Source organism: Macaca nemestrina, chromosome 20 (assembly GCF_043159975.1).
Source record: "Macaca nemestrina isolate mMacNem1 chromosome 20, mMacNem.hap1, whole genome shotgun sequence".
Classification (NCBI taxonomy): domain Eukaryota; kingdom Metazoa; phylum Chordata; class Mammalia; order Primates; family Cercopithecidae; genus Macaca; species Macaca nemestrina.
In genome coordinates this window covers 15165255-15236743 of record NC_092144.1, presented here as the reverse complement: position 1 = coordinate 15236743, position 71489 = coordinate 15165255, and the positions used below count along the sequence as shown (strand labels likewise).

General features: G+C 43.7%; 3 protein-coding genes and 1 pseudogene across 6 annotated transcripts in view; 3 read left to right on the top strand and 1 right to left on the bottom strand.

Moving 5' to 3' along the window:
* Positions 1–3462: 3462 nt before the first annotated feature.
* On the bottom strand, positions 3463–4413 carry LOC105494133 (olfactory receptor family 10 subfamily H member 4). Its single transcript, XM_011762308.2, has one exon. It carries the CDS (start codon positions 4411–4413, stop codon positions 3463–3465), a length of 951 nt encoding a protein of 316 aa, XP_011760610.2.
* Positions 4414–21805: 17392 nt separating this feature from the next.
* Positions 21806–41768, top strand: CYP4F11 (cytochrome P450 family 4 subfamily F member 11). Of its 2 annotated transcripts, none has more exons than XM_011762701.3 (13): positions 21806–21855; positions 22252–22450; positions 25279–25423; positions 27386–27439; positions 27530–27657; positions 29945–30066; positions 30827–31097; positions 32694–32760; positions 32958–33087; positions 40534–40667; positions 40762–40826; positions 41041–41123; positions 41531–41768. In XM_011762701.3, exons 2-13 carry the CDS (start codon positions 22253–22255, stop codon positions 41706–41708), a joined length of 1575 nt encoding a protein of 524 aa, XP_011761003.2. In that variant the 5' UTR covers positions 21806–21855; position 22252; the 3' UTR covers positions 41709–41768. The 2 variants fall into 2 exon arrangements, with proteins under 2 accessions (XP_011761003.2, XP_011760944.2); XM_011762642.3 differs by having other exon boundaries at positions 21841–21900.
* A 103-nt stretch (positions 41769–41871) lies between these two features.
* LOC105494227 (inositol polyphosphate multikinase pseudogene) lies at positions 41872–44722 on the top strand (annotated as a pseudogene).
* Positions 44723–57891: 13169 nt separating this feature from the next.
* CYP4F2 (cytochrome P450 family 4 subfamily F member 2) overlaps positions 57892–71489 on the top strand; it is a 20111-nt gene continuing 6513 nt past the window's right edge. Inside the window, exons 1-9 of one of the 3 annotated variants that reach the window (XM_071087707.1) lie at positions 57892–57983; positions 58873–59071; positions 60709–60853; positions 63786–63839; positions 63931–64058; positions 65932–66053; positions 66679–66949; positions 69374–69440; positions 69642–69771. In XM_071087707.1, coding sequence (XP_070943808.1) covers positions 58874–59071; positions 60709–60853; positions 63786–63839; positions 63931–64058; positions 65932–66053; positions 66679–66949; positions 69374–69440; positions 69642–69771 — 1115 coding nt within the window. In that variant the 5' untranslated portion in view covers positions 57892–57983; position 58873. Of the gene's footprint in view, positions 57984–58370; positions 58458–58555; positions 58574–58872; positions 59072–60708; positions 60854–63785; positions 63840–63930; positions 64059–65931; positions 66054–66678; positions 66950–69373; positions 69441–69641; positions 69772–71489 lie in introns of those variants that run through there. The other 2 variants (XM_071087706.1, XM_071087708.1) reach the window with 2 other exon arrangements.

The following is a 71489-nucleotide window of genomic DNA, read 5'->3' as shown; positions in this document are numbered from 1 at the left end:
TTCACCTGTAAAAACATACATAGTCCAAAAATGATGGGATAGAAAGACACTTCATGTCAATAGAAGTTTAAAAAGCACAGGAGTGGCTGTATTTATATCATACAATATAGATGCCAAGACAAAAAAGAGACAAGAAGGTTATTGTCTTTTGGACCTAACTGATATTTACAGGACATTTCCTCCAATGGCTGCAGAATATACATTCTTTTCCTTAGCACATAGATCATTCTCAAGGAAACACCAGATGCTTGATCACAAAACATGTCTGAAAACATTCAAAAACCTGAAATAAAATCAAGTATCTTCTCCGATCACAGTGGCCTAAGCAATAATAAGAGAAAATTTGGAAACTCTACAAACACATGGGAATTAAACAAAATGCTCCAGAATGACCAGTTGGTCCACAAAGAAACTGAGAAGGAAATTGAAAAATTTTATTAAGCAAATGATAATGGAATCACAATATACCAAAACCTATGGGATACAGTGAGAGCTATAAACATTCCTCTTATTGCTGCTCTCACTGTATCCCGTTGGTTTTGGCAAGCCAGGCACAGAAAGGCAAACATCACATGTTCTCAAATATTTGTGGGATCTAAAAATCAAAATAGTTGAACTTATGAGGTTGCCAGAGGTTGGGAAGGGTAGTGATGGGTGATTGGGGGAAGCAAGAGGGATGGTTAATGAGTACAAAAAGTAGTTAGAATGAATAACATTTGGTGTTTGATAGCACAACAGGGTGACTAGATTCAATAATAATTTAATTGTACATTTTAAAATAACTAAAAGAGTGTAACAGGATTGATTTTAACGCAAAGGATACAAACTTGAGGGGGTGGGTACCCCATTTTGCATGGTATGATTATTATTTATTGCATTCCTGTATCAAATTTCTCAAGTGCCCCATAAATATATACACATACCATACACACACACACACACAAAATACATTTTTTAAAGTGGCGAAAGATACAAACAGTCATTAGTCAGAAGATGACACAGAAAAAGCAAATACACATATTAAAATATCCTGAACATCATTGATTTAGCAGATAAATGAAAATCAAAACTACAATTAGAAATCATCTCACCCCATTAAAAATGGCTTCTATCCAAAAGATAGGAAATAACACATGCTGGTGAGGATGAGGAGAAAAGGAAACCCCGGTACACTGTTGTTGGGGATGTAAGTTAGTACCATCACCATGGAGAACAGTTTGGAGATTCCTCAAAAAACGAAGAATACAGCTACCATACCATCTGGTAATCCCACTGCTAGGTATCTACCCCAAAGAAAAGATATCAGTATATCAAAGAGATACCTGCCATCCTATGTTTATTCCAGGACTATTCACAATAGCCAAGATTTGGAAGCAATCAAAGTGTCCATCAACAGTTGAATGGATAAAGAAGATGTGGTACGTATACATGATGGAGTACTATTCAGTGATAAAAAGAATGAGATTCTGTCATTTGTAACCACATGGATGGAACTTGAGGACAATATATTAAATAAAATAAGCCAGACACAGAAAGACAAACTTTGCATGTTTTCACTTATTTGTGGAAGCTAAGAATTAAAACAATTGAACTCACAAAGATAGAAAGTAGAAGAATCGTTACCAGAGGCTGTTAAGGGTAGTTGGGGCTTCCGGTGGGGAGTGGGAATGGTTAATGGGTACTAAAAAATAGTAGGAATGAATGAATAAGACCTAGTAGTTGCTAGCATAACAGAGTGACTATAGTAAGAAATAGTAAGAAATGATTTAATTAATTATTAATTAAAATACATCAAATAAAATACAGAGATTGTCAGAGTGGGTAAAAAAATAAGACTCAGATATAAGTGTTTTTTTTTTTTTGAACAAGAAAATCACTGTAAATATAAAGGCATATATAAAGTGAAAAGTAAATGGATGGAGAAAGATATACCATAGCAACACTAGTCAAAAGAAAGTAGAAGAAAAAGGTAACAAATTGGTTAACACTCACAACACCTTGGCTCTTGGAAAAAATTTTGATTTATTTGTATAGAAAGTTCTGCTTCTGTAGCAGTTTCATAGGACGCATTTAATGCCATTTCCATCATCAACTCTGTCACTTCATCATCTGTGACCATATTCCCAGAGGGTCTCTCACTGGTTGCCATGGTGCTTCATTGATGATAACCACACATGCAAGTGTTGTCCAGAGTATGCAGGATAAGGCAAAGGGTAGTGTGTTTTTGTTAGGAATTTTATAGCATAAACAGGATAAAAATTCTCCCAACCATGTCACCCTTTGACTTTTTAAGGCCATAATCTCTGCTTTTCTAGAATGAAATCTCTTTCAGTGTTGAAAGAGATTCACATTCCAGCACCAGCAGGAAACACAGGTGAGGACACTATGAGTAGCATTAGAAGAGCAGTCACACTGTAAAAATCATATTCATTCCTCAGCTGGTGGAACCAATGGCCAGAATCAGAAAACCAGAAAACTGATGCATCCACTGGAGGCAAGGGAGTACATATCCTAGAATGACCCATTGAGATTGCGGAGCAACTGTGTCAAAAATGCTTGGAAGATACACGTGGCTATCTTATTAGGATACATTACAGCCCTATTATTTGGACATATTAAAGCCCTATTTCCAACCTCCTTTTTTTCTATTTTGCCCCATATTCTTAGTTATTACATTTTCTGGACAGATAAAAAAATTTAAAGAACTCCCTTTTTACTTGACACCTGCTTTCTCTCTCTCCCTCTCTCTCTCTGTCTTTTGCTCTTTCTTCTGTCTGTGTATCTCTCTTTCTTTCTTCTGTCTCTGTCTCTCTCTGTCTCTCTCTCTCTCTCTCTCTCTCTCTCTCTCTCTCTGTCTCTCTCCTTGCCCTCTCTACACTATTGCATTCTGACATCCTTCACTCAACTCAACATACTAATATCCACACGCAAACTTAGGGTATATCTCTCCCAAAGACAGTGAGGAACTTTAAATAAGAAATCAGTTTATCTGAGGCAAATAGTTTATTTTCCTTTGTACATTTCTTCTAATTAAAAGGATAATATTTATAAAACACTGGACAGAGTGCCAATGCATAGAAAAAGCTCAGTGCTGGCTGGCATTTATGACTATCATGTTATTCTTGCTTTTTCTTACACTAGGGGAAAATAAAATCTTTTTTGCCTGTCCATTCAAGAAGAACTATGTTCACAAGTGCCCAGACACATCCACGTGATGATCCCCACCTGTCCATGGACAGAATATACATTACTAGGCACAGATAATGGGATAAAGATAATCACAGTGGCTCATAAACAAGAGATTATGATCACACAAGCCTACGCAAAAAGGGAAGGGAAAACAATAGCTAGTATGTATCAAACACATATTTTCACATACCTGAACCCTTACAACAGCCCTATGGAAATATACATTATTATCCTCAACCCTTCGGTTATATTTTATCACCACCAAACTGGCGCTCAGGAGCTTAGAGTACAGAATTTTCTGTAAAAGTTTTTATTTATGGCATTCTTCAGCTCCTTGTTCCTTAGGCTAAAAATGATTGGGCTAAGGAAGGGGGTGAAGACAGTATAGGTGGTGGCCATCAAGGCGTCACTGTACATAGAATGGAGGCCCTTGGGCTTGAGGTAGATAAGGGAGGCAAAACTATAGTGCACAACCACCACAGTGAGGTGGGATACACATGTGGAGAAAGTCTTGTGCCGGCCCTCAGCAGAGGGAATCCTTAAGGTGGCAGCCACAATGAAGACATAGGAGAGGATGATGAGGAATAAACAGCCTATCAGGGCTGTGACACACACCAGCATCACACCCATCATGACAGATGATGTCTTGTTCCCACAGGCCAACTTCAAGAGGGAAAGCACATGACAGGCAAAATGGTGGATCACGTTAGACCCACAGAAACTGAGGTGGAAAACTATCATTGTCACCATTATCCCCATGACTGAGCCACCAGCCCAGGTCCAGGCCACAAGACAGGCACAATCACGGGGGCTCATGAGCACGTTGTAATGCAGTGGGTGGCAGATGGCCACGTAGCGATCATAGCCCATGACCATGAGAAGGAAGGAGTGAGTGAAGCCAAACATGAAGGAGAAGAACATCTGACCGGCACAAGACACAAAGGTGATGGAACGATGGGTGGAGAGCAGATCAGCCAGCATGCGAGGGGTGATGGCGACAGTGAACAGAATCTCAGAGATGGAGAGGGCACACAAGAAGAGGTACATGGGTGTGTGGAGTCTGTGTTCAATCCAGATTGTGGCCATGATGAGAAGGTTGCCCAGCAACGTGAACAGGAACATCAGGAGGTACAGCAGGAACAAGACAGGCAGTAGCTGCTGGGGGAAGGCTGGGAAGCCAAAGAGGATAAATTCAGACATGGTGCTGTAGTTCTGACCAGGCATGGATACTGTATCTGGTGAGATCAGAAACAAAATTAAGTGACAGTGGTTAAAACATAGACTCTAGCACAGACCAAATGGCAGCTCAACAGCTCTGTGCTATTCAACAACTGGCAGAATTTTCTGCGTCTCACTTTCCTCATCTGTAAAATGGAATAAATAATAATAGTTCTTAACATTCAGCAATATGACAAAGATCAAATGAGATCAATATATTAGATGATCAAGTCAGATTTTGGATACTAATTGGGTTTCTATTAACACTGACTAACATAAAGAAAAGGTTCAATACTTGGAGCCATTAGAGACACGCATAGATGATCAAGGTCAGATTCTATTGATAATGTGCCAGTTCTAGAAGACATGTATTTTGATCTTGAGGTTTAAATTTTTTTCCCTGGGAATATTTGTCTTTTAATTGTTTATTTAACCTATTTACATTTATTTATTTATTTTATTATTTTTTTTTTTTTTGAGACGGAGTCTCGCTCTGTAGCCCAGGCTGGAGTGCAGTGGCCAGATCTCAGCTCACTGCAAGCTCCGCCTCCCGGGTTCACGCCATTCTCCGGCCTCAGCCTCCCGAGTAGCTGGGACTACAGGCGCCCGCCACCTCGCCCGGCTAGTTTTTTGTATTTCTTAGTAGAGACGGGGTTTCACCGTGTTATCCAGGATGGTCTCGATCTCCTGACCTCGTGATCCACCCGTCTCGGCCTCCCAAAGTGCTGGGATTACAGGCTTGAGCCACCGCGCCCGGCCACATTTATTTTAATACTGTTTTATTGGTACTTGTTTATGCCATCATGTTTCAAATGGTACATTTGCTATTCTAAAAAAATTGAACAGAAAATTTGAAAAGAAAAGGCTGGATACATACATATCAGACAAATATGCACCAAATGAAAGCTCAGGTTGCAATCTTAATAATAATGAAAGGTGGGATTTAAGGAAACAGTGATCATAATGTCTCTAATACCATATGCTACTCCAGGGAGCCAGAGTTCCTTGAGACACGGCAGATCTGTGGTCTGGACATGGAAGAAAGCCTTGGACATCTTGTACCAGTGTGAAATGAAACCTTCACTAAGTAATGGGATAATATTAAAAGCCTGCAGGTACCAGATTGAAAAGATGCCCACTAGTCAAAAAGAATAATCATTGCACAGAAGATGGAGGAATAAGCTAAATGACACTGTGAGGAAGCTTTCAGAAAAATTCGTAAGGTGGATAATTCCATAGAACAATTTGTCTGCCCTCATGGATAAAGCCTCATTCAAAGGAGAGATTCGAGGACATAACAAACTGGATGCAAAGTAGGGGACTAGTTGAATATTGATTTACATAACCAGTTGTAAGTATTTTTAAGGCAATAGAGAACATTTTGATTATAGTATGAATGAATGATTAGGTATGAGTAATATCAAAGCATTATTATTGATCTAATTACTAATTATTTAGAGACAGGTCTTACTCTGTCCGCCAGGTTAGAGTAGGATCATGATTCACTGCATCCTGGAACTCCTGGGCTCAAGCAATCCTCTGCCTCAGCCTCCTAAATAGCTGGGACTACAGGTGTGTGTCACCTCACCTGTCTAATTAAATTTTCTTTTCCCATAGAAACAGGGCCTCACATTCTTGCCCAAACTAGTCTCGAACTCCTGACCTCAAGTGATCTTCTTATCTCATCCTCCCAAAGTGCTGGGATTATAGGCATGAGCCACCATGCCCAACTAATTGTTTTTTAAGAGTGCAATCTGGTTATTTCAGTTATGAAGAAAATTGTTTAGTTTCTTGATGCATGCTAAAATGTTTAAACCACACACACTAAAGGACAGAGAATAATATTTATAGCATTTAAAAGAACATTGTAGGCCAGGCGCGGTGGCTCAAGCCTGTAATCCCAGCACTTTGGGAGGCCGAGATGGGCGGATCACGAGGTCAGGAGATCGAGACCATCCTGGCTAACAGGGTGAAACCCCGTCTTTACTAAAAAATACAAAAAACTAGCCGGGCGAGGTGGCGGGCGCCTGTAGTCCCAGCTACTCGGGAGGCTGAGGCAGGAGAATGGCATGAACCTGGGAGGCGGAGCTTGCAGTGAGCTGAGATCCGGCCACTGCACTCCAGCCTGGGAGACAGAGCGAGACTCTGTCTCAAAAAAAAATAAATAAATAAAAATAAAAAGAACTTTGTAGCCACCAGCATTAATATAATAAGTCTACATTACTATATATCCTGGAATATTAAGTAATAAATAATACAACTTCAGTGAGATAGACATAAATAACTAAATCAATGACCAATAGATAGATATTGTAGTTAGAAAGTTTAACAGAGCTCAGAAATGTAATTTATTAATGATTAATTACAATACAATTAATAATATTCAGACATTAGCTATTATATATTAGACCCTTCACCAAACAGAGAATAAATATTTTTTCAAGCACATACTTTTATAAAAACTGACATTTCATTAACATATAAAAATGTATTTAATTCCAAAGTATAAATGTTATATAGATTATAATGCATTAACATTAAAAATTAATAGAGAAGAATTAGCTTTTCAAATTTCACATGTTTGGAAGCTAACTACATAATTAAATAATCTTTGGGTTCAACAGTAAATTATGAAAATTAAGAAATCTTTAGAATTAAGTAATTATTCAAATATTGAGTGTCAACATTTTAACCTAAAATAGTACTTTGAGGGAAATATACAGCACTAAATAGATTTATCAAGAAAGTTCCTCAAGAAAAGTTCATGCTTAATAAAACCAAAATCAAGCATTAGAAAAGATTGAGAAAATATAGGGAAACAAGGAGAAGGTGCCAATAACAAAACCCAAAATTAAAAATGGTAAATAATTACAGAGACAATGGATATGTTTAAATTAATAAAAAGTTTTAAAAAATAACACATTTGCATTGTAGATGAAATGATCAAATATTAGAAAAATATAAAATTCTAAAACTGGTTCAAGAAAAATGGGGACCTCGTATGCTCAAATAAGCTTTAAAGAAATTGAAATGGTAGTCAAAGATTGTCTCTCTCTAAAATCTTTGCCTCAGTGGGTTTTATTAAAGTGTAGTAATTATTATTAAACTGTTAAGAAATGATTAGTATCTTATACGTGCACTTCAAAAGCAGAAAAGTGTTAAGAAATCTCACCAGCACATCTCATCAGGTTAATGCAATCTTGGCCTAAAATCAGGTAAGAATATTTTCTGAAAAAAGAGACAATTAGCCAGGTGTGGTGGCTCACGCCTGTAATCCCAACACTTTGGAAGGTCAAGGTGGGTGGATCACCTGAGGTCGGGAGTTAGTGACCAGCCTGAACAACATGGAGAAATCCCATCTGTACTAAAAAACACAATTAGCCAGGCGTGGTGGCACATGCCTGTAATCCCAGCTACTCAGCAGGCTGAAGCAGGAGAATCACTTCAACCTGGGAGGCGGAGGTTGTGGTGAGCTGAGATTGTGCCATTGCACTCCAGCCTGGGCAGCAAGAGCGAAACTCCATCTCCAAAAAAAAAAAAAGAATAGAAAAAAAAAAGAAAAAGAGACAATTACAGGTCTGCTTCATCTATCCATGCAGATTTTAAATTCCAGAATAAAACCATAACCTAGTCAAATTTAGTGGTGTATTAAAAATGGTTTACCATAACAAAGTGGTATAAGTTTATTTCATAAATGACAAGGATGGCTAATATCAGAAAACCTATCATATGATTTATCATAGGAATTTATTTAAAAAATAATGATTATTTCAATCAAGATATAAATATATTTTTTTAAACTCGACTCCTATTTATGATTTTTAAAGAACACTTCACAATACAAAATTCAAGGAGACTTTCTTAGCTAGATACACAATATATAGCACAAAATTAGCAAATACTACACTAAATGAAGAAACTTTTTGATGCATTACTTCAGGATCAAGGAAAAGCCAAGGATACTCACTATCTCTGCTGTTCTTTAACATGGAGCTGAAAGTCGTGAGTGATGGTATAAGGCAAGAAAAAGAAACAAGGTATCTAAGGACTGGAAGGGAAGAGACGAGATCATCTACCTAGAAAAGATAAAAGAATGATGACACCATCTATTAGAACAATAACAGAGCCCAGTGATGCAGAAGGCAAGGTCAGTTGGCAAAAATCCTGATGATCCTCCTAGTATCACAACAGTAACAAGCATGCAAGAAACAGAAGTTGAATACAGAGAAAAAGAACATTCCCAATAGCAACACAAACTATTAGGTTGGTGCAAAAGTAATTGCAGTCTTTGCCATTATTTTTACATTTAATAGAATAAAGTGTAGGATAATAACTTCATAATCTAGGCATGAGGAAAGACTTCCTAAGCACAATTTCAAATGCACACAATATAACAACAAATACAAAGAAACATGTCTCAGGATTCCTTTACACCCCAAAACTACTGAGTACTCTAAAGGGCTTTTGTTTATATGGTTTAGAACTATAATTTTTTACCATATTGGAAATGAAAATTGAAAATCATTTAACATATTAGTTATTAGTACACTTAAAAGAGCAATAATGAACCTATTGCATGCTAATATTGACCAAGCAGGAGTATCACTATCTTGGACAAGCCCCTCATTCTAAAATTCACCTCAATCCAAAGAGTGTCACCACCTAAATCCAAAGAGTGTCAGGCTAATGGCTAAGGTCAGCACGGCCATAAACCACAGATATCTCTAGCCAGAAATATTCCAAACTCCTCCCCAACCAAAGACTTGCTAGCCCCGAGATAAGCTTCCTCTGGCTGGGAAGATGCCAGCCTCAAGATAAACCCCACCTGGTCAGAAAGATGTAGCCCCAAGATAATCTCCCCTCCTCCCAGAGACATTCCAACCCCACCATAACACTTCTCCTCCATACAGAAACATTCCAAGCTTGTAATAAGCCCCTCACCCTAAAACCAATACATACTGTTAGTTTGTAAGAGAAAACTCCTGACTGAAATTGGCCAGAAGCCCCTCTCAGGTTTTATCTAAAGTAAACCTGTCTTTAACTGCCAAGCCATGTTTCCTGTTTCTTTCCTCTTTCTTTAACTCTTACAAATATAGTAACATTTTCAGGCAAATAACCACATTAAGAAAAAGCATTTTGTGAGAAGAGTAGCCTTGTTTGACATTTTAGCAAAAACGTTGTATGTCCCGGCTTGGCGGGAAACAGCTTGAGGCTCACATTTGCTTCTTCATTCAGTCTGTGGCAATATGATGTCTTAGTTGAGGCATATGATGAAAAGATATTCTTACATATAATTAGAAAAATAAAGACTTCAGGGACCATCTTGCAGAGGTCCTCATGTCATACTTTGAAAAATTCTACTATGAAATATCTAGGAATTAACCCAAAACATCCCATAACTTCAAAGAGAAAAATGTTAAATCCATACTAATAAACATGTAGAAGATTATCTGAAGATATGGGGAGCAGTTTACAGTCTTGGGTGGGATGGCTTGATGTGCTAATGATGTCAATTCATCCTCAAATTATAACCTCAATACAATCGTGTTTACTGTTCCAGTCAATCAACCATACATTTGATGAAACTATTTGAAAATTCCTTCAGAAAAATAAATGTCAGGCTGGCGTGGAGGCTTATGCCTGTAATCCCAGCACTTTGGGAGGTTGAGGAGGATGGATTGCTTGAGGTCAGGAGTTTGAGACCAGACTGGCCAACATGAGGACAGCCAGTCTCTACCGAAAATACAAAAATTAGCCGGGTGTTGTGTTGGGTGCCTGTAATCGCAGCTACTCGGGAGGCTGAGGCAGGAGAATCGCTTGAACCCAAGAGGTGGAGGTTGCAGTCAGTGGAGATGGCGCCACTGCACTCCAGCCTGGGTGACAGAGTAAGACTCTGTCTCAAATAAATATATACATACATAAATGTTAGCACAAAACCATACTAATATTATAAAAGTGGAATCAAGAGAAGAGCTGTTCCTTCCCACATGCTGAGACACACAATAGAGACATAGTCATTTTTAAAATTATGAAACGTGGAACAGACACAGATCTGAGTAAGTTGACTGGAAATCTCAAAATATTCCTGCATTATTCAAAACCTAATATAGTACAGGATAAATGTACTGTCACAAATCAAGAGGAAAAGGTAGATTGTTCACTCGTTGTAGTGAGAAAACCGCTCTTTTTATGAAGCAAAGTAAATCTGAATTTCTGCCTAACAGCACATACAAAGGAGGAATCCAGTTGGATTCAAAAAATAAATGCCAAATATCAAAGTATAAATTTAATAGAAGAAAGTATAGGAGAATAACTTTGTGATATAGACTTGAAGAAAGACTTCCTAAACAAAATTTCAAAAGCACAAACATTAAGATGATTTTTTAAAACACGAAAAAAATCAACATTGAGGATTTCCATTCAACAAAGGATTTCCAGGATGAAGTTAACAGGCAGATGGGAAATGGGGAAAAGATATTTGCATTGTCTAAAACCAACAGGAGCACATCCATGTAGTGTGGGGAATTTCTTAAAACTGACAAGGGAATAATATCTAGAACAAACAAGAAACTGGTTATATCAAGAAGAAGTAGGCACCTTAATGCAAAAATGAGCAAAAGATGTGAGAAAATGATGCACAGGAGTTACTCAGACAAATGAAAGGAAGCCCACTCCCCCACCCTCCCAAAAAAAGAAAACAAAAAGGAAGAAAAAAAGAAAAGAATGGAGGAAAGGGGACAATGAAAAACAGCAGTGGAATTTCACTGTATGCCCCCGCAGTTCCCAAAATTATAAAATGTCCAGTGTTTGTTGGGCTATGAGGAGAAAGAAATACTTATGCACTATGAGCTGGGCACAGTGACTGACGTCTATAATCCCAGCACTTTGGGAGGTCGAGGCAGGAGGATCACATGAGGCCAGGAGTTTGAGACCAGCCTGGCCAACATAGCAAAATCCCATCTCCACCAAAAATACAAAAACTAGCCGTGGTGGTGCACGTCTGTAATTCCAGCTACTCCAGAGGCTGAGGCAAGAGAATTGCTCGAACCCAGGAGGTGGAGGCTGTAGTGAGTCGAGATCGCGCCACAGCACTCCAGTCCGCTGGTGAGAGAGGGAGACTCTTTATCAAATAATAATAATAATAATAATAATAAAAATACTTTTGCACTATTAGTGGGCATGTAGATTGGTGGAAATTAAAAATTTTAATGGTATTCATGCTCCATATGTCAGCAAACTTGCTACTGTGTATCTATCTTGACTTCTGAAACCTGTTCATATGGGGACATGTAAGAGAATGTTCTCTGCAGCAGTTATCTTAGTGAGAGTGTTGGATAAGCCTACTTGTCCCTAACTGGGGAGAAGGCAGGTAAAAGTATATAGAGGCAAACAACGGATATAGAGACAAAAGGATATAGAGCTTTTGGCAGGAGTTAGATGCACACATAATAATATAAGTGAACCTTTTAAATAGTGTTGAGTGAATTAAACAAAAAATAGGATGAACTCTCTAGGATAATTCCATGTGGTCACATTAAAATATATGTACATGAAACTATTCTGAATGATATGGTAATAATGAATCTATGTCATTTGTCAAAATCTATATACACAATGTGAAGAATCTAACCTTATGTAAACTATGGAATTTAGTTAATAATAATGCATCAATATTGGTTCATCAGTTGGAACACAGGTGCTACCGGAATGCAAGATATGAACAATAGGAAAGACTACTGTAGAACTTGGTTAATAATAGTGTGTCGGCTGGGCGTGGTGGCTCACGCCTGTAATCCCAGCACTTTGGGAGGCCGAGGTGGGCAGATCACGAGGTCAGGAGATCGAGACCATCCTGGCTAACACAGTGAAACCCCATCTCTACTAAAAATACAAAAAATTAGCCGGGCGAGGTGGCGGGCGCCTGTAATCCCAGCTACTCAGGAGGCTGAGGCAGGAGAATGGCATGAACGCAGGAGGCGGAGCTTGCAGTGAGCAGAGATCTTACCACTGCACTCCCGCCTGGGCTACGCAGCAAGACTCCGTCTCAATAATAATAATAATAAGTCAAAATTGGCTCATCAATTGTAACACAGGTGCTACAGGAATGCAGGATGTCAACGGTAGGAGAGACGACCCCACATGCAGGGGTGAGGCCCCACATGCAGGGGTGAGGCATACTTAAGAACTCTCTATACTTTCCGATCAGTATTTCTATAAACTTAAAACTTCTTTAATAAAATTAAGTCCATTAATTTATAATTTTAAAATAGTCACATAAAAATATGTGCAGATAGAAAGCAATGTGTATCTTACAAGAGCATATACAAATCAAAAAGAGTGTGTTAAGTATGTGAAAATGCCTGTCAGAAAAGAATGGAAACAGTGAAAGAAAAGGGATAAACAAATGAAATAAGACAAGGATCGTGGACAAACCAATGTTAATCAAAAGCCACAAACTGGAAATATCACAGACTGAAACCTCTGCACCTGAATTCTACCATAAAATAAAACAGAAATGTTTTTATGAATAATGTGAGCCACATTGCTGCAAGAGTTTCTGAAATCCTTGGTTCTGGATGGGCCCATCCATCATTACACCCCATAGTAGTCTCACTAGGACACTGCCCCCAAGTAGCCCCCCAACCCCCGCCACGCAGTGGGGAGTCATCCCGGCGCTTGGAGAACACAGAATCACCTGGACAGTGAGGAACTTTCCTGGAGTGAGGATGACATATCCCACATGAAAAGACCACCCTATGACATGGAAGGAAAGTCTACTGACCACGCAGCCGCCCTACTCAGAAACCATCCCCCAGCATCAGCCACCTTCCTTCCCCATCCCTCCCATTGTTGGGCATCCTCTCTCCTACTAAGCACTTCTCCATCTGCTCCGCTCCTCTCCATCCCCTCTCCTGGGCCACCGCCCCATCCTCCTCCTCATCTCCTCTCCTCTGCACACACTCCACTCTGGCTTCCAGAGAGAATTTTCTGAAATGTTTATAAGTTGCAGAGACATCAGACCCAGGGTGGAAACCCCAGCTCTCACTGTGTGTCTTTGGAGAAAGGACTTTGCAGCTCTGAGGCTCCTCTCCCCAAGTGAAAAACAGGAGTAACCAGAGAACTGTGAGAGTCCACCTTGTAAGTCATTGTCATTGACTGATGATGATATTGGTCTTCAGAGTTGGTTTGTTTGTATCATTCTGTACCAGATGTCACTCACTGACCCCATTCTAGACTCATGGTCTCCAACCCTAGCAGGGACCTTAGCATTCCTGGCAATGACACAATACAGTGTCTGATCCAACCAAGAGTCTGATCCAACCTTCCCCCTCTGCTGAAGCTCCTGCCTCACCCCTACAGTCCACCATCCTGCCTCCTGCTTGCTGGAGCAGCCACAGTTCTCGAGGCTGGGGTCCCCCGTCTCCTCTGACAGGTGGATGGAATTCTGCCTACTCTGGTATCACTGCGGATGGCTCACACACAGGTGCAGAGCAAACATCTCACAGCACTGGAATGCATCCAGCTCCATCCTGCCTCTTACAACCAGATTAGCAAGGACACAACAGTGGAGACAAAATACACCTAGCACAGGGTTTCTCAATCTCAGCACTCATGACATTTGGGACCGGATCATTCTTTATAGTGGGAGCTGTCCTGTGCATTGTCTGCCATTTAGCGGCGTCCTTTACCTCAATCCCTTAGATGCTAGTAGGAAAATCCCCCCTCCCCACAAGTCCTGACAACCAGAGTATCTCTGGACATGATCAAATGTCTCCTGGGGGCCAGAATCACATTCAGTTGAGGACCGCTGACCTATAAGCTGCAACGGGCACCTGGGTTGGCTGAAGAGCCAAGCGCTCTGCGTGGGAAAAAACCACCCCAGGCAGCCACCTAAGGCTGAGATCTCTCTCTTTTCTCTGTCTCCCCAGTTCTGCACCCCACCTGCAGGCTGGGCAGCTCCATCCACAACTCTCTGACTCTGCCCTTGTACCCATATCCTCTTGGTTCCCCTCCACCTGGAGCTGCCTGCAATCAAGTGGCATAAGGAAAATGCAGAAAAAGCACCCTTTTAAGGTGTTTTCAGGGGGTACCTGCAGGCAAGTGTAGGAGCCAGACCATGCCCTCCTTAAACTGGTGCTGTGAGCTTTATTCCTGCAGTGGCCTTCCCAGCAGGACATTCCCATGGGCCTCCCCAGGAAACCACCTGGGATCTAGAGAGGCCAGGAGTAGCCTCAGGGGGCGTTCAGGGGGGCAGCCTCCACCTCTTCCTCCAGCACACAAGGGCCCGTTGCTACCACTCTGCCCAGGGAGGCTTTAGCTCCTGCAAAGATTGGGAAGGTTCCAGTCTCAAAGGAGATAGGTCTGGAGAGAATTCTGGTTAAAGATGAATCAGGAAGGGACGTACTGAGGCATAGTCGACCTCCCCTCCCGTCGTAACTGGGAACTCAGTTTTTAAGATTTCTCTGGGGTTTCTATGTTCAGGAGGGTGGCTGCTCAGTTGATTGGGAGCCTTAGGATTTTATTTTTATTTCTCCAAATCCAACAGACCCCGTGGTGCTCTGAGAGACTGGAAAATGAAGATGCTGTGTAAGAACTTGCAGGACGCAATAGGGGATTCACAGTGGAAATGTTTCATATGTTAGGGTGAGAGATCACTGTCCCTCACTGAGACAATGTCTTCACTCACTGCTGAGCCCCAAGAAGGACACAATCCAATATGTTCATCCTGGACTAGGTGTGTTCTCTTCATAAAGCCATAAAATTAGGTGTACTATCCAACTTCTCACCAAATACAAGTGGTATATACCAAGCTGAGCTCAAGCGAATCTTTTTTCTTTTTGAGACAGAGTCTCACTCTGTCATCTAGGCTAGAGTGCTGTGGTGTGATCATAGCTCACTGCAGCCTCAACCTCCTGGGCTCAAGTGATCCTCCTGCCTCAGACTCCCGAGTATCTGGGACTACACGCTGGTGCAAGCATGCCCAGCTAATTTATTTTACTTTTTGTAGAATTGGGGTCACACTGTGTTGCCTAGGCTGTCCCCAGACTCCTGGACTCAAGCGATCTTCCTACCTCAGCCTCCCAATGTGCTGGGATTACAGACATGAGCCACTGAGCTCAGCCACTTAAGTCAGTCTTTTTTTTTTTTTCTTTTTTCTCAGATGTAAGTATTGGGTTTATTGATCCAAAAACATCTGAAATTCTCTGTTTTGTAAAAAAAAATAAAAAAATAAAAAAAAAATTAAAGCCTGGCATGGTGGCTCACATCTGTAATCTCAGCACTTCGGGAGGCTTAGGTGGGAGAATTGCTGGAGCCTAGGAGTTCGGGATCAGCCTGGCCAACAAAGTGAGATCCCATCTTAAAAAAAGTCTTAGCTGGGGCACGGTGGCTCATGCCTGTAATCCTAGCATTTTCAGAGGCCAAGGCAGGTGGATCACTTGAGGTCAGGAGTTCGAGACCAGCCTGGCCAACATGGCAAAACCCTGTCTCTACTAAAAATGGAAAAATTAGCTGGGCATGGTGGTGTGGGCTTGTAATCCCAGCAACTCGGGAGGCTGAGACACAAGAATCATTTGAACCTGGGATAGGGAGGTTGCAGTAAGTCAAGATTGCACCACAGCACTCCAGCCTGGGCAACTGAGTGAGACTCTGTCTCAAAAAAAAAAAAAAAAAAATCTTTATTTAGACATAATTCAGAAGCCAAAAATTCATCCATGTAAAGTGTATAATTCAATGCTTTTTTGTATAGTCACAGAATTATGCAACCATCATCACATCATGACAATTCATTTTAGAACATTTTCATTATTTGTAAAATAAATGCCATGCCCATTAACAGTCACTCCCCATTGCCTGCTTCCACCCAGACTTAGACAACCACGGATCTGTTTTCTCTTTCTGTCTTTATGGATTTGGCTGTTCTGAACATTTTATATAAATGGAATCACACACTATGTGGCCTTTTGTGACTGGCTTCTTTCACTCGGCATCATGTTTTCAAATGTTTTCTATGTTACAGCATTAGTGTCTATGTTACAGCATTAGTATCTATGTTGCAGCATTAGTATCTATGTTGCAGCATTAGTATCTATGTTACAGTATTAGTACTGCATTCCTTTTTATAGCCAAACGATATTCCACTGGATAGATACACCATATTTTGTTTATCCGTCCATCCATTGTTAGACATTTGGGTTGCCCCCACTCTTTCGCTATTATGAATAGTTCTGCTATGAACATTGATGTATAATATAAAAGGAAAATAAAATCTCGGGACCCCAATTCACTCTCCCAAAAAGAAAGAATTAAACTGAAAGCTGAGTCATGCGAGAACCTGCCAGAAAGCTTTAGTAGATATTGATAAGCTGATTCTAACATTTATATGAAAATGCAAACGATCTAGAATAGAAAAAGTTAATTATATAAAGGAGAATAAAGTTGGAATACGTACACTGTCTGGCTTCAAGACTTCTGTAAGAGTGAAATCAGCAAGATGGTGGGATAGGAGGTCCCCCTAGTTGGATCCCCCTACAACAACAATAATTTCACAGCCATCCATGGGAAAAAGTGACTTTCGGAGTGTCTTGGGATTCAGGTAGGCATTTGTGAAACCCAAGACCTAGAAGGGTTGCTTTGAGAAGGCAGACAGACCCACAGCCAGGTGGCAGACCTGCTGTTCTGGTCCCAGCTCCCTGTTCCGGTAGAGACCCTATTCCATAAAGGGCTTAGGACCAGAGACAGCAACCACCGAGGGACTCCTTGGCCTCTGAGCCTGCAGGGAGCTGTGGCTCAGTTGCATCCCACACACTCCCAGAGCACAGAGTCCAAGAAGTGGGAGCTTTGTGGGGACCCACAGAGTGGACACCTGGGAGGATTACTGGTTGTACACACAGAGGAAAAAACAAACCCCACAAGTGAAATATATAAACATATAAATAGTTGTATGTACATAAGCATTTATTTATTTTTATTATTTTTTGGATAGAGTTCCACTTCTGTTGCCCAGGCAGGAATGCAATGGTGAGATCTTGTCTCACTGCAAACCCTGCCTCCCAGGTTCAAGGGATACTCCTGCCTCAGCCTCCCAAGTAGCTGGGATTGCAGGTGCCCACCACCACGCCCAGCTAATTTTTGTATTTTTAGTAATTTTTGCATTTTTAGTAGAGACGGGGTTTCACCATGTTGGCCAGGCTGTTCTCGAACTCCTGACCTTAGGTGATCCACCCACCTCAACCTCTCAAAGTGCTGGGATTACAGGCATGAGACACTGTACTTGGCCCATAAACATTTATATTCTAAGCTTAAAAATTATTCATGCTAGAGTTTATTTATACAAATATGACAGATAGAAGTGTATGCACTTATGCAATGTTCACCTCATTTCTGTGAATATCTAACAGACATACCTGCTGTTCTGTACCTCACTCTGTTAGCCTCATATCTTGCCTCCCTTGACGTGTGTGCACATAGAGGAAGATGCATTTTAAATGATCCTCTTTCTCGTTGATTTAGAACTGGTTGAGTTTGAGGCTCATTTCCATAGAGTATCTACCCTCTAATATTCTGTAAAGCAAGCGACCCCAACCCCCGGGCAGCAGACAGGTACTGGTCTGTGGCCTGTTAGGGACTGTACTGCACAGCAGGAGGTGAGCGGTGGGTGAGTGAGTGAAACTTCATCTGTATTTACAGTGGCTCACCATCACTTGCATTACTGCCTGAGCTCCACCTCCTGTCACATCAGTGGCAGCATCAGATTCTCATAGCAGTGCAAACCCTAATGTGAACTGCACGTGCAGGGGATCAAGATTGCATGCACCTTATGAAAATCTAATGCCTGATGATCTGTCACTGTCTCCCGTCACCCCCACATGGGATCATCTAGTTGCAGGAAAACAAGTTCAGGGCTCCCACTGATTCTACATGATGGAGAGTTGTAAAATTACCTCATTATATATTACAATGTAATAATAATAGAAATAAAGTGCACAATAAATGTCATGTGCGTGAATCACCCTGAAACCATCTTTGCCTCTCCTCCCCCTGCTGCAGCCTGTGGAAAAGTTATCTTCCACGAAACTGGTCCCTGGTGCCAAAAAGGTTGGGGACCACTGCTGTAAAGGCATAGGCTGTGTGTGTGTGTGTGTGTGTGTGTGTGTGTGTGTGTGCGCACCCATGCTGAGGTCTCCATGCTGCGGAGCATTCAAGCAGAGACTATCAGGGATGCAGCAGCTGGACTGCGCAGAGCTCACGTGTTCATTGGATGGGACGCTGAACTCCCTGGATGTTCAGTTCCCAGACACAGAACAGCTGATGTCTCCCCTGGAAGAATCCACCTGTGAGTCTGCCTTAACACCTACCAGGTGTTCGAATTCTCTGTTGCTGCTTCACCACAGATAACTCTCCTGGATTCAGGCCAAGGCTCCTGTTTCTGGGAGGTTGCTCCCCTAGCCATAATCTACAGCCAAAGAGAGCAGGTGGTGAGGGCAGGCTAGACCTTTGGGGCCCTTCTCCAATACAGCGCAAGGCCATGTCTCTGCCCGCTGCGGGATCCGGGTCAGACCCCATATCCAGCTTACACAGCACCCACAGCAACAGCAGGAACAGTGAGTTGCACTTGCTGAGCCTTTAGTCTGCCTTGTGCATTTTGCCTGCATTGTCTGTTTTAAGTATTACGACAGCCATGTGAGGCGGGTGCTACTGAAACGCCCATTTACAGATGTGAAGGAGCACAGCCCGGTGGTGGAGGTGGCACAATGTGAGGCTGAGTGGGTGGTCTGGGTGTACAGCCCGGCTCCACCAGCTGTGTGATGGTGGGTGGTCACTTAAATATCTTCCAGGCTTAATGTTTCATTTGTAAAATGAAAAACAAAGTGGCTGATATACTTAAAGGACTTAAAACAGGCTGTGTGAGTTATGTTGGCAAATGGTGGTGGTCACCATTCCGGCTCTAGGCTGCCTGCTCATCCCAGGCACACAGGAGGTCTGCAGTGAGTGGAGCCCCTCTAGCCACTGATGGTGCTTTCTTCTGCATCCCTAGAACCCCGCCTCGTTCATCAAACTCTGGCTTTGCTCCTTGAGTCTAACAGGGATGGAACCGCCAGCAGGTGAGGTCCGTCCTTGCAGAGGGAGTGGGGATTTTGGGGGATGCACCCTACCCCACTGACGCTGTAGGGCCAGCTGCCTGAATCCCCTGGCTGATTGGGCTGGCAGTGGTGGTGGGGTGGAGGAGGTTTGGGGGCTCCCCAGCACCCAGCCAGTGTCAGGAGCACTGTCTTCCTTGCCCTCCTGCTCAGCAGCTCTGCTAGAAGCCCCCTCCTTCAAGCACCCCTTCACCCGAGTCCACCCCGCAGGGCAGTTCTGGACAGGATCCAGGGAGAGCCAGGAGGGGAGCCCTGGGTCTGTGGGTGGAGCATTCTGCGTGTGGGAGGAGGAGCCAGGTGCTGATCCAAGAGCCTCTAGATATTCCCCTCTGGGGCCACTACGTAGCCTGAGATTCCTTCGTTATTAATGTCCCTGTATCACTATGACATTGACCCTAACGAATGGGTGCAGAACAGCATGGCAGAGGAAAAAGGTTTGGGCTTGAGGGTCTCACAAACCTGGCTTCCTGTGATCTCTGTAACTTGGGCTAGAGGCCTGCCCTTTCTGAGACTCAGTTTGCTCTTGTGTTAAATGGACGCATTCCCTTCTCTGGATGCCATCACTCGGGTCTCTCCAACAATCCCAGGGCTCTGGCTCAGAGAACCGAGGGGAGGTTGGTGTGAAGGCGTTGGGCACGGTGATGCAGGTGAGCATCTGACATGAGCAGGTGCACTTGACCTAGAGTAGGTGGAGCGCAGTAGGCATGCTTTACCTAGAGCCCCTGCCACACAGTAGGAGTGCTTTGTGGAGAGTGCCCTGCACACAGTAGGCATTCTTTATGTCAAGAACTTTGCACAGAGTAATTTTACTTTATGTAGAGCACTCGATACACAGAAAGAACACTTTATGTAGAGTATCTGACACACAGTAGGTGTGCTTTATGTAGAGTATCTGGCACACAGTAGGTGTGCTTTATGTAGAGGAGTCAGAGTTTATGAAGTGTACCCAGCACCCAGAGTAGGCACACTGTGTGGAGCAGTTGGCACACAGTAGGTGCACTTTACATAGATCACTAGGCACGTAGTAAACATGCTCTACGTAGAGCATCTGACACACAGTAGGTGTGCTTTATGTAGAGTGGCAGGTGCGGAGTAGGTACACTTTACATAAGTTACTCTGCACAAATTTCATTTTATGTAGAGGACCGAGAACACAGAAGCAAGATTTTCTGTAGAGCACCCAGCACACATTGGGCACACTTTACATACAGCACTTGGCACACAGTACACGACATGTATACAGAGTACCTGGCACAGGGTAGGCGTGCTTTATGTAGAGTCCAGCCCACAGGATATTGCAATATTGCATATTGTCTTTTGCAAAGAGCAGAGACCGACACACAGCAGTTACAGTCACTCCCTGTTTTTCAGGCTCCCTCCTCAGAATCTTTCATCTGTCCCCGTCTAAGGCCCATTTTCCTGTGATCCCTCCTCTGTCCCCCTCTAAGGCCTCATCTGACGTCCCATTTCCCAGATGGGAAGCCTGAGTCCAGGAGGGGCTCACTGCCCACAGTTAGAGCAAGGAGAAGGCAGAATAAGGACTCCACTCAGGGTCTCCTGTCTCTGCCCTCCCTGGCCCCATCCACTCATGGCCCCTCTCAGCCTTACCTCCCATGCCCCATCTCTGTCCTTCTATTCTGAGCCCAGCCTCCAGGTGTTCTCCTCCAGCAGAGCTCTTTATCTCTGGAATCAGACCGGGTAATCCCCAGCACAGTTAGGTAGTTTGTTCCTGCTCCTGTCAGTCATGTCTCGACCCAGGCCCTGGGTTACCTGGAGGCAGGACTTGAACTCCTGCCAGGCTGTGAAGCCAGAGGCCAGGAGCTTCTGTCTCTGAATCTCCTAAGTCTGCACTGAGAAATGGTGCATAGCGAACTCCTAGACCACACGTGAAGAGGAGCTCAGAAAATGATCTGGGACGAGGGTTGGCCTGGCCCTGCTCACCTGCTGCCTGAACTCTCAAGTTCATGCCTTTATCTGCCACACCCTTGCCTTGGAAGGGCAGGGTGGCTGTAAACTTTGGGACTCAGAGTCACCTTTGACTGTTCCTTAAGATCCCCTCCCACTCAAGTATGAGATGTGGAGACCTGAGAATCCAGAGTTCATGCTGTGTCACTGTCAGCTGGATCCTCTGCACCCAGTTGGCCCAACACCAGGTTTTGGTTGGCTGCCCAGGCACGGAAGACACACCCCCCAGGCTGTAGGGATTGGCTCGTCCAGCCCAGCCCAGCCTAACCCAGCCTCCCACAACCTTCCTTAAATTGCAGAGCGAGAGAGGAGGGTGTGTGCGACTAGCTGCTCCTGACAGAAGGTGCCAGGCTGGGGGTGGCCTGGTCCTGGTCTGGGATGGGGAGAGGTACTGCCTAAGGCTGGGGTGGGTCCAGGCTACTGACCCGGGAGACTGGTGATTTCCTGGTAACCAGACCCCTGGCAGCCTCCCAGTGATTCAGGCTGGGCCTTTCGGGATTCTAATCAGCCTCAATCTCTCCCTTTCTGTGTAACTGGAGGTCACTTGGCTGCTGGTTTCCGTTGGGTGTTTCTGGACTTTAGATCTCAGCTTTTGTTTACTCATGTCAGAGCCTTCCCTGATCTGCCTCCAGCACTGCCCTTCCTTGCCCCTTTCCACTGTCCCTGGAGCTTCCTGGGCCCTTCCCTGGGCCCTTCCCTGGGCCTCAGTGTCTCACCCTCCATCCCGTCTGCCCTTCAGGATGCTACAGTTGAGCCTGTCCTGGCTGGGCCTCGGGCCCGTGGCAGCATCTCCGTGGCTGCTCCTGCTGCTGGTTGGGGGCTCCTGGCTCCTGGCCCGTGTCCTGGCCTGGACCTACACCTTCTATGACAACTGCCGCCACCTCCAGTGTTTTCCGCAACCCCCGAAACAGAACTGGTTTTGGGGACACCAGGGCCTGGTGAGTTTGGTAGCAGGACAGGTCTGGGATCTCCTAACGGATGGAGTTCCCAAGGGGCAGGAATGCGGCTCAGGGAGCTGGGTTTTGAGGGTGGCTGGGGTGTGGGAACACAGAGAAGAGAGGGAGGCAGCTAGCTCATTCCTCTCCTCACTCACTCATTCCTCTCCTCACTCGCTCATTCCTCTCCTCACTCGCTCATTCCTGTCCTCACTCGCTCATTCCTGTCCTCACTCGCTCATTCCTCTCCTCACTCGCTCATTCCTCTCCTCACTCGCTCATTCCTCTGCTCACTCACTCATTCCTCTGCTCACTCACTCATTCCTCTCCTCACTCGCTCATTCCTCCTCACTCCTTGCTCATTCCTCTCCTCACTCGCCCATTCCTCTCCTCATTCACTCACTCCTCTCCTCACTCACTCCTGTCCTCACTCACTCCTCTCCTCACTCACTCCTCTGCTCACTCATCATTTCTCTCATCACTCGCTCATTTCTCCTCACTCGCTCATTCCTCCTCACTTGCCCATTCCTGTCCTCACTCGCTCACTCCTCTCCTCACTTATCACCCCTCTCTTCACTCATCACTCCTCTCCTCACTCGCTCACTCCTCTCCTCACTCACTCATTCCTCTCCTCACTTCACTCGCTCACTCCTCTCCTCACTCACTCATTCTTCTCCTCACCCGCTCACTCCTCTCCTCACCCACTCACTCCTCTCCTCACCCGCTCACTCCTCTGCTCACTCATCATTCCTCTCATCACTCGCTCACTCCTCTCCTCACTCGCTCATTCCTCCTCACTCGCCCATTCCTGTCCTCACTCGCCCACTCCTCTCTTCACTCACTCACTCCTCTCCTCACTCACTCATTCCTCTGCTGTGCCATCCCAAGTCTTTTCTCTCCTCACTTTCCTCCCACTCCAGCCTGCTTGGATCTTTTTCCTGCCTGTCTTCCCTGTGTTACTGCACCTCTCAGGGGCTCCTGTGGGCGTGGTATGGGTGCGCAGAGCAAAGACCTCCTGGCATTTGCGCCTTCTGTACTGCTGGACTTGAGGCCTCCTGAGCCCACTGTCCAGGGGCTGCTCCCTGCCTGGCCCATTTGCTTGTGTCTGTCCATCTCTGGGCTGCCGCTTTCCCACAGGAATTAGCTCTGAGCCCCTTTCCCTATGCAGCGGGGCCAGAAGAGAAGTGTGGGCAGTCTCCCGCTGCCTCTTTCCTGGAGATGCCTTCCTCCTATCTTGCTCTTCCTCACTAACATGTCCCAGTCAGCCTTGTTGCCTGCCTGAATAAAAGCTAGTCACTCCCTTCTCTTTTCAGAAGCTGCCCTTGACTCTGCAGACCTTGGCCTCTGACTTAGACCTGCTCTTCCAGTTGGGGGACATGGCCTTTGTCTGCTCACTTGTAAATGGCATGATTGATGGGCGTGTCCACGGGCGCAGTGGAGGGTGCACAGGACGCACTAGCACAGAGCCTGGCCTGCGGGAGGGGCTGATTGTGGACAGTTAGAGGCACTCCTGTGCCCCTGGGGGCTGCTGAGAACGGAAGGTCCCCAGTGTGGAAGCAACAGCAGCCCATGCAGACCAGCTGGGATGTGAGAGGGATAGGGGAACCAGCCACAGGGACACGTCCTGAGGCCACACTGCTGTCTACAAACCTCCTTCCGTGGGGACTTTTCCATGTGGCCGTCCCCAGGTTGAAATCATTTCTAAGATGAGAAAACACATCCTCTTGAGCAGACAGCTTGCCTTCTCCCTCTGCCTTGGTATTTACTCTTGGATCTTTATATTTATTTATTTATTTATTGAGGCAGAGTCTCGCCCTGTTGCCGAGGCTAGAGTGCAGTGGTGCGATCTCAGCTCCCTGCAACCTCAGCTGCCTGCAACCTCCGCCTCCCAGGTTCAAGTGATTCTCCTGCCTCAGCCTCCTGAGTAGCTACGATGACAGGTGCCCACCACCACGGTCTGCTAATTTTTGTATTTTTAGTAGAGACGGGGTTTCACCATGTTGGCCAGGCTAGTCTCAAATTCCTGATCTCAGGTGATCCGTCCACCATGGCCTCCCAAAGGGCTGGGATTACAGGTGTGAGCCACCATGCCCGGCCATTATCTTTGGATCTTGGGGACAGCCCCAAGAGAGAAGGAGCAGGGGTCAGCGGAGATTCTCTGCAGCCGTTCAGAATCCAGACACGCTGCTCAGGACAGAGGCTGCACCACATCTGGAGGCTGCAGGGGGAACTTGCTGTGGCTCCCGGTGGGGAGTTGCATTACTCGGGGTTCTCTTTAGAAACTGAATTGACAGGATATCTTCCCTCTTATATCTTATGCATGTATGAGACAGAGAGAGAGAGTGAGAGAGAGAGAGAGAGAGAGAGAGAGTTTATTATAGGAATTGGAAAATGTGATGATGGAGGCCAAGAAGTCCCATGATATAGCATCTGCAAGCCAGAATCCAGGGACACTGGTGGTGTAAATTCAGTGGGAGTCCCAAAAGACCTGAGAACCTGGAGTTCTCATGTCCAAGGACAGGAGCGGATGGATGAGCCAGCTCCAGAAGAGAGCTCACATCCACCCTTTCCTCTGCCTCTTTGTTCTATCCGCACCATCAAAGGGTTGGATGAAACCCACCCCCTTTGGGGAGGCGGATCATCCTTCCTCAGTTTACCTATTCAAATGCGAATCTCTTCTGGAAATACACTGATGGACACATCCAGAAATAATGTTTTATCAGCATATGTTATCTGGGCATCTCTTGGCTCAGTCACATGGAATTCGTGGTTAATTCAGGACACCTAGAATTAACCGTCACAAGGGCTGATGGCGTCTGCCTTGCTTTCAGGTCACTCCCACGGAAGAGGGCATGAAGAAGGTCACCCAGCTGGTGGCCACCTATCCCCAGGGTTTTAAGTTTTGGATGGGTCCTACCTTTCCCCTCCTCACTTTATGCCACCCTGACACCATCCGGCCTATCACCAGTGCCTCAGGTACCCAAGCAGAGCTTGTGTTGGGGCAGGGGGAGCTGGGAAACATCAAAGGCCTTCTAGCCTCTCCCCTCCTCAAGCTTCTATGTGGCCCCTGCAGGACCCAGCGCCCTCCTCCTGCTTCTCTCTCAGCCATGTTCCTCTTTCCTTCATGTATTCACAAACCCCCATCTCAGCACCTCCTCCCTCCACTGCCATCTGTCTCTGCTTTTGTGTTCTGGGCACCACTGTGGCCCCAAGAAGCCTCAATTTAAGGCCCTATCCTCAAGGAAGCCCCATGCTTGAGGAAATGGATCTGGACAGAGAGATCTCAAACTTCGTGGAGTCAGGAATTGGCAAGAAGGAGATGGGTGTGAAACCAGGAGAATAAGATCTTTCCTGGGGGCAGGTTGGAAGGCTTCCTGGAGGAGGGGTTGCTGGAAAAATGAGTAAAAAGATGTTAAAGCAAGGGGGGGTGATGCAGTGGACATCATTAGTATCCAGGTCCCCCTGCCAGGCCTGGCATCAACCTTGTCTGTCCCTAAGTCTACAGCACTAGGGGGATTTGAGGCTGGTGGAGAATCTGGGCTGCTATTTATGTGATGTTCACCTCTGGTGAGTTTATTCCTTCTACCTAATCCTGTCACTCATCCACCCTATTCATGACTCTCCTGCTCCAGGCCCCAGGAATCCCCAGTAGGAGATCCCATTCCAGTCTGGGGCCCTTTCTTTCCCTCTGCTCATCCTATCCTTGAAGAAGCCAAGCCAAGCAGGGGCAGGGGCAGCATCCCACAGAAACTATGGCTGTAACCTGAAGATGGTGAGTGACTCTGGGCAGGTCCTCAACTCTCTCTGACTGCTGAAGTCTCTTTTAGTTGCGAGTGATGGAAACTCAAGCCCATGTGGTCTAAGCAAATAAAGAGAATCAATGTGCTGTAAGTCCAGGAAGAGTGGTCTTCAGGCATAGTTGGATCCAGGTGTCAATTAATCCACATCACTGGGAATCAGTCTCCTCTCGGTTTTACCATTCTCTGTGTCAGTTTGCCTTTTCATATGGTGTCAACGATGAGTCTCAGAAGCCCAGTTCCAACCAGAAAGCCCACCTTTCTCCCAAGGGTCCCATAGATAGCCTGTGTTTTCTACATTATATTTGATTGTATCTGGTATATGCTTCCACCTGGGATCACACAGAGAAGTCATCATGTGTGGGGCTCAGCTGTGGCTGAGGACATTTGGGGCATGTCAGAGTCTTTTTGGTTCTTGTCTGAGATGTAGTGTGAGGTTGTCTTTTTATCTTGCTTCACATGTCTTGGCCATGTTTGGTGCTTGTCCAAGGTGTAGGACCCAGGGTCTCTTTGAGAACTGTGTGAGGTATTATTTGAGTCTTAGTCGAGTTAGGTCTTAGGGTAGATTTGAATTATGCCTGAAGAATAGGCTTGGTTACACCTGGGCCATGTTTAAGACATTATTGGCATCATATTTAAATGTCATCTGAACCCGTCATTGTAGTACACAGAGGTCATGTTACACCATCTCAGGCTCATGGGAGAGCATGTTGTGTGATTTAGGGTTTGTCACGTGTGTTTTGGCCATGTCAGGAAATGTTAACACATGTCAGGGCAATATCCCAGGTCCCAGATCCATGTCAGAAGATAGCAGAGAGTGCTGGGGACATACAAGGTGTCCTAGATCCCTGTAAAGGCATTCTGTAGAGTGTTGAGCTATGCTCAGGTGTTGCAGAACATGTTGGACCATGTAGGAGATATGTCATTGTGTGCTGGAGCATACTGTTTTATTGCTGTGCTACTGCAGCCTGGTCTGGTCTCTCCTTCCTCCACCATCCTCCCTTCTTCCTCTATCCTTGACCTTTTTCCTGCTATGCTGGGTGGGAAAAGTGAAAAGTGCACACCCCTGACTGGGAGCATTCCTCCATACTCAAAGTCCTTCTCTTACCCCATGGCCCCTGATGGTCCTCAATGATGTCAGCTGCTGTTGCACCCAAGGATATGATTTTCTATGGCTTCCTGAAGCCCTGGCTGGGTGAGTAATTGAGGTGAATGGGGTTGGGGATGTCATTTAGGGATAAGGGAGGGTGCTGCCCTTGACCACTGTTCTTGATTGCCCTGCTAGGGGATGGGCTCCTGCTGAGTGGTGGTGACAAGTGGAGCCGCCACCGTCGCATGCTGACTCCTGCCTTCCATTTCAACATCCTGAAGCCTTATATGAAGATTTTCAACAAGAGTGTGAACATCATGCATGTGAGTCCCTTGAACTATGAGTTCCAGTGGAGCCTCGGGGTGGAAGGACCACAGGCATATCTGGTCTGCAATTTTAGTTGTGCTTTGGGGCCAATGCTCTTCCTCTCTGAGCCTTGGTTTCCCTATCTGTAAAATGGGAATATTAATCTCTACTTAAATGGTGGTAACATGATGTAGTGGATTCATGTCCCCGGCACATAGTAGCTCTCAGAAGGTGTGAGATTCCATGTTTCTCTCACAGAAACCCTTCAAACTCAAGAGAGTAAAGATGAAGATTGCATAGTAGCAATTGCTGAGTACAAACTGCCTCAAAACTCACTGGTTCAGAGCAATAAGGGTTTATGATACCTAACAAATGTGTGAGACAGTTGGCTGTTTCTTCTGCATGTGGGTGGGATCACTCTTGGTACATGTGCAGCCGTGGGTCAGATGAACAGTTTTGCTGATCCTGGCTCAGTTTATTCACATGTTTGTTTGGGGCTTCACCAACTTCAGGTTGATCTAGGATGGCCTCAGCTGTGACACCTGGACTTTTCCCCATGTGTTTCTCTGCCTCCAGTATGCACCCTGCTGTTCACGTGGCATAGACTGGGTTCTGAGAGACTACGAGGAGACTGCAATGTCTCTGGATTTTCTCTCTGCAATGTTTCAAAGTTCAACCAGGCTTAGGTCAGCACAGACTCAAAGTGGCATAAAAGAGGCTCCATTTCTTAATAGAAGTTGCTGGAAAATCATAGTGCAAAGTGTATGAATTCAGGGAGAAGTGAAGAATTGGCAGTTGGGATTTTGCGAAGTGCTTAGGATGGTTTTCTTACTTGCAAGCTGATAAGCTAGCTTTGTTAATACTTCAGTGATTCTGCAAGGAGATACGAGAGTCCTGGGTCAGAGACAAATGACTATTTATTACTCGTGGCATAGCAAGCAGTATGTTCTTGGTTTGCATCATTTCTCCAAACCACCCAAATCCCACGGGGTGCCACAGAGAGGTTTCAATAGTTGCCTGCTCGTGCAGTACATTGCATGGAAGGAAACAAGCACTAGACTTAGGGAATCTGCTTTTTTTTTTTTTTTTTGAGATGGACTCTCTTGCCCAGGCTGGAGTGCAGTGGCGTGATCTCTGCTCACTGCAAACTCTGCCTCCCGGGTTCACACCGTTCTCCTGCCTCAGCCTCCTGAGTAGTTGGAACTCCAGGCACCTGCCACCATGTCCAGCTAATTTTTTGTGTTTTTAGTACAGATGGGGTTTCACCATGTTAGTCAGGATGGTCTCGATCTCCTGACCTCGTGATCCGCCTGGCTCAGCCTCCTAAAGTGCTGGAATTTCAGGCGTGAACCACCGTGCCTGGCCGGGAATCTGCTTTTTTAGCAAGCAGAAGCAAGCCTGATATTGGTCCAGGGGCAGTCATTGCCTTATCTCTCAATGTTGTTCCCTGCAAACACAAGCCTGAGAAATGGCCCAAGCAAGAACAACACGGTATGTGTGTATATATATATATATATACATATATATATACATGTGCAGAATGTGCAGGTTTGTTACATAGGTATATATGTGCCATAGGTATACATGCACCCACCAAACCGTAATCCAGGTTTTAAGCCCCACATGCACTAGGTATTTGTCTTTATGCTCTCCCTCCCTTTGTCCCCAACCCCCTGATAGGCCCCAGTGTGTAATATTCCCCTACCACAACAGGGATATTTTTGAAATGAATTTATAGCAATGGAGATGAGTAAAACCAACATTTACCGAGCACTCACCATATCTTAGAAACAGTACCATTTGCCAACTCCATGATATATATTTTGTAATCTAATTTTAATAACCCTGTGAGGTTTTGGTTGGTTTTGCCCTATTTCGGACTATGAAACTGAGGTCCAGAGAGATTAGGGAGCTTGCCAAAGTTCAACCAGATAGTAAGTGAGCTAGGAGTGCTGAGGTAGTGATTCTATCCTGGTTTATCTGGCCCCAAAGCATGTTGTCCTAACTGTTACCGAAGATTTGATAGATGGGACCTACAGGAGTGCAGGAGGTTGACCAAGAGCACACAGACCATAGGAGGCTGAGCTGGGACTTGAACCCAGGTCTCTCGACTTCCAGCCATGAGTCTTTATCTCCTAGTAGTAATAGTTTCTGGTCCTGTCCAAGGCTGGTCCTTCCTAGGGATGGGTGCCTGGGGCAGAGGACCAGGAGGATAATTGAGGGGGGTCCATCTTGGTGTTTGGGTCTGGGAAGGTGCTCACAGGAGGCAGTTCCCAGCTTCAACTCTGTTTTTTCTCTGGCTAGGACAAGTGGCAGCGCCTGGCCTCAGAGGGCAGCGCCAGACTGGACATGTTTGAGCACCTCAGCCTTATGACCTTGGACAGTGTGCAGAAATGCGTCTTCAACTTTGAAAGCAATTGTCAGGAGTGAGTCCTTTCCTATGGCCTGAGAACTTGGGCCACGAACTCAAGGGAGTAGGTTGGAAAAGGATGACTGACTGGGGTAACCAGAAGTGTCTTTCTGAAGGCACTTTCTGTGTGTCATAGCTGGGCTTTGAAGGATGGGGAAGGGAAGAGAGAAAGTACGGTCCTTTCAAGTAGGTAGAAATATTTGAGTATAGGCAAGAAGACTAGGATGAGGCAAGCGTGTGCAGCAGACAGTAGAGATCAGGTTGTGGAAGTAGATAGGGGCTAGATACCAGGACACTGAAAATCAGGAAAAATGGCATGAACTTTATCAGGTGGTTCCCAGGAATCTTTTCAAGGGGGTTGGACCGATGACAGGTGCAGTCACAGATGAGCTTTGTGGAGGTCTGCCTGTCATGTAGACACTACACAGAGCTGACATTGGATGCAAGTCGGTGATGGTGGGGGCTGGGCCAGAAAGAGCTGGAAGACAGTGAGGTCTTTTGAGTTTTGTGAACAGTTTTTGGAAGGGAAAGAGTCTAGGCTGGATACTGGGTGGCAGAGACAGGAGAGAAGCATGGTGTCCAAGCTATGCTCTGGGTACCTAGGTGCATGGAGGCAGCTCTCAGAGATAGGATGCCTGGAGAGAAGGGAGTTTGGGGAGTCAAGTCTCCTGGCTATTTCCGGATACTCAATTTCCTGATGGGCAGTAACTTCTAGCTGCTGGTGAGAGGTGCTCCTGGGACTTTGCATATGTTAAGTTGTTACCTCCCTCATGCAGGAAGCCCAGTGAATATATTGCCGCCATCTTGGAGCTCAGTGCACTTATAGAAAAAAGAAACCAGCATGTTCTCGTGTACCCAGACTTCCTGTATCATCTCACTCCTGATGGGCAGCGCTTCCGCAGGGCCTGCCGCCTGGTGCACGACTTCACAGATGCCGTCATCCAGGAGCGGCGCCGAACCCTCCGCACTCAGGGTATTGATGATTTCCTCAAGAACAAGGCAAAGTCCAAGACTTTGGACTTCATTGATGTGCTTCTGCTGAGCAAGGTGGGCTTCTCTGGGATGTGAATTCAAGTCACAGAGTGGAGATTTATGCCAATGTCAAATGAAAGAACTTGGACTTGATCCAGAGGGCAGTGGGAGCCATGGAACATGCTTGAAAAGAACAGGTCAGAGATAGGTTTGAGAGATGACTCTGTGGAATTCAGCTGGCAGGGGACCGCTAAGTTTGAAATAGTGAGGAGCCTGAGATTTTACTTACATGTTAGTAAGTCAGTCTGACACATTTTAATGCATATCTATATGTCTATGTCTATATCTATGATGACAGATGCACCAAACCCCTGGATCACAGCAGCCTGTTTTAATCATTCGCAGCAATAGCAGCCACCAGAGTAGGATTGTAGAGCTGACCCTCCATTCCCATATTCCTCCTAGGGTAGCACAATGTTTTTACCTGTAAATACACCAGAATGCACTGCAGAGAGGGGGCCCCACATTATACATTATACATCTTGGAACTTATATAGGATAGCTAGCACATCTGCCCCTTCTTCCTTCCAGGGTGAGTGTGAGAATGGCAGAGAGAGAGAGAGAGAGAGAGAGAGAGAGAGAGAGAGAGAGGAAGAGAAGAGAAGAGAAGAGAAGAGAAGAGAAGAGAAGAGAAGAGAAGAGAAGAGAAGAGAAGAGAAGAGAAGAGTGTTTCTTTTGTTCTGGAATAAAACTACTACTTTCCAGGGAGATTGCCATCCCTGTAGGTTTATAGGTTTATAACCCAGATGACTTCTGGAAAGATAGGAAGGATTCTCTGAGTTTATCACTCTAGAATGTGAGCAAATATCTATACAGCAATACTTAATTCCTTCCTTCCTTCCTTCCTTCCTTTCTTTCTTTCTTTCTTTCTTTCTTTCTTTCTTTCTTTCTTTCTTTCTTTCTTTCTTTCTTTCTTTCTTTTTTCTTTCTTTCTTTTTTCCTTTCTTTCCTGTCTTTCTTCCTTTCTTCCTTTCTTTCTTTTTTTGAGATGGCGTTTTGCTGTTGTTGCCCAGGCTGGAGTGCAATGGTGCGATCTCTGCTCACTGCAACCTCTGCCTCCTGGGTTCAAGCGATTCTCCTGCCTCAGCCTCCCAAGTAGCAGGGATTACAGGCATGCACCACCACGCCAAGCTTTTTTTTTTTTTTTTATGGTAGAGACAGGGTTTCTCCATGTTGGTCAGGCTGATCGCGAACTCCCGATCTCAGGTGATCCACCTACCTTGGCCTTCCAAAGTGTTGGGATTACAGGTGTGAGCCACTGCATCTGGACAATACTTAATTTCTAACCTCCAAGCCAAATTGCCATTGAAATATGCTCTAACCCAGGTTGCCAGTAATACTTTACTCCAAAAGTCCTCATTATTCAGAGACAAGATAATATTCATAGGTCATTGACTCTTCCCAGCAGGGCCAAATAGGAGGCAAAGAAGGCAGCGGGAAAGCCCGTGGTTGGTGGGCTCTGATGGTGGTTACCAAGAGACATCTAGGAGTGCACGATGGGCTTGGTTTTCTGGAAGGAGGATGGATCTTCAGAAATTGTTTTAGGTTTGACTCAAGAGCCCCCAGAGCTGGTGTGATTTGGGCAGGGGTATTGTCTTGCCTTCTTTCCAGGATGAAGACGGGAAGGAGTTGTCTGATGAGGACATAAGAGCAGAAGCTGACACCTTCATGTTTGGGGGTGAGGGTCTCAGTGTGGGACTACAGTGGGGACAGGGGCCTCTCCATCCCAGGGACATGGTGGGTGGACCCTGGATCACTCCATTCTGCCCATCCTCCCGCTCCCTACGTTCTCCCGAGAGCCTCAGTGTATGGGTGCTGTCCACCCTCTGGTGCTGAAGCAGCCCAGAAATCCCGTTTTGCTTGGCTGCCCCTCAGGCCATGACACCACAGCCAGTGGTCTCTCCTGGGTCCTATACCACCTCGCACAGCACCCAGAATACCAGGAACGCTGCCGGCAAGAAGCGCGAGAGCTTCTGAAGGACTGTGAGCCTGTTGAGATTGAATGGTGAGTGCAGGTGCTGGCCTATTCTTGATCTTTTCTCATTGGTTCTGCTCCTCAGGTGGGTGGGGAGAGGGAGTTGCTTTCTGTCACTTCTTCCATTATCTCTTAGTGGGAATCGGCGCAAATCTCAGAGGCAGGGCTTAATACCCAGCCAGGCCAGCAGGGGATGGTTTGCAGGCTTTTGGGACCCGGGCTGCTGGGAGAATTGGTGACAGTACGTAAAGGCAGATGATGCCACTTAGCATGTATTCAACAAATGAATTTCTCCGCCACCTCCTCTTTTCACTGAATTATCATATTTTTTCAAATATCTTCACTTTCTGAATGTTTGCTCTTCCGTACCCTATTTCAATCCTGTTGTGCCGTCCAAGGATTTCTAAGGGAGACCTGAGGGTAGAAGTCATTCATTCCTGTCCAGAACACCTGCATCGTTCATGTATCCAGTCTTCATTCAGCAAACGCTCCCACACTGCATTCCCATTCCCAGTTTTGTTTCTAGCACCTTTCAGTACTCTGGAGACCTTGAAAGGATCCAACCCTGTGATCTGTTTTCCCAGTGCTCCCAGCCTGGTCGGGGAACAGCCCCAGGACAGGAAACTCCCAGCACAGATGGGCAGGGATGAGGTTGAGAGCAAGAGAAGCATGACTGGCGGTACAGAAAGCGTCTCAACCAGGCACAGTGGCTGAACCTGTAATCCCAGCCACTCAGGAGGCTGAGGTGGGAGGATCACTTGAGGTCAGTACTTCAAGATGAGCCTGGACCATATAGCGAGAATCTTTCTCTAAAAAATATGAAGACATGAAAATAAAAGTGAGGTGTCTTGGTTGAGACCCTTAATAATGATCAGTTGATATTTGGATGCAGCAGTGCCCTAGGTCAAGAAGGCAGCCTGGGCCAAGGTCGAGGGAGGAGAGAGGGAGGGAGGCAGTAGTGCCCTAGGTCAAGAAGAGAGCCTGGGCCACTGTCGAGGGAAGAGAGAGGGAGGGAAGGAGAGCAGGAGAGAGAGAAAAAGAGAAAGAGAGAGAGAGAGAGACCAAGAGAAAGAGGGAGAGAAGGGAAAGAAGAGAAAGAAAAGAGGGAAAAAGAGAAGTGGCTTGTGTGCAGGGGGAGGGAGAAGGTCATAAAGAGAGAATGGAGACAGAAGGAAAGTGAGAGAGAAAGAGAGGGAAGACAGAAAGAAACAGAGAGATAGATAGAGAGGGAGAAACTGAGTCATGATGAGATGATGAACCTGGAGATGGGAGCAGAGCCTGGGTGTGGAATACATGTGAAAAATGTGAAGAACTTCAATTTTAACTCAAGGTCCATGGGAAGGGACAGGTAGTAGAACAATCTTTTTAGGGCTAGTGTAGAGGGCATACTGGAGAGGACCAGTTGTAGAATGAAGTCCCAGGGAGGACATTCTGAGGTCTGAACCAGGCCAGGAGCTGGGGATGGAGAGGAGACATTGAACTGGACAGGCCGTTTGAAGGGAGCGTCCTCACCTCCAAGCCTTTACTCAGCACAGCTGTCCTGTGAGGTGGAGAAACATTTTTATGCTTTTAAAACCAAGATTTCAAGCAAAATTACACATTGTTAAAAAAAAAGTGTCCAAAAATTTTGATGAAAAATGAACTACCTTCTTAAGCCTACCCTGGCAGTTTCCATCATCAATGGTTTTCTCTGTGTCCTTCTAGAAAATGGCTATTCTGATGCCCACTGTATATGAACACACATTCTCTTTTTCTATATGTGTAGGAGTACATAAAATAGACACAGGTCTGCACACTATGTATCTTTAAGATCTTCTGTTTTTCTCAAAATATGAGTTTTGGAAAATGAGTTTGTTTTTCAATTTGTCTTTATTTTTAATTGACAAATTTTGATTATATATATTTATGGGGCACACTGTGATGTTATGATGTACACAGTGCAGAATGATTAAATCAACTTAATGGTCATATCCATTACCTCATATACTTATTATTTTAGCAGAGAGAACATTAGAAATTTTCTCTTTTGGCCATTTTGAAAAACATATTGTATTATTATTAACTGTAGTCACCATGCATATAATAGATCTGAAAACTTATTCGTCCTGTCTAATGGAAACTTGTACCCTTTGACCAACATCTTTCTGTTCTTTCTTCCTCTCTCCTCTGGCAACCACCATTTTCTTCTCTGTTTATATGATTTCTATGTTACCTATTTTAGCTCTCACAGATAATTGAGATCATTTGCTATTTGTCTTCTTGTGCCTGGCTTATTTCACTTAGCATAATGTCCTCCAGAATCATCCATGTTGTCACCAACGAAAGGATTCTTTTCTTTTTAAAGGCTGAATACCATTCTACTTTGCATTTATACATGGAAAATGAGCGTTGACTTACAAAAACAATGATGAGAACAGATTCTTCTTAGACTCAATGAGACATTACAGATAAGACAGGGTTTATCCTTGACGTTCATGCCACCCCACCTAATATCCTTCCTTTCCCTAAAGGGGTCTCTTGAGACATCAATTTGTCATCTAACTGTCTGCTTTATCTATCTATCTATCTATCTATCTATCTATCTATCTATCTATCTATCTATCTATCTATCTATACATCTGTCTATATGTTCATCCATCCATCCATCCATCCATCCATTTATCCTATCTATTCATCCTTCCTGTCTATCTATCCATCCATCCATTGATCTATCTCTATCATGTATTTCCATATATATGTTATGTATTTTATTGATATAAATAGGAGTCAATTAAATATATACATATTGATATATTTTAATATATATTAAATTTATTAATATATTTATTTAATTTAATAATTAGGAGTCAATAAAATGTATATATTTCCATATACATAGAAATATATATTTCCATATATATACACTATGTATTTTGCCCTTTGCTGTTTACTTATATGCATTTTGTGGCTTGTTTTTGCCTCTCAACAGTGTGTCTTACAGCTGTTTTTTTTAGTATGGCATAACATTCCATATTTTATTTGTTTCACATCTTTGTTGAAAGTGCTTGTGTGAATCTTTCCAATTATTGTAGATATGGCCAATTTGCCTTCCAGAATCTCTGTACTGGTTTACCTTCCAGCTTGCATTGTGTGACACAGCTCGTGACCTATTTCCTCCTTTTTTGTAGTTGCATTGTATACTAGTGTTCTGCTGTGTGGATGTTTATCTAAACATCTTCCCACCAATGTATATTTAGCTTGTTTCAGACTTTTGCTAAATTAAACCTGTTGCAGTCAGCATGTGTGTACAGTGACCATTGCTTATTTGTGTGAATATCTCTGCAGGACAAATTCCCAAAAGTGCAATTGCAGAATCAAAGACCATTTCATTCTACAATTTTAATAATGATAAAAAATCCATTCCTACTAACTGAGTATGATGGCACCAGCTTTCCCATAACTTCACCAAGAGTATTACATTATTATTAATTTTTTTTCAATTTTTAAGTTTCTGGCTACGCAGGTTGGTTACATAGGTAAATGTGTGCCATGGTGATTTGCTGCACCTATCAACCCATCACCTTGGTATTAAGCCCAGCATCCTTTAGCTTTTCTTCCTGATGCTATCCCTTCCCCAGCCCCTCCCCCTGACAGGCCCCAGTGTGTGTTGTTCCCCACCATCTGGCCATGCATTTTCCTTGTTCAGCTCCCACTTATAAGTGAGGACATGTGGTGTTTGGTTTTCTGTTCCTACATTAGTTTGCTGAGAATAATGGCTTCCAGCTCCATCCATGTTCCTGCAAAGGACGTGATCTTGTTCATTTTTACAGTTGCCTAGTATTCCATGGTATATATGAACTGCATTTTCTTTATCTCAATTATCATTGATGGGCATTTGGGTTGATTCATGTCTTCACTATTCTGAATAGTGCTGCAGTGAACATATGCATGCATGTATCTTTATAACAGAATGATTTATATTTCTTTGGATATATACCCAGTAATGGGATTTCTGGGTCAAATGGTATTTCTGCCCCTAGATCTTTGAGGACTCACCACACTAAATTTTTGTCAGTCTGCCTATTTCTTCTTTTAGTGAACATTTCCTTAAATAAGAGTGGGATAGGATGTCTTTTGCCATTTCTTTTTTCTTTTTATGGAAGAAATCATCTTACATTGTTTGCTGTTTTCTTTTGGGTTATTTTCTCATATTTACTTATGAGAATATGTATTAAAGTTAATCTTTTTTTCTGTCACTTTTTGCCTTTTGACTTCTTGGGGACAGTTTTGGGTAGTTTATATGAAGCCAATTTTGTCCACATTTTCTTTTGTAACTGTACTATCCAGCCATTTCCCAGGGTTTTGTGGGGCTTCCTTTACCAGATGTGAAGTTTCACTTATTCACATATCTGTCTCTGAGCTCCCTATTCTGTTCTTTGGTCTGTTTTCCTGTTCTTGCAGCTTTGCCATGATACATTTATTACTGTACCTCAGTAATAGGTCTTAATATCTGGTAGAATGACTTTCTCTTCTGTTTTTATTTCAATAATTTTGGGGGGGTGTACAGGTGGTTTTTGGTTACATGGATGAGTTCTTTAGTGGTGAGCTCTGAGATTCTAGTGCACCTGTCTCCTAAGCAGTGTACAGTGTACCCAATATGGAACCTTTTATCCCTTGCCTCCCTCCCAACCTCCCTCCCTGAGTCCCCAAAGTCCATCATGTCACTCTGTATCTTTTTGCATCCTCATAGCATAGCTTCCACTTGTAAGTGAGACTGTATGATATTTGTTTTTTCATTCCTGAGTTATTTCACTTAGAATAATGGTCTCCAGTTCCATTCAAGTTGTTGCAAAAGACATGGTTACATTCCTTTTTATGGTTGAGTGATGGTGTATATATGCCACAATTTCTTCATCCACTCGTTTGTCAGTGGGCACTTAGATTGGCTCCATATCCTTGCAATTGTGAATGGTGCTACTATAAGCATACATGCGTATGCATCTTTTTCATATAATGCCTTCTTTTCCTTTGGGTAGATACCTAGTAGTGAGATTGTTGGATGGAATGGTAGATCTACATTTAGTTCTCTAAGGAATCTCCTTACTGCTTTCCACAGATGTCGTACTAATTTACATTTGCACCAGCAATGTAAAAGTGTTCCCTTTTCACCACATCCACACCAACATCTATTGTTTTTTGACTTTTAAATTATGGTTATTCTTGCAGAAGTAGGGGGTATCTCATTGTGGTATTAATTTGTATTTCCCTGATGATTAGTGATGAGCATTTTTAAATATGTTTGTTCACTGTACATTTTCTTTTGAGAAATGCCTATTCATGTCTTTGCCTACTTTTTGATGGGGTTATTTGGTTTTTTGCTTGCTGATTTGTTTGAGTTCCTTGTAGATTGTTGATACTAGTCCCTTGTCAGATGCATAATTTGCAAATATTTTCTTCCACTATGTGGGTTGTCTGTTTACTCTGCTGATTGTTTCTTTTGTTGTGCAGAAGCTTTTTAGTTTAATTAGGACTGATTTCTTTATTTTTGTTTTTGTGGCATTTGCTTTTGAGGTCTTAGTCATGCATTCTTTGCCTAAGCCAACTTTCTCTTCTCTAATATTTTATTTTCAGATTGACTTAGCTGTTCATGATTTTTTCTTCCCAAAAAAGTTTAGAGTAAGTTCATCAAGTTCCTAAAAATTAGATTATCATTTGCACTGAATATATTATCTCGTTTGACTTGATATATCATATCAAGTAACTTCAGGTAACATCATAATATTGACACATGGTTTGTCATAGTAAAATGGTTATTAATGTATTCAAATAATATTTAAGCTTTTAATAGATATTAAAATACTTGCTTAGATATCATATGCAAGTTTTGCTAGATCAATCCTTACATATTTTGTTGCTATCGTGAAGTGTACCTTTTATTCAGATTGAGGGAAATGTATAAATTCATTTGAAATACAGAGACTTTGTGTCTCTTGTTAAATTTTATTCAGATATTTTATATTATTATTAATAGCTTATCTTTTATCTTTTTCCAGCTGCTTGTTATTTCTACATGGGAAAACTAATAATTTGTACATTTAAATTTAGTTCCCAATGAACATAGTACATGATAAATGTGATATTTTGTATCAAGAGAAAAAAATATAGATCATTAGGTAAAAGCTCTTAGGACAACTGGGAAGTTTCCTGGAAAAAAATCAACTCAATCTGGTTGCCATGTCTTATAATAAGAAAATGTTCAGATTACTCAAGTATATAGTTTTTTTAAAGGCTGTTAAAAGCTCTAGAAGAAACCATTGGAAAAGTATTTTATAGCTTCAGAGTAGAGATAACCCTATTTTGATACAAGTCCCAGGAGCTAGACAAGAAAACTGACATACTGTTAAATGAGAAAAGATATGGAATATGTGTATAGTATATGATGTACTCATGTTTTTAGGATGCCAAAAATTAGCTCTAGAAAGATACATAAAAATAATAATAACTTAGGCAACCTGTGAGGAGAAGAAGCAGATGACATTGGGCCATAGGGGTAGATGATGATTTATAGTTTTCAAATTTTGAACCACTTAAGTGTACAATGTATTAAAATTTTAAACAGCCACAGAAAAAGAAGAAAGATTAAGCAAAGAATTCAGCTCTCTTACTGGATCTTAAATGTTTGTAAATGCTTTCCAGTGAAGTGTTCTGTTTTTCTAAGTATAAAATCACCATCTGCCAAAATGATACATTTACTGCCACATTTCAAATTGCAATCCTCTCTCTTTTTTTTTTTCCTTGTCTAATTGCATTTGCTACTATCTCTAGTACAATGATGAATAAGACCAAAACACTGGATCTGGGTATTTTGTTTCTTATTCACTTGCATTTTGTGTTTGTTTTCTTGCCATAAAGGATATTTACTTTTATGCAAATATGTTAACTTTTTTTTTTTTTTTGAGATGGAGTCTCGCTCAGTCGCCCAGGCTGGAGTGCAGTGGTGTGATCTCAGCTCACTGTAAGCTCTGCCTCCCGGGTTCACACCGTTCTCCTGCCTCAGCCTCCCGAGTAGCTGGGACTATAGGCGCCCGCCACCATGCCCGGCTAATTTTTTGTATTTTTAGTAGAGATGGGATTTCACCATGTTAGCCAGGATGGTCTCGATCTCCTGACCTCATGATCCACCCACCTCGGCCTCCCAAAGTGCTGGGATTACAGGCGTGAGCCACTGCGCCTGGCCCAAACTTTTTTTTTTATAGCTGGCTTCAGGGTGTTGTGTTTTCCTCAGAATAATCTTCAAGAAATCGGCACCATTTTTTTCCGGTACTTTTCTAATTCTCTGCTTTTCTAATTTTGCTCTGCTTTTTAAATTATCCAGTATTTCATTCGTGGGGAATTTATTTTGTGATAGGGATAAAAAGGTCTCGCTTAGAAACAGAGAAGCTGGAGAATTGTGTCTTTGCTCACTTGATAACCATTGGGGCTGGGGTGTTTTCTTAGGGATGACTTGGCCCAGCTGCCCTTCCTGACCATGTGCATTAAGGAGAGCCTGCGGCTGCATCCCCCAGTTCCTGCCGTCTCCCGATGCTGCACCCAAGATATTGTGCTCCCGGATGGCCGGATCATCCCCAAAGGTGCTCACAGCCTCATGGAGAGGAGCCTTCTGGGTAGGAAGAGAGGCCTTCAGGCAGGGGGGCCTTGTCCTGACTGCCCTCTTCTCTCACACAGGCATTATCTGCATCATCAGTATTTTTGGGATCCATCACAACCCAACTGTGTGGCCAGACCCTGAGGTACTGCCTCCCTCACCCCACCCTTTTAGGGATCCGTTCCAAGGTTCCTAGAGGAGGTGACAGGGTTTTGACCAGGCAAATCCAACGTGACTTCCACTCAATGGAGACACATCTGCCAAAATGTTTCTCCAAGGCTGGTGGTCTTGGAGAAAACTGGGAGACCCCACCCAGCGGGGAGACCCCAACCAGCAAGCCTTCTTGGTCTCACCTGCAGGTCTACGACCCCTTCCGCTTCTACCAAGAGAACATCAAGGAGAGGTCACCTCTGGCTTTTATTCCCTTCTCGGCAGGGCCCAGGTAAGGATGGCCTGAGGCTGAGGCAGAGATGGCCTGATGAGGCGGAGATGGGTGCAGGGGTCACAAAAGGGGGAAGTTATAGACGGTCCCAGTTCCAGCTCTCCTTCCCTCCCTTCCTCAGGAGTTAATGGGCAACAGTTCACAGAATGGGGTTGGGTAGGTCCTAGAGGGGTCTGCAGTGTGCTCAGAGTCCCCTCCTTTATCTGCTGATCCGAAGTGGAGGTAGGAACCTGGGCCAGGTTTGGGGGATATGCAAGCACACATGGGAGTCCTGTGGACACTTAGTCCCTCTTTCTGCCCCTCAAGCCGATCTGGGTGTGATTCGGGGTCCCAGGCCAGGTTCTAAGCATGATGGGGCCGGGATGGGGGTCATGGGCACAGTCAGATTCCCTCACTTTCGCCCCCAGAAACTGCATTGGGCAGGTGTTCGCCATGGCTGAGATGAAGGTGGTCCTGGCACTCACGCTGCTGCGCTTCCGCATCCTGCCGACCCACCCTGAGCCCTGCAGGAAGCCGGAGCTGGTATTGCGTACAGAGGGTGGACTTTGGCTGCGGGTGGAGCCCCTGGGTGTGAACTCACAGTGACTGTCCTACCCACCCACCCACCTTTGTAGATTCCCAGGAATAAAACTATGCTGACACCTCTGCTTTAGCCTCATTGACAACCAGCAAGGGGCTCTTGGGGACTGGTGGGATCTAAGAAAGAGGAGTGAGTGGGTGGAGGCAGGGTGATGTCTAATCACAGGGCACCTAGGCCCTAAGTGGGTTTTCCCAGAGCCCAAGTAAAAACTTTATCCTGTGGGAAGTAGGGAGCCCTGGGAGGTGTTTGAGCAGGAGAGGGAAGAGGATTAAGAATAGATTTAAGGAGCAAGACTGAGACTCTGATTCAGCGAGAAGCAACCTTAGAGGCAGATCACTTCATCTGTCCTGGGAATGTCCCCTCGAGACTGGAGTCCCCAGCTCAGAACAAAGGGAAAGGGGTGCAGCTTCCACCCTGGCAAGCTCTCAGAACTTTTTAGTTCCTTTTCCCACCAACATCCCACCTCTGTTTCTCCCTCTCCCAGTTGGTTCCCTCTGTGACTCTCTTCCCAAATCTTCAGAGGCATAGGATCTGGAGCCAGGCTGCTTGGGCTCAAGTCCTGGCTCTGCTGTGTGACTTAAGCAAGTTAATTCCTCTCTGTGCCTCGGTTCCCTCAACCACGTAATGGAGACAACAGCATTGCCTATATTAGGGTTTTCCTGAGCTCTCAATATAAGGGACTGAGAACTGTGCCTAGCACACAATGAATGCTAAATATGTGGGGCCATTGTTATTTCCGCTCTCAGAAAGTCTGGCTGTTAAAGAATGCTGTCTTTCAAGATCGTTATTTCTACCATGACTTTAAAGGCTGTATTTTGGAACTCAAAGGCAAAAATTCTAACATCTGTGCTCTTTGAACAATCTCGTCTTCCTAGAGGGCTGTGCATATAAGAGGTATATATATATTTTTTCCTGAGGGTGGTGAAGGCACCTGACTGTGTGAGGTGGTAGGAGAATGAGAGAAACCTCAGCCAGTGTCTCAAAATAAAATCCTGCTACAAATATTGATCTCTTTTCATAGCCTAAGGGATATGGCATCACTAACTCCTGTTGACTTCTCTAATCTCTTCTCTAGCTGACCTCCTTCCCTTGCTACAGTCAGTTACTCTGGCCTTGATTCTGATCTCTAAATACATTATATTTTTATCTGGGGTCATTGTATTGCTTTTACACCTTTATCAAAGATAAGTTGCCTATGTTTATATTGATCTATTTTTGGGGCTTTTAATATTCTGTTCCATTGACCTATTTGTCTTTTCTTTGACCAATACCACAACACCTGGGTTAATGTAGCTTCATAGCAAATCTTGAAGTTGGATATTGTCAGTCCTCGAACTATGTTCTACTCCTTCAATATTGTGTTGGTTATTCTGTGTCTTTTGTGTCTCCATATAAATTTTAGAATTAGATTGCTGATATCCATAAAAAAAACTTTCTGGAGGGCCCCAGAGAGCGCGGAGCGCCGCTGCTGACGCTCCTCGGCTCCATTCTGTCTACTGGGCAGCGCCGGGGCCGGCGGCTGCGGCGGCAGAGGGGCGGGAACCCGGAGCCGCGCTCCACCGAGAGTCGGGCAGAGGAGCGTCCGCGCCCCCGAGCGTCATGGGCCCCGTCCCCAGGTCTTAGCGGGCACCAGCCGCGGGAACCCCCGGGCCTCCTCGCGCCCGAGCCTGAGTGATCCCCGGTTCTCTGGCGCCCCCTCCCTTGCCCTATTCTTTTTCCTGCTCTCGCTGCCCCTACCGCTTCTGTTCTCGGTTATGGCAGCAGAGCCACCATCCCCCATCCGGGTCGAGGCGCCGAGCACCCCAGAAATGCGGACCCCACCGGCGATCGAGGCCACCCATGAGGGTACCCCGCAGCTGGCGGGCGGGCGGCAGACTCCGCTTCCTCAACGGCTGCGTGCCCCTCTCGCATCAGGTGGCCGGGCACATGTACGGGAAGGGCAAAGTGGGTATACTGCAATATCCAGATGGCACAGTTTTGAAACAGTTACAACCACCTCCAAGAGGCCAAGAGAGCTGGAATTCTATGATATTGTTTGTTCCGCTAACTGTACCGATGGTGTTCTTCTAGAGCTACGAAAATCTTTGCCAAAATATTATGGCATCTGGCCACCTCCCACTGCACCAAACGATTTATACCTACAAATGGAAGACATGACCCGTAAATTTAATAAGCCCTGTACAATGGATGTAAAGATAGGGCCAAAAAGCTATGATCCTTTTGCTTTATCTAAGAAGATTCAGCAACAGGTCAGTAAGTACCTGTTACTTATTAATGGAAAATAATGGAAGAGATTGGGTTCTTGGTGCTTGGCATGAGGGTTTATCGTGCTCATTCTGATAGCTATGAGACACAAACCAACACTGTGGAAGAAGCTTAACAAAAGAAACTGTAAAAGATGGAGTCTCCAGATTTTTCCATGATGGGTACTGCTTAAGAAAAGATGCTGTTGGCTGCCAGTATTCAGAAGATTGAGAAAACTCCGCAGTGGTTTGAAAACCAGAAGCAGCTTAACTTCTACACAAGTTCATTACTTTGTTTGTGAAGGTTCGTCTCAGCCAACCACCACAAAACTGAACGACAGAAATTTGGCAGAAAAGTTTTTGTCCAAAGGACAACTGTCAGACACAGAAGTTCTAGAGTACTACAGTAACTTTCATGTGTTCAGTTCCACAGCGAATGGAAAAATAGAGGCTTCAGTAGGCAAAAGCTTGTTCGAGATGTATGCTCGTCACAGGAAAATGTATACAAAAAAGCATCACAGTCAGACTTTATTGAAAGTTGAACATCTGCAGCAAGACAATGGGTGGAAAAGCAAGTCACAAGAACATTTAAATGGAAATGTACTTTTCTAACTGGAAAAAGTTTTGTACCACCTTCCCACTGGTTGCCAAGAGATTGCTGAAGTGTGCATGATAGATTTTGCTCACATATGTTCCCTAGCAACACAGTAGATGAGGGATATACTTATGGACTAAAGCATTTAATTTCTGTACTTCGAAGTATTTTATACAATTGAATCGTCTGTTGCAGTCTTTTTTTTTTTTAGACGGAGTCTCGCTCTGTCGCCCAGGCTGGAGTGCAGTGGCACAATCTGTGCTCACTGCAAGCTCCGCCTCCCGGGTTCACGCCATTCTCCTGCCTCAGCCTCCCGAGTAGCTGGGACTACAGTCGCCCGCCACCTCGCCCGGCTAGTTTTTTGTATTTTTAGTGGAGATGGGGTTTCACCGTGTTAGCCAGGATGGTCTGGATCTCCTGACTTTGTGATTCGCCCGCCTCGGCCTCCCAAAGTGCTGAGATTACAGGCGTGAGCCACCGCGCCCGGCCTCTTGCAGTCTTAAAGGAGTGGGCCAATCATAATGAAGAGGAGCGGTCAATATCCCTGTGCCTTTAATGCTATGTAAAAAAAAAAATTGTATTTTATCTTTACACTTTTGGAAGAAAGGTTAACTTTTTAATAATCTTACTCAGAAAAACTATATGTTCATTAGAAAACTATGAAGAATACAGAAACTTAGGAATGTGAAGCAGGGAATGTGGTGGTACATGGCTTAAACATCTTTTTTGGCTCAAGCAAAATGCAAACCATTATTCAGTCATTAAGAGTTTAGTTAGCTTTCTGTAGCCAGTTCATGAAATCTCTGTCCACCCAACCTTGACAATGAGCCATATCTAAAATATTACATTATTAGAACACCTACCAAAATCTCGAAAGCACGGGTTGATGTCCTTAGTATTGCTATGTATGAAGTTATTAAAACTGGAGAAAATTCTACCGAAATAAGTACTGTTTAGGTTTTATATTAAAAGTTCAGACCAGCATATCAAAGGGTGCTTCTTAGTGAAATGATTTAGAATTGTTGCATTCCAAAAGCAGGGTTTTCTCTTTAATTTTTACATCTCTCTCTCTCTCTTAAAATATTATACTTCATGAAAAAGACAATTGACATGGATGACAGCAACAGTCTTGAAATCAAGGGCTCACTAATTGTTCTTACCAGGGTTAGGAGAAAAGAGAGACTATTTTCAAGGAACAAAATATTTTGCTTTACAATCTTTCATTTATGAGAAAATTGGAATATAAATTCATTACATTGTGAAAAGTATCATAAGCCATATACCTTTTTATCTAAACGCAGCTTCAATGTGTTACAAACCTGCATGTTGTGCACATGTATCCTGGAACGTAAAGTATAATAATAAAAAAAGGAAATAATTGAAGTTTTATTTCTCCTCTAAATAACTTGAATTTTTTTCTTCAAAAATTTATGTATTTATATGTCCCCATTTAGTTAAGCGGTAGTGTAAAGGTATGTTGTTAAAAGCAGTTTCTCAGAATTATAGCAAGCAATGAAAGACAATATCTAATTAGGTTGTTATAAAAAATACTACATGTGAATTAGTCCATCATATAGGGTTTGGTGCATATCTAAATTCATGCTTCTATTTCACTCTTACTCAAAACAGTTTTATATTATGTTGAACAGTGAAATCATAATTTAATTTCATGGGGACAGGGGAGTGCTATAGTTCCTGGAAAAATTAGATTTGTATTATCTTTATTTCACACCTACCACCTTAAAAAAATCAACTAGTTATTTGTCATCGACAACATGTAAAACTTTGAGTCTTCAAATACATTTGATGTTAATGCTGTCATTACCTGCACTTTGATTCACTAATAACATTTCTAGGTAGTTACCAGTTTTGTCATTTTTCTGGAAAATATTTTGGGGTTATAAATTGTTTCTTCTCTTTTTCTTCTAGAGTTGCATGTTGAATTTTTAAATCCAAGCACCTTTGTTGTGGTGTGGAGAAAAGTATCACAATTTTATGTTTATTTTACCTTCTCAACCTTCTCTGGGGGTACTTTGCAAATTACCCCCTCTGGGTACTAAACAGAAGTACCAAATACATGCTGCGTGAACTCTGTCCTTAGTAAATCTATTAAACCTGAATAACTTAAAAGAACATGTGCATTTTGTAATAGTAACATTTGATTTTAATTTTTATTTATAATTGGTGTATTTATCATAGGGACTTCCAATTTTTCTTCACTTTTCAAATGGATATTGGCTATAGTTTTATGTTTTCATGGGAATGAATTTCAAATCATAATTAATAATCAGAATATTTTTAGTTTTACTTTTTTCTTTTACAATATGGACTTTTGTTTTTATTTGGATAGTGGTTCAATAAATCTTAAGCTCAGATAATTAAACACTATTTTGAATCTTAACAAGATACTGAGACTTTTTTTGTATGGGATGATATTGGCCTGTGTACAATGAATTTAATAAACTTAAGTATTATCATATTTTTTGCACATTTTAGATCAATAAAATCTGAATTAACTGTTCAAGACTTTTTTATCTGTATTTGGAAATATAATTTTATAAAATAAATGTCTTACCTTTTTGATACAATAGATCATGATTTGTTTTTAACAAAGCAAGAAGCCCTTTTATCTGTTGTTTTTCATGGAAGGGATTAGCATTTAATTCTGTTTGTTTACATTTGTTATCATTGTTATCCAATGCTCATTTTATGTTGCTTTATAAGTAAGCTTAGGTATAACAGAATAAACATCTGTTTATCTAATCTACATGTGACTATTTTAGTCTCTCTCAGTCACTTAATATTATATGAAATTTACCACTGTGGGGATGAATGATCACTATCCACCAAGCATTTGAATATGTAAATGCTTAAGAAATAAGCATAATATGGATATAGTTTGGGTTAATAGGATTCTCATAGTTTCTTCCCCCTGTGAAACATAAGTAATGATTTTAGTGTATTTCTTATGGAATACACTCATTTAAAAAGGACTTTAAGAGATCGTGGATATGAATAATATCTTTCTCTAATAAAAATTTAAATTGTAAAAAAAAGCCCAAAAACTTTCTGATATTTTCATTGTGATTTCATTGAATCTATACATTTAGTTGGGAAGAACTGACATCCTGACAATATTGAGTTTTTTGTCTTACAAGAAATGCTCAAGGGAGTCCTGCATCTGGAAGTGAAAAGAGGATGATTATCATCATGACAACATTCAAAAGTATAAAATCCACTGGCAAAGCAGATACACTTAAGAGAAAAGAATCAAACCTTATTACTATGGAAAACTACCAAAACCACAATCATAAACAATAAGAAAGGAAGAGAGGAATAGAAGATATACAAAACAACTAGCAAACAATTAATAAAATGATAGAAGAAGGTTCTTACCTATAATAACTTTGAATGTAAATAGATTAAATCCCCCACTTAAAATATATAGACTGGCTGAATGGATTTTTTAAATGACCCAACTATGTGCTTCCTACAAGAAACTCACTTTACCTATCAAGAAACATATAGACTGAAAGTGAAGTGATGGAAAAAGACATTCCACCTAAGTGGAAACCGAAAGCAAACAGGAGTAGCTATGTTTATATCAGACAAAAATAAAACAGACAAGTGATAAATTCAGCAAGAACATATAACAATAGTAAATATATATGCATCCAACACTGGAGCACCTAGATAGACAAAACAATTATTATTAGATCTAAAAGGAGAGATAAACTCCCATACAATAATAGTTGTGGACTTCAGTAACCCACTCTCAACACTGGACAGGTCATCTAGACAGAAAGTCAACAAAGATACATTGTATTTAAATTTCACTTTAGACCAAAGAGACTTAACAGACATTGACAGAATAGTTCGTGCAACAGCTGAGGAATACACATTTTTTTCTATTAGCACATGGAAAAATCTGGAGAGACCACACACTGGGCTACAAAGCAAGTCTCAACAAATTTAAAAGTACTGATATCACATCAAGTATACTTTCTGATGGCAAGGAAATAAAGCTAGAAATCAATAATGGAAATAACTTTCAAAACTGTACAAATACATGAAAATTAACAACATGCTCTTGAACAACTAATGAATTAATAAAAAATTAGGAAGAACATTTAAAACTTATTGAATTAAATGACAATATAAACCCAATATATCAAAAGCTATGGGATACAGCAAAAGCAGTATTAAGAAGGAAGGTTAAAGCATCAAAAAAAGTAGAAATATTTCAAATAATCAAACGATGCACCTCAAGGCACTAGAAAAGCAAAAGCAAACCAAACTCAAAATTTGTAGAAACAATGAACTAATGAAGATTAGAGCAAAAATAAACGAAACTGAAAGTAAAAATAAAAAAAAGATCAATAACACAAAGAGTTTGGTTTGCAAAAAAATAAAATGAACAAATGTTTAGCTAAACCAAGTAAGAAAAAAGAAAGACTAAAATAAATGAAATCAGAAGTGAAAAAGGAGACATGACAAGTGATACCGCAAAAATATAAAGAATCATTAGAGCCTATTACAATCAACCATAAACCAACAAATTGGAAAACCTAGCAAACATGTATAATTTCTCGGGCACATACAACCTATTAAGGTTGAACCAAAAAGAAATAGAAAGTCTAAACAGACTAATTACAAGTAATGAAATATAATCAGCAATAAAAACTCCTTCATCAAATAAAAGCCCAAAAGCCCAGGACCTGATGGCTTCCATACTGAATCCTATCAAACATTTAAAAAAAATACTTAATACCCATTCTTCTCAGACTATTCCAAAAATCAAAGAAGAGGGAATTCTTCTTAACTCATTCTATGAAGCCAGCATTACCCTTATACCAAAACCAGAATGGGACACAAGAAGAAATGAAAGCAACAGAACAATATATCTGATGAATACAAGTGCAAAAATTCTCAATAACATACTAGCAAATCAAATCCAGCAGCACACTATAAAGATAATTTACTATGATCAAGTGAAATTTATCCCAGGGATGCAATGATGTTTTGACATATTCAAATTAAAAAATGACATCACATCATATTTATTAAAGAGCAACAGAGTGAATAGCAAAAGCCATATAATCGTCTCAGTAAATGCAGGAAAAGCATTTGATAAAATTCAACATTTCTTCACGATAAAAAACACTAAACAAAGTAGGTATAGAACAATTATACATAACAAAATAAAGGATAGGCATGACAAATCCACAGCCACCATCATACAACATGGGGAAACACGGAAAGCTTTTCCTCTAAGAACTGGAACAAGACAAGTATGCTGACCTTCACCACTTTTATTCTACATAGTGCTGGAAGTCTTGGCCAGAGAAATCGGGCAAGAGAAAGAAATAAAGGACAAGGAGGTCAAATTTTCCCCCACTTAAAATATATAGACTGGCTGAATGGATTTTTTAAATGACCCAACTATGTGCTTCCTACAAGAAACTCACTTTACCTATCAAGAAACATATAGACTGAAAGTGAAGTGATGGAAAAAGACATTCCACCTAAGTGGAAACCGAAAGCAAACAGGAGTAGCTATGTTTATATCAGACAAAAATAAAACAGACAAGTGATAAATTCAGCAAGAACATATAACAATAGTAAATATATATGCATCCAACACTGGAGCACCTAGATAGACAAAACAATTATTATTAGATCTAAAAGGAGAGATAAACTCCCATACAATAATAGTTGTGGACTTCAGTAACCCACTCTCAACACTGGACAGGTCATCTAGACAGAAAGTCAACAAAGATACATTGTATTTAAATTTCACTTTAGACCAAAGAGACTTAACAGACATTGACAGAATAGTTCGTGCAACAGCTGAGGAATACACATTTTTTTCTATTAGCACATGGAAAAATCTGGAGAGACCACACACTGGGCTACAAAGCAAGTCTCAACAAATTTAAAAGTACTGATATCACATCAAGTATACTTTCTGATGGCAAGGAAATAAAGCTAGAAATCAATAATGGAAATAACTTTCAAAACTGTACAAATACATGAAAATTAACAACATGCTCTTGAACAACTAATGAATTAATAAAAAATTAGGAAGAACATTTAAAACTTATTGAATTAAATGACAATATAAACCCAATATATCAAAAGCTATGGGATACAGCAAAAGCAGTATTAAGAAGGAAGGTTAAAGCATCAAAAAAAGTAGAAATATTTCAAATAATCAAACGATGCACCTCAAGGCACTAGAAAAGCAAAAGCAAACCAAACTCAAAATTTGTAGAAACAATGAACTAATGAAGATTAGAGCAAAAATAAACGAAACTGAAAGTAAAAATAAAAAAAAGATCAATAACACAAAGAGTTTGGTTTGCAAAAAAATAAAATGAACAAATGTTTAGCTAAACCAAGTAAGAAAAAAGAAAGACTAAAATAAATGAAATCAGAAGTGAAAAAGGAGACATGACAAGTGATACCGCAGAAATATAAAGAATCATTAGAGCCTATTACAATCAACCATAAACCAACAAATTGGAAAACCTAGCAAAAATGTATAATTTCTCGGGCACATACAACCTATTAAGATTGAACCAAAAAGAAATAGAAAGTCTAAACAGACTAATTACAAGTAATGAAATATAATCAGCAATAAAAACTCCTTCATCAAATAAAAGCCCAAAAGCCCAGGACCTGATGGCTGCCATACTGAATCCTATCAAACATTTAAAAAAAATACTTAATACCCATTCTTCTCAGACTATTCCAAAAATCAAAGAAGAGGGAATTCTTCTTAACTCATTCTATGAAGCCAGCATTACCCTTATACCAAAACCAGAATGGGACACAAGAAGAAATGAAAGCAACAGAACAATATATCTGATGAATACAAGTGCAAAAATTCTCAATAACATACTAGCAAATCAAATCCAGCAGCACACTATAAAGATAATTTACTATGATCAAGTGAAATTTATCCCAGGGATGCAATGATGTTTTGACATATTCAAATTAAAAAATGACATCACATCATATTTATTAAAGAGCAACAGAGTGAATAGCAAAAGCCATATAATCGTCTCAGTAAATGCAGGAAAAGCATTTGATAAAATTCAACATTTCTTCACGATAAAAAACACTAAACAAAGTAGGTATAGAACAATTATACATAACAAAATAAAGGATAGGCATGACAAATCCACAGCCACCATCATACAACATGGGGAAACACGGAAAGCTTTTCCTCTAAGAACTGGAACAAGACAAGTGTGCCCACCTTCACCACTTTTATTCTACATAGTGCTGGAAGTCTTGGCCAGAGAAATCGGGCAAGAGAAAGAAATAAAGGACAAGGAGGTCAAATTTTCCCTGTTGGAAGATGACATAATACGTGCATGGAAAACCCTAAAATCTTCACCAAAACTCTCTTAGAACTGGTAAACAAGGCCGGGCGCGGTGGCTCAAGCCTGTAATCCCAGCACTTTGGGAGGCCGAGGCGGGCGGATCACAAGGTCAGGAGATCGAGACCACAGTGAAACCCCGTCTCTACTAAAAATACAAAAAATTAGCCGGGCGCGGTGGCGGGCGCCTGTAGTCCCAGCTACTCAGGAGGCTGAGGCAGGAGAATGGCGGGAACCCGGGAGGCGGAGCTTGCATTGAGCCGAGACCGCGCCACTGCACTCCAGCCTGGGCAACAGCGTGAGACTCCGTCTCAAAAAAAAAAAAAAAAAAAAAAAAAAAAGGAACTGGTAAACAAATTCAATAAAGCAGCAGGATTCAAAATCAACATACAAAAATCACTGGTGTTTCCATACACAAAAGATGAGCTAGCAGAAAAAGAAAGTAATGCCATTTATAATAGGTGCATATATATATAATATATTATTTATTATATACTATATATAATATATAATATAAATATATTATATAAATATATGATATATAAATATTACATATTTATAATATTAAATATATATTAAATAGGTGTATATATAATATATAATCTATAATGTATATAATATATAATATAATATATAAATATGTAATATAAAATATAATATATAATGTCTAATATATAATACAATATATAATAAATAATATAAATTATATAATATATAATATTTATAAATTATAATAATATATAATATAATTATAAATTATATATATTATATATATAATATTTAGGAATAAATTTAACCAAATAGTTGAAAGATCTCTGCAAGAAATACTATAAAACAGTGATGAAAGAAATGGAAAAGGTCACTCAAAAACGGAACATCATCCCATGTTCATGGATTGGAAGGAATAATATTGCGAAAACGAGCCCACTACTAAAAGCATACAGAGATAGAATGCAATTCCTGTGAAAATATCAATGAGATTCTTCACAAAAATACAAAAAATTCTAAAATTCACGTGGTATCACAGAAGACTCCAAATGGCCAAAGCTGTCCTGAGAAAAAAGAACTTAGATGGAAATATTATACTGCCAACTTCAAATTACACTACAATGCTACAGCCAAAACCATATAGTACTGGTATAAAAAGAGTTGCAGAGACCAATGGAACAGAACAGAGAACCCAGAAATAAATTCATGAATTTAGAGCCAACTAATTTTCGACAAAGGTGCAAAGACCATTCAGTTAGAAAAAAACAGTCTCTTCAATAAATGGTGTTGAAAAAAACTGGGTCTTTATATTTAGAAGAATGAAACTAGACCCCTATCTCTCACCCTATTCAAAAATAAAATCAAGATAGATATATTAGTTAGGGTTCTCTAGAGGGACAGAGCTAATAGAATAGATGTAGGAACCCCACTCCTGGTTCCAAAATCTGTATTAGTCAGGGTTCTCTAGAGGGACCCAACTAATAGAATAGATGTATGAATCCCACTCCTGGTGCCAAAATCTGTATTAGTCACTTCTCTTTAGAGGGACAGAACTAGTAGGATAGATGTATCTATAAAGGGGGGTTTATTAAGGAATATTGACTCACACGATCTCAAGATGAGGTCCCACAGTAGGCCATCTGCCAGCTGAGGAGCAAGGAAACCCAGTCTGAGTCCCAAAGCCGAAGAACTTGTATTTTGATGTTCAAGGGCAAAAAGCATCTAGTGAGGGAGAAAGATGTAGGCTGGGAGGCTAAGCCAGTCTAGTCTCTTCATGTTTTTCTGCCTGCCTTTATTCTGGCTGTGCTGGCAGCTGATTAGATTGTGCCCACCCAGATTGAGGGTGGGTCTGCCTTTCCCAGTCCACTGACTCAAATGTGAATCTCCTTTGACAACACCCTCACAGACACACCCAGGAACGATACTTTGCATCCTTCAATTCAAGCAAGTTGACACTCAAAATTAACCATCACAATAGATTAAAAGCTTAAATGCAAGACATGACACTTCGAACTAGTAGAAGAAAATATTTGGAAGACACTTCAGGACATTGGTCTGGGCAAGGATTTTTTGGGTAAGACTTCAAAAGCACCGGCAACAAAAGCAAATAGACAAATGGGGTCACACGAAACCAAAAAGCTTTTGCACAGCAAAGAAACAAATCAATAAAGTGAAGAGATAACCTACAGAATGAGAAAAAATATTTGCAAATTATCCATCTGACAAGGGATTAGTAATTAGAATACACAGGGAACTTAACTCAATAGCAAAAAAAAAAAGAAAAAAAGAAAAAATTACCTCAAAATAATCCTTTTAAAAAATAGGCAAACTATCTGAATAGACATTTCTCAAAAGAGGTGATACAAATGGCAAACACATACATTAAAAAATGGTCCTTTTGCGTTCTCTTTCCCTCTCCCAACATGGCGGCCTCAGCAAAAAAGAAGAATAAGAAGGGGAAGACTATCTCCCTAACAGACTTTCTGGCTGAGGATGGGGGTACTGGTGGAGGAAGCACCTATGTTTCCAAACCAGTCAGCTGGGCTGATGAAACGGATGACCTGGAAGGAGATGTTTCAACAACGTGGCACAGTAATGATGACGATGTGTACAGGGCGCCTCCAATTGACCGTTCCATCCTTCCCACTGCTCCACGGGCTGCTCGGGAACCCAATATCGACCGGAGCCGTCTTCCCAAATCGCCACCCTACACTGCTTTTCTAGGGAACCTACCCTATGATGTGACAGAAGAGTCAATTAAGGAATTCTTTAGATTGGCCAGTAGCTAAGAAGTGGGCTTTTAAAGAGTGTTGAAGATTGAAAGGTTTTTTTTTTTTTTTTTTTTAAAAGGAGAAACCATTGATTGTAGATAATGAAAAGCTAGGGTTTGCCCTCTTCATGTCTACTCTCCTTCCAAATAGTTATATCCAAAACTGTTTTTCCCTCTCCCCTGCCTTGTCCCCCCTATTAAAATAGAAATGGGGATTAATGTCCCACTCCTGAATACATGTAAAATTTGTACAAAAATATCTTCTATGAAAATGATTTGTAATCTGTAGACTTATTACCTGGGAGATGTCTTGATGTAAAATCCCATCCTTTGGGTTGTGGGTTTTTTGTTTTCTCCAAATAAATCTGATCTTTAAAGTTCAAAAAAAAAAAAAAAATGGTCAACATCACTAATCATCTGGGAAATGCAAGTCAAGACCATGATAAACGTCATCTCACCCCTGTTAATGTGTGTGATTATTTTTCTACTTTGCTGGATTTGATTTGACATTTTCCTGAGAATTTTGCATCTAGGTTTGTGAGCAATATTAATCTGCATAATTTTTTTATTTCTTTTTTTTTCCTTCTTTCTCTTTTATTTGATTTCTTGTAATGTCTCTGTATTTGGCATTAGGGTAATGCTGGCCTCATAAAATGAGTTACGGAATAGTCCCCCTGCTTCTGTCTTTCAAAAGACGTAGAAGAAAATTGGTATAATTTCTTCCTTAAATGTTTGGTAGGATTCATCAGTGAGCCAATTGGCGTCTTGGCTTTCTGTTTTGGAAGGTTATTAATTATTGTTTCAATTGCTTTAATGGACATAGGCCTATTCAGATTATCTATTAGCACTTACCTTTTATTCTTTTATTTCCCCTTCCTATATCCTTTGGATAGATGGAAGGTGAATGATGGTATATAAATGTGATTCAAAATTATGTGGCTGATAAAAATTATAACATTGATAGAGAAACATAGGGCCTATATGCATTATTTAAATACCTATATAATAAACATAAAACATGTTTATGCTGTAAGTACAAGGATTGAAGGACAATGTGAAAAGTGTGTAGTTAGATGAATCTTACAAGTTCTTTAAAGTGACTGTTTAAGGTTAGTCAAGCAGAGTGACATACAGGAAAGAAGACTAGTAGTAAATCAGTGGCAATATCCTTCTGTATTCGGCCACTCTTCTGTTGCTATAAAGAAATACCTGGCTGGGTATGGTGGCTCATGCCTGTAATCCCAGCGTTTTGGGAGGCCAAGGTGGGAGAATCGCTTGAGGCCTAGAGTTTAAGATCCCCCCGCCAAAAAAAAAGAAATACTTGAGACTGGATAATTTATAAACAAAATAGGTTTAACCAGATCATGATTCTGTAGGCTGTACAGGAAGCATAGTGGCATCTGGTTCTGCGGAGGCCTCAGGGAGATTTTACTCATGTTAGGAGGCAAAGTAGGAGCAGGCACATCACTTGGCAAAAGCAGGAGCAAGAGAGAGCGGGGCAGGTGCTACACAGTTTTAAATAACCAGATCTTGCAAGAAATCGCTAACAGGAAGACTGCACCAAACCATGAGGGATCTGCCCCCATGATCCAAACACCTCCCACCGGGCACCACATCCAGCATTGGGGATTACAATTCAACATGAGATTTGGGTAGGGACACAGACCCAAACCATATCAACCCCTAATGCCAGCAGAACCACTGACTAGCTTCGGGATCTCAAGAAAGGATTTTAAAGCTCGAATAGTCCCAGCACTGTAATAATTACAAGATAAAATGTAACTACAATGTAGCATCTACACAATAATTGTGATTCTCTTCTCTGTTCTTGTTCAATCCAATGTTAAGTACAAAAATTTAAGTGAAGGTAAATAAAAGCAGTGGGGAATGACCTTGTCGTGTGGTATTAAGGAGAAGAGTCTCAAGCACAACTGCCTAAGTTGCAATGACCACAGCTACATCTAGAAGGAAGATGTGAGATTTTTTATTGTACGTTAGCTAGAAACCTAGCATGAGGCAGATGGCTGGGAGCAGTCCAGGGAGTGTCCAGGATCTTACACAGAAAATCGCGTTTGGAGAGGAAGCTTGTTGCTCATTGCCTTTTGTGCCCAGCTGCCTGAGTTCCCTTCTCCACCATTTTATTTGATAATAAGCTATCTAGAGAACTTGCTCCCTGTGCTGAGCCAAGAAGGGAAATGTGTGAGCTTTGAAGGGTGCAGTTTCTTTCGAGGAATGAAGAATATCTGTGCAAACTTGGGGGAGTTCAGAGCAGAGTGAGCTGCAAACTGTTCTGCAGGTATGGGGCTGGAAGGCTTCACACAACCTCATAGTCCTGGGACCCAAACTTTTACTCAGACCATGGGAGCAGGTGAGACAAGAGTCGGGCAAATCAGACCTTTTTTTTTTTTTTTTTTGAGACGGAGTCTCGCTCTGTCACCCAGGCTGGAGTGCAGTGGCCAGATCTCAGCTCACTGCAAGCTCCACCTCCCGGGTTTACGCCATTCTCCTGCCTCAGCCTCCCGAGTAGCTGGGACTACAGGCGCCCGCCACCTCGCCCGGCTAAGTTTTTAGTAGAGACGGGGTTTCACTGTGTTAGCCAGGGTGGTCTCGATCTCCTGACCTCATGATCCGCCCGTCTCGGCCTCCCAAAGTGCTGGGATTACAGGCTTGAGCCACCGCGCCCGGCCACAAGTCAGACCTTTAATCTGCCCTGATAGGCTGGAGTGTGGGCTTGTGGCTTTTCTCCTTTGACCCAATTATTAGCCTCCACTCCCAATGTATCTGTGTGCAGAAGGCTCAGCTAGATGTGTCAGACATTGCAAATCCCCAACATAAATTAAAGTTTAACCCAGAATACAGAGACCAGGCAGGAGGAGGAGAGGAAAGGTAGAGATATTAAGCTCTTCTCCCTTATCAGAAAGAAACCTAGCAAAAGAAATTTCATGCTTAATGGGCCAAAGAGTAAATCAGAAAACTCCAGGGGTGATGGAATGCCCCTGGTGGTGGTGGTGGTGATGGGGAATTCTTTGCCCTGTGACCTCCCTTGGATTAATTTCTCCCCAGGACAATGGGAAAAATCATTTAGTCCTTGGAGGTTTTTATTTTTGATTTGATTTTTATTTTTAGTTTGCTTGAGAGTGACTCTGATCCTGTTTCTGATGGTTCCTCAGCATCGTACTGAGTAAGTCACCGGCCGTGCAGCATCTGGAGTGATTGGAGTGACCCAGGATCCCCAGTTCCCACGTCACAAATGAGGATCCCACATATCCGGGGCAGCGATGGAACATTGTTTCTGGGTTTGTCTAGCTAATCTACTCATCCCATCTATCTAATTTCTCTATCTATATATATTTCTGCTTACCCATCCATCCATCAATCCATCTTAGCTGTAGGTTCATCCATTCATCTATTTATCCTATTATCTATGTATCTATCTATCATCTATTAATAGCTATCTATCCATCTGTCTAATACATCCATCATCTCTATCTACTTTGTCTATCTACCTAAACTATCCAGCCTATCTACTCTATTATCTATCTACCCATCCATCCGGACCTTGAGCTGATTCCTCTGCACTCAGCTGGCCTGAGGCCAGGTGTTGGTTGGCTGCCCAGGCTCAGGAGATGCACCCAGGCTGCAGGGATTGGTTGGCCCAGCCCAACCCAGCCAGCCCTCCCACAGCCTTTCCTACATCAAGGGCCAGGGTCAAAGGCCTCCCATCAGACAGGGAGAGGAGGTTGTGTGGGACAAACTGCTCCTGACAGAAGGTACCAGGCTGGGAGTGGCAGGCCCGGGGCGGGGGTCCTGGCCTGGGATGGAGAGGGGTACTGCCCAAGGCCCATGCAGCTCCCGGGTGCTGGCCTGGAGGATGGGAGATTTCCTGGTAACTGAAACCAAGCCCCTGGCAACCTCCCAATGATTCAGGCTGGGTCTTTCTGGACTTTAATCAGTCTCTCTCTCTCTTTCCCATTCTGAGTGTTTACTAGGGAACTGGAGGCCACTTGGCTGCTGGTTTTAGCTGGGCCTTCCTGGACTTTACCTCTCAGTCCCTTTTTACCCATTGCTGAGCCCTCCCTGCTCTACCTCCAGCACTGCCCGTCCCTGCCTCTTCACTATCCCTGGAGCTCCCTGGGCCCTTCCCTGGGCCTCAGGATCTCACCCTCCATCCCATCTGCCCTGCAGGATGTCCCAGCTGAGCCTGTCCTGGCTGGGCCTCGGGCCGGTGGCAGTATCCCCGTGGCTGCTCCTGCTGCTAGTCGGGACCTCCTGGCTCCTGGCCCGTGTCCTGGCCTGGACCTACACCTTCTATGACAACAGCCGCCGCCTCCGGGGTTTCCCACAACCCCCAAAACGGAACTGGTTTTGGGGACACCAGGGCATGGTGAGTGTGGCAGCAGGACAGGTCTAGGTCTCAGGGTGGATGGACTTCCTGAGGGGTATGAGGCTGACGGAGTGGGGGTGAAGGGGTGAGCTCAGATCTGGGGTGGCAGAAAAGCAGGGGAGGCATCTTAGTCATTGCTCTGTTTATTCACTCATTTCTGTGCTGTGCCAACCCAAGCCCTTCTCACCTCCTCATCCTCCCACTCCTGGCCTGCATCGAGTCCTTTTCCTGCCTGTCTTCCCACATTAATGCACCTCTGCGGGGCTTCTGGGCAGAGGGTTGGCTGCACCGAGAGGCGAGTCCCTGGCATTCCCACATTCTCCATGGCTGGACTCGAGGCCTCCTGCACCCACTGTCCAGGGTCCTCTCCCTGCCTGGACTATTTCCTGTTGTGAGGGTACAGCTGGGCTAGAGGAGAGGCGTGGGCCCTCTCCCACTTCCACCATATCTGAAGGCACCTTCCTCTTACCTTCCTCTTCCTCTTATCTCCCTCTTACCAATGAGACCTGTTACCAAACCCAGATAAAAGTTGGTCACTCACTTCCCCTTTCAGAAGCTTTCCTTGGCCTTTCCCTTCCCCGAGACCTTGCCCTCTGACTTAGACCCGCTCTCCTCTTTGGGGGACGTGGTCTTAGTCTGCTCATTTGCAAATGGCAGGATTGATGGGTGTGTCCACGGGTGAAGTGGGAGGGTGCACAGGACGCACTAGCACAGAGCCTGGTGTAGAAGCTGCTCCCAGGTGGGAGACACTGTCCTGATGGACGGTCAGAGTCACCTCTGCTCCCCTAGTGGCTGCTGAGAAGGGAGGGTCCCCTGTGTGCAGAACCTTCTCCATGGGAGGAACCGGAACCTCTATGAACCAGTCAGGACATGAAGGGGTGTGGGGACCAGCCTTAGGGACATGTCCTGAGGCCATACTGGTCCCTACGAATCTCCCCTGTGAGGACCTCCCCATGTGGCCGCCTCTGGGCTGAAATGACTCCCAGAACAAGAAAATCTTTCCTCTCAAGCTAAGCCGACCTCTGTGAGCGGACAGTGTGTCTTCTCCCTCTGCCCTGGGACGTGCCCTTGGGACTTGGAGATGGTCCCAAGAGAGAGAGCAGGAGGAATGTGGATAGATAGATAGATAGATAGATAGATAGATAGATAGATAGATAGACAGATAGATGGATGCATAGATAGGATGGATAGATGGGTGGATGGATGGGTGGACAGGTACGTAGATAGATAGATAAAAGGATAGATGGATGCATGGACACATGGTTGCACAGATAGGATGGATAGATGGATGATGGATGGATGGGTAGATAGAGTAGATAGGATGGATAGATTAGGTATACAGATAGAGTAGGTATATATGATGGATACATTAGACAGATGGATAGGTAGTTATTAACAGATGATAAGTAGACAGATAATAGGATGAATATATGGATGGATGAAAGTACAGATAAGATGGATTGATGGATAGATGGGTAGGCAGATAGATATATAGATAGAAAAATTAGATAGATAGGACGAATAGATTAGACACACCCAGAAATGTTTAACCAACTACCTGGGCATCCCTTAGCCTAGTCAAGTGGACACCTAGAATTAACCGTCACAGAAGGTAACGACCCCTGCCTTGCTTGCAGGTCAAATCCACAGAGGAGGGCATGAGAGTTCTGACTCAGCTGGTGGCCACCTATCCCCAGGGCTTTAGGGTCTGGATGGGTCCCGTCTTCCCCCTCCTCAGTTTGTGCCACCCCGACATCATCCGGTCTGTCATCAACGCCTCAGGTACCATCTGGAACACCTGGTGGTGGGTGCTGTGGTGCATTTGAGGCCTGCACTTCCTCTGTCCCCAAGCTCCTGTTTGGCCCCTGCAGTACTCTGGCCTCTCCTTTCCTTCTCTCTCAGCCATCTTCGTCTTTCTTTCATGTATTCATCAATTCCCATCTCAGTGTCTCCTCTCTCCACTGCCATCTGAACCCCTGTTCTGGTGTCTGGGCTGCCCTGGAACAACCCGAGAGACCTCAACTCAAGGCTCTGTCTTGGAGGAAATCCCAACCTTAAGGAGATGGACCTGGATAGAGATATCCCCAACTTCATGGGATCAGGAAAGGGCCAGAGGGAGATGGATGACAGTCCAGGGGAGAACAAGGTCTCTGCTGGGGCAGGCTGGAAGACTTCCTGGAGGAGGAGTTGCTGGAGTTATGTCTGGAACAATGAGTAGGAATGTTTGAAAGGAGAGTGCAGGGTGATGCAATTGGACATCGTTAGTATTCAAGGCCCCTTGCCAGGCCTAGCATCACCTTGCCTGTCCCAAAGCCTAGAACAATAAGGAGGACTTGTGGCTGGTGGGAGGTCTGGGCTGCTATTTCCATGATGTCCACCTCTAGTGGGTCAATTCCTTTTACCCCATCCTATAGCTTGTCTAACCTAAGTTCATTGCTCTCCTGGTGCAGGCCCTGGAGATCTCCAAAAGGAGACTCCACCCCAGCTTGGGACCCTTTCCTTGACCCCTGTGCTTCCCATCGTTGGACAGGCCAGGCTGAGCAGGGGAAATGGGCAGCATCCTACAGAGACCATGGCTCTGACATTAAAATGCTGAGTGACTCTGGGCTGGTTCCCAGCTGTCTCTGGTTATTGAGGTCTCTTTCCATTGTGAGTGGTGGAAACCCAACCTGGTGTGGTCTAAGCAAAGAAAGATAATCTATTGACTTTAAAGTCCAGGGAGGATGGCCTTCAGGCATGGCTGGATCTGGGTCTCACACAATGTCACTGGGAATCTGTCTTTCTCTCTTTGCTTTAGCTTTCTCCAGGCTGCTTTTCCTTTCAAGGCGGTCTTTTCCTCATGATGTCGAAGATGAGTCCCAGAAGCTCAGTTCCCATTGGAAACCCCACCTTTCCCTCAGAGTTCCCAGAAATGGCCCATGATTTACTTCTCCTTGCCTGAGTCATAGGACCAATTTTTCCCCAAATCCCTGTGACTGATTGGCCAGTCTTGGCAGGCCTGGGTCTTCCGGAGCTACAGTTTTGGGGGCGCAAAGAAGTTTGTTGGTTAAGGATTCAGGCCATGGGTGCAGCCAGACCCAGTCTTAGGCCTCAGGCTTGCCATGGTCTGGGACTGTGGGCAAGTGACTTTATTGTTCAGAGTCTCAGGCTCTTCATCTGGAAAATGGGATGAATGAGAGCTCAGGAAACACGGTGTGTGGATCCACATGGGGAAAGACCTTTTCTGTCTGTGTAACTGAAGGACTGGAGAGTCCTGCCTGGAGGATGTGAGGAGGAAGCCCAGGTGGGGCTCGGCACTGAGAGGAGGATGAGATGCTGCTTGAAATCCTCAGGGCGAGGGCTTCGACCTCTTCTCTGCAGATCCTTCTCTCTCACAGCCTAGGAGAGCATGAATTGGGTCCTGTTTGTTTTTCTCCATATTCACAGCTCGGAGGAAGGTCTCCTATACACACAAAGCCTGGTGGGCACCTTTGGTGATGTGTGCTGCTGGTGGGTGGGGCCCTGGCATGCAATCGTCCGCATCTTCCACCCCACCTGCATCAAGCCTGTGCTCTTTGCTCCAGGTAGACATTGCACTGGCCACGCCTTGCCCACAGCTGGCTCCAGCTGATCACGTGACCCATGTATAGCCAGGTGGGGCTGTGGTGGAGACGCCATTGCCTCCATCGCCCCTGGACTTCCACCTGTCTGACCTCTGTTCCTGCTTGCTCATGTCTGGGACGTGTCTCTATGATGGCTGTTATAAGGCCAGGTCTGCTGTACGGCTATGTCTTGTCACATGTATATTTACACATGGGTCCCGGTTACACCTGAAATGTGTTATACCTGGTTACATCTGGTATGCCATTCCAACTGTGGTCATGTAGAGCTGGTCATGTGTGGGGTTTATCTGTGGCCAAGGACATGTGGGGCATGTGAGGGCCCGTTTGGTTCTTGTCTCAGGTGCTGTTTGACATTGTCGTTTTCTCCTGCTGGTCACATCTGGGCCATGTTTGGGGCTTGTGTGAGGTCTGGGACCCAGAGTCCCTGCGTGAGCTGTCTGAGACATTATTTGAGTCTTGTCTGAGGCTGTGTTATGGTATGTTTGGGTCATGCCTAAGGAACAGTCTGGATCACATGTGGGCTATGTCTGGGATGTTAAAGATACCATATTTATATTCAACCCAGAGCTTGTATGTGGAACACGCTTTTAAGGTCATGTTAGACCATCTCATGTGCATGTTAGAGCATACTGTCTCATGTTAGGAATTGTCATGTATTTTGTGGCCATGTCAGGACATGTGAACACATGTCAGGGTCATGTCTCATGTCCAGGTCCACGTCAGAAGATGCCATGCCAGGAGATGTCAGAGAGTGCTGGGGCAGACAGGGTGTCCTAGGTCCTCGTGAAGGCATTCTGTAGAGTGCCGAGCTGTGCTCAGGGGTTGAGGAAAATGTTGGGTCATGTAGGAGGCGTGTCAAGGCATACTGGAGCCCCGACATAGCTTCTCCGTGCCAGGTTAGGCAGTGTCATTGTTGTACTGTGCTGCTGTAGCCTGGTCTGGTCTTCCCTCCCCTCCCCCATCCTCCCTTCTTCCTCTGCCCTTGGCCCCCTTCCTGCTATGTGGGGCTTGGAGGGGAGAAATGCAAACCTCTTGCTGGGAGCATCCCCCCCACCCCCAAAGTTCCTCCTTCACCTGCCTCCATGGCCCCTGATTGTCCTCATTTATGTCAGCCGCCATTGTACCAAAGGATAAGGTCTTCTACAGATTCCTGGAGCCCTGGCTGGGTGAGTATCTGCAGGTGAACAGGGTTGGGAACAACCTGGAGGGCCAGGGAAGGGAGATGCCCTTGCCCATGGCCCTTGGCTGCCCTGTTAGGGGATGGGCTCCTGCTGAGTGCTGGTGACAAGTGGAGCCGCCACCGTCGGATGCTGACACCTGCCTTCCATTTCAACATCCTGAAGCCCTATATGAAGATTTTCAATGAGAGTGTGAACATCATGCATGTGAGTTATTTGAAGCCAAGGTCCCAACTGCAGCCTTGGGGTGGAGGGACCACAGACAGATCTGGTCTAGAATTTTGGCTCTGCTTGTGCCATTGGGCCATTGCTCTTCTTCTCTGAGCCTTGGTTTCCTTATCTGTAAAATGGGGCTAATAATCCCTACTTAAAAGATGGTCAAGGTGATGTAATGGAGTCATGTCCCTGGTGCATAGTAGGTGCCCAGAAGGTGTCTGTTTCTATGTTTCCATCACCCAAGCCCTGTAAACTCAAGAGGGTCACGACGACAATTGCATAGTAGCTGTTGCTGGTAAGAAACTTGAAAACTGATTGGTTTAAAACAATAAGGACTTATGATTGCTAATAAGTCTGTGGGACAGTTGGCGGGTTCTTCTGGATGTGGAAGGGATCATTCGTGGTACATGAGCAGCTGGGGGTCAGGTCAGCAGCCTTGCAGGTGTTGGTTGAATTCTGTTACATGTTTGCGTTTTGGCTGGGACATGTTTGGGTTCTCCCACATGTCTGGGTTTGGCCTCAGCTGGGACCCCTGGATGTTCCTTCCTATGATTGTCTCCTTCCAGAAGGCACCCGTGGTTCACAATGCAGGCAGGGCTCCAGGGAGTGGAGTGAGATGAGGTTTAACTTCATTCGTTATTACCTCATCATTTTCACCACATTGTATTTTGACTTTGAAAGCCAGAAGTCCAACACGGAATCAAAGGCAGGGGGTAAAATAGGCTCTGTCTGTTAATGGGAGTTGCTGAAAAATCACATTGTAAAGGGTGTGGATATGGGAGGAAGGGAAGAATTGTGGCAAGGTTTTGTGAAGTGTCTAGGATTTATTTTAACTTACAAATTGATAAGTTAGTTTGTTACTGTTTCATAAATTCTTCCAGAAGGACAAGAGACTCCTGGGTCAGAGACAAAGGATAGTTTACTACTCATGACACAGAGAGCAGCATGTGTTTCTTGTTAGATTGCATTTTTTTTTTTTTTCTCCAAGCTTCCCAAATCCCATGGGCTGACACAGGTGGGCTTCTATAAATGCCTGCTGACATAGTATATTGCATTACAGAAAAGGAGAATTAAGCTTAGGGAATCTGCTTTTATAGCAAGCAAAAGCAACATGTCTAGGGGGAGTCTTTACCTTATCCCTCAAAGTTATTCTTTGCAAACACAACTCTGATAAATTTTCCATGTCAAGAACATCAGTGTCTTGCATTCATGACATTCCAAGAAAGGATGCTCAGGACTCACGAAGGACTACCTCCCCAAAACAGGGAGATTGTTGAAATCAATTTATTACAATGCAGACGGGGAAATCCATCATTTATTGAGCATGAACCATATGCCAGAAACAATGCCATGTGCCCATTCCATGACACGAGTACATATTGTCTAATTTAATTTTAAGAACTCTGTGAAGGAGAGATGATGTATTTCTGCCCCATGGCAGATGATGAAACTGCAGGTCTGAGAGATTAGGGAGCTAACCCAAGTTCACCCAGCTAATGAGTGAGCTTGGCGTGGTGGAGCAGTTTCTAACGTGGATTATACGGCTCCAAAGCACGTCATCTTAACTGTTCCTGAAGATTTGACAGGTGCGATATAGGGGAGGGTAGTGAATTGACTAATGGCACACAGAGCACAGGAGCCAGAGCTGGAACTTGAACCTAGGTCTCCTAACTCCCAATCTTGGGTCTTCATCTCTTAGTAGTAACAGCTTTTGCTTGAACCATAACCTGGTCCTCTCTGGGGAGGGGTCCCAGGGGAGAAGCTGAAGAGGCTTATTCTGGGGAGTGCGTCTTGACGGTTGGGGTTGGAGAGGTGCTCAAGGGAGCAAGGAGCCTGCCCCAGCTCTGTCCCCTTCTCTGGCTAGGCCAAGTGGCAGCTCCTGGCCTTGGGGAGCAGTGCCCGTCTGGACATGTTTGAGCACATCAGCCTCATGACCTTGGACAGTCTGCAGAAATGTGTCTTCAGCTTTGACAGCCATTGTCAGGAGTAAGTTCTTGCCCAGGGTCTGGGATCTTGGGCCATGGACCCAAAGTGGGTAGGTGGGGGAGGGAGGACTGAGCGGGGAAATCAGACAAACCTTCCTGGAGGAGTTTCGTTATACCTGATCATTGAAGGACTGGTGTGAACTCTATCTTGAGGCTTCCAGGGAGCCATCGAAGAGGTTTGAACTGGTGGGTGTGGTCAGAGCTGAGCTCTATAGGGGATTGACTGTAACGTAGCACTAAATGGAGTTAACACTGATGCAAAGAGGCTAGGGTGGAAGCTGGACCATGGACCGGTTGGAGGAGGATGAAGTCTGAACTTTGTGGACAGTTTCAAGGAGAAGGGTCAGGACTGTATACGGGGAGGGAAAGAGAGAATAGGAGAAAAATGTGCAAGTTATACTCTGGATGCCTAGTGGCATGGACACATCTCATAGAGATTGGATGCAGGGGGAGAAGAGAGCTTGGAGAATCAATCTCATGCTGATCCCCACCCTGTATCTGTGGGGTCATCTGTTCCTGGATACTCCGTTTACTGTTAGGAGGTAGCTCCTGGCTGCTGGTGGGAGGTGCTCCTGGGGCTTCAGGTGTATTAAATTGTTGCCTCCCTTTCTGCCCTTATCCTGCAGGAAGCCCAGTGAATATATTGCCGCCATCTTGGAGCTCAGTGCCCTTGTATCAAAAAGACACCAGCAGTTCCTCCTGCACATAGATTTCCTGTATTATCTCACCCCTGATGGGCAGCGTTTCCGCAGGGCCTGCCGCCTGGTGCACGACTTCACAGATGCCGTCATCCAGGAGCGGCGCCGCACCCTCCCTAGCCAGGGTGTTGAGGACTTCCTCCAAGCCAAGGCCAAATCCAAGACTTTGGACTTCATTGATGTGCTCCTGCTGAGCAAGGTGGGCTTCTCTGGGATCTGAATTCAAGAAGTAGAAGGGAGCTTCATGTGAAATGTCAGATGAAAGAAGTTGAACTTGATCCAGAGGGCACTAGGGAGCCATGGAAGGTGATTGAGGAAGGGAGGGACAGGCAGAGATAGGTTTTAGAGATGACTCTGTGGAGTGCACGTAGCAGGGAGCTGCTAGGTTTGAAACTGACAAGTCTGAGAGTTTGCTCTATTTACAAGCTAATGAGTTAATTTGCCACATTTAAATAGGTACATTTACATCTACGTCTATGTCTGGATCTATGTTTATGTTTTTGCCTATGTCTTTCTAGATCTTTGTCTCTGTTTGAGTTTGTGTCTCTGTCTATGACTATGACTGTGAGTCTTTGTCTTTGTCATTGGCCATATCCGTTCGTCTTTGTATCTGTGTCCTCATCTTTGTCCATGTCTACGCCTTTGTCCTGTCTTTTCTATGTCTATGTGTATGTCTTTGTCTCTGTCTATATTTTCATCCATGTCTATGTCTTTGTGTGTATCTGTGTCTGTGTTTATGTCTTTGTCTTTTCTCCGTGTTTGTGTCGTTGTCTCAGTGTCTGTCTATGTCCGTGTTTTTTGTCTGTGCCTGTGACTGTGTCTTCGTCTATGGCTGTGTCTATGTCAATGCTGTGTCTATATCTTTGTCTGTGCCTGTGCTTGTGTCTGTTTTTGTCTATGTCTATGTTTACGTCTATGAGTATTTGTGTCTGAGTGTGTCTATGTTTATGTGTATTTGTGTGTCTGTGTTTCTAAGTCCGTGACTTCACCTATGTGTGCATCTGTGTCTGTATCTGTGTCTATGTCTACGTTTATGTGTATTTGTATTTGTGTGTTTGTGTTTCTAAGTCTGTGACTTCGTCTATGTGTGTGTGTCTGTGTCTATATCTTTGTCTATGTTTATGTGTATTTGTGTGTCTGTGTTTGTAAGTCTAAGACTTCATCTATATGTGTGTGTGTGTGTCTATATCTGTGTCTATGTCTACGTTTATGTGTATTTGTATTTGTGTGTCTGTGTTTCTAAGTCTGTGACTTCATCTCTGTGTGTGTGTGTCTATATTTTTGTCTATGTTTATGTTTATGTGTATTTGTGTGTCTGTGTTTCTAAGTCTGTGACTTCATTTGTGTGTGTTTGTGTCTATATCTGTGTCTATGTCTATGTTTATGTGTATGTGTATTTGTGTGTCTGTGTGTCTAAGCCTGTGACTTCATCTATGTGTGTGTGTGTTTGTGTTTGTGTCTATATCTGTGTCTATGTCTATGTTTATGTATATTTGTGTGTCTGTGTTTCTAAGTCTGTGACTTCATCTGTGTGTGTCTGTGTGTGTGTCTATGTTTATGTTTATGTGTATTTGTATTTGTGTGTCTGTGTTTCTAAGTGTGACTTCGTCTATGTGTGTGTGTGTGTCTATATCTGTGTGTATGTCTATGTGTATTTGTGTGTCTGCGTTTCTAAGTCTATGATTTCGTCTGTGTGTGTGTGTCTGTGTCTATATCTGTGTGTATGTCTATGTTTATGTGTGTGTGTGTGTGTCTGTGTTTGTGTCTAAGTCTATGACTTTGTCTATGTGTGTTTGTGTCTGCATCTGTGCCTATGTCTTTGTCTATGTGTATGTCTGTTGTGACGGATGCATTAAACCTCTGAATCAGAGCAGCCCATGTCTCGTTCACAGCAATACTACCAGCCAGAGCAGGATTGTGGCACTGGTTCTTCAGCCTCAAGTCAAATTTCTCCAAGGGCAATGTTTTCACCTGTATGTCCAGAAGACTTTGCACCCTAGGAGAGGGGCCCTACATTATGAGTCTTGGCACATTTTCTATTTCTTCCCAAGAAAGAGAATGAGAGATACACACACGCACACACACACACACACGGAGGCAGAGACAGAGAGATCGAGTGAGAATGTTTGCTAGCTTTGTGAGACGGTGTGTGTTTTTTGCTCTGTAGCATAAACAAATCCTCTTCAGTGAGATGCCATCATCTGTAGGCTTACAACCCAAATGTCTCCAGGGAGATAAGATTCTCTAGATGTATCACTCTAGAATGTGGGCCAGTATCTTTGGAGCAATACTTAATCTCTAATTTCCAAGGGAAATTGCCATTTAATTCTCCTGTAACTCAGGTTGCCAGTAACTTTTTCTCAGAAATTTTTCATTAAAATGTTCATGGGTCATTGAGTCTTCCCAATAGGGACCAAGAGGAGGCAAGGAAGCCAGAGAGGAAGGTCGTGAGGTGGGGGCTCTGGCCGTGGTGACCAAGAGGGGTCTAGGAGTGCAAGATGGACTTGGATTTCTGGAAGGAGGATGAATCTTCAGAGCTTGTCTCAGATTAGACTCAAGAGCCCTCAGAGCTAGTGTGACTTTTTGTTGGGGGCGGGGTTTGGGGTTCTTGCCTTCTCTCCAGGATGAAGACGGGAAGGAGTTGTCCGATGAGGACATAAGAGCAGAAGCTGACACCTTTATGTTTGAGGGTGAGGGCCCCAGTGTGGGGCTACAGTGGGGACTGGGATCTCTCCATTCCACAAACAGGGTGGTTGGACCTGTTGGTCCAAACCCCCCAGCCTTCCTGTCCCCCTTCCCCCATCCTCCCTGAAGTCCTCAATGTATGGGTGCTGTCCACCCTCGAGTGCTGAAACAGCCCAGAAACCCAAGCCTGCCTTGCTGCCTCCCAGGCCATGACACCACGGCCAGTGGTCTCTCCTGGGTCCTCTACCACCTTGCAAAGCACCCGGAATATCAGGAGCGCTGCCGGCAGGAGGTGCAAGAGCTTCTGAAGGACCGTGAGCCTAAAGAGATTGAATGGTGAGTGCAGGCGCTGGTGGCTGTTCCTGAGCCTCTCTCGTTGACTCTGTTCCCCAGGTGGGAAGGGGAGAGGGGTTGTTTTTGTTGATGCTTCCACTGTTGCTTAGTGGGAATAGGAGCAGAGGACCACAGGCAGGACTTAATACCCAGCCTGACTGTCTGGGGAAAGGTTACAGGCCGTTAGGTTACAGAAAGACCTGGGCTTCTGAGAGAATTGGTGATGATATGTGAGGACGGATAACGCCACTTAGAACATGTTCAGCAAATGAACTTCCCCTCCACTCTCTTCCTTTTCTCCCAGAAATATCATTTTTTCCCAAACATCTTCACTTGTTGAATGTTTGCTCTTCTGTTCCCTAATTCCTACTCTCCAGTGCAGTCCAGGGATTTATAAGGGAGACCTGGGGGTAAAAGTCATCCATTCTTGTTCAGAACACCTGCATCGTTCATCCGTCCCGTCCTCATTCAGCAAACGCTCCCACACTGCATTCCCACCCCCACATCTGTACACAGCATCTTTCTGTGCTCTGGAGACCTGGGAAGGACCCAGCCCAGAGATCTGTTTTCCAGGTGCTCCCAGCCTGGTGGGGGAACTGTCCCTGGGCAGGACACTCCCAGCCCACGTGGGCAGGGGTGGGGTTTGCAGTCAGAGAAGCAGGACTGGGGAGTATAGAAAGTGTCTCAGTTGAGAGCCTGAATAATGATCTGAATAATGATTAGTAGATAATTGGGTACAGCTGGGGAACAGTGCTCTAGGTCAAGAAGACTGCCTGGGATCTTCACAGGAGAAAGGGGGTGGGGGGAAGAGAGAGAGAGAGAGAGAGAGAGAGAGAGAGCAGGGTAGGGGGCAGAAAGGAGAAGGAGAAGGGGAGAGAGAGGGAGAAACTCAGTCATGGTGAGATGATAAAACTGGGACTGGCTGTGGTAACCTTGGCGAAAATGTTAATGGCTTCAGTTTAAGCCCAAGGGCAATAGGGAGCCATGGGAAGTGTTTGAGCAGGGGAGGGACAGGTCACATCTGGGTACCAGGAAGATCTTTCTAGGGCTAGTGTGGAGGGCATTCTGGAGAGGACTAGCTGTAGAATGAGGGCACAGTGGGGACATTCTGAGGCCTGAGCCAGGCCAGGGGCTGGAGGAAGGAGAGGAGAGGAAGCATTGGAGTGGATGGGTGTCTTGGATTCAGTGTCCTCCTGTCCATGCCTTTGCTCAGCACAGCAGCCCTGTGAGAAGGAGAAACATTTTTCTGCTTTTAAAACCAATACCTTTTCTGCATTTTTAACAAACAATTTTTTATTGCTGCATAATAGATGCACATAGATTTGAAATGCACGCGATAATCTGATACATTCACATAATTGGCAAAGATCAAATCAGTGTACCTGGGATATCTGTCGCCTGAAATATTTGTCTTTTCTTTATGCTAGAAACATAACTAACATAAGCTAACTATTTTGGTATATACAGTACACATCGTAAACTGCAGTGAGCCCACTGATCTATCGAGTGCTAGGTTTTATTTCTCCTATCAAACCTCTCATTTGTGCCCGTTAATCAACTTCTCCTCACCCCTCCCTCCCTTCTACCAATCTACCTTCTATTTTCATGAGATCCGCTTTTTCAGTTCCCACATGTGAGTGAGAATATGTAATATGTGTCTTTCTGTGCTGGGTTTATTTACTTACCACAGTGACCTCCAGTTCCATCCATGTTGCCGCAAA

Excerpts from the sequence above, each read along its gene's own strand:
- CYP4F11 (XM_011762701.3), top strand. The coding sequence starts at position 22,253 with ATGCTACAGTTGAGCCTGTCCTGGCTGGGCCTCGGGCCCGTGGCAGCA. Across the intron at positions 30,067-30,826 it reads TTTGAAAGCAATTGTCAGGA|GAAGCCCAGTGAATATATTG; the intron begins GTGAGTCCTTTC and ends TCCCTCATGCAG. Across the intron at positions 40,827-41,040 it reads CTGTGTGGCCAGACCCTGAG|GTCTACGACCCCTTCCGCTT; the intron begins GTACTGCCTCCC and ends TCTCACCTGCAG.
- LOC105494133 (XM_011762308.2), bottom strand. The coding sequence starts at position 4,413 with ATGCCTGGTCAGAACTACAGCACCATGTCTGAATTTATCCTCTTTGGC.